The sequence below is a fragment of the Zootoca vivipara genome, chromosome 6 (genome assembly GCF_963506605.1).
Source record: "Zootoca vivipara chromosome 6, rZooViv1.1, whole genome shotgun sequence".
Lineage (NCBI taxonomy): Eukaryota > Metazoa > Chordata > Lepidosauria > Squamata > Lacertidae > Zootoca > Zootoca vivipara.
The window spans coordinates 65,263,777-65,335,636 of record NC_083281.1 but is presented as its reverse complement, the minus strand read 5'-3'; the positions used below and the strand labels follow the sequence as shown (position 1 = coordinate 65,335,636).

The following is a 71,860-nucleotide window of genomic DNA, read 5'->3' as shown; positions in this document are numbered from 1 at the left end:
AGTAGATCCACTGAAATTAATTTAGACCTGTTAATTTCAATGGGTCTACTCTAAGTAGAGCTCAAGTCACATCCACCCCATACATTTTAAGCACAGGGCTTCCCCCAAAGAATCTTGGCAACTGTCATTTGTTAAGGGTGCTAAGAATTGTAGCACTGGGGGCATAAATACAGTTCCCAGAACTTTTGGGGGGAAGCCATGTGTTTTAAATGTGTATTATAACACACACACCCTGCCTGGATTAGTGTGTATAAGATTGTTGTCTTGATTTCCACACAATAACATCTTGCAATACTTGAATGAAGTGACTTTGGTGGCAGAGAAGGCTATTGTGAAAGTAAGTGTTTCAAAGAAAAACACAGAAGAGAAGAAGAAGAAGAAGAAGAAGAAGAAGAAGAAGAAGAAGAAGAAGAAGAAGAAGAAGAAGAAGAAGAAGAAGAAGTAGTTTATTATTTATTTATTACACTGATATACCAGCTTTATCTTCCAAGGATCTCAAGTACATGCTTCTCCTCTTCCCAATTTCATTCTCACAACAACCCTGTGAGGTAGGTTAGCCTGAGAGATGGTGACTAGTACAAGGTCACCCAGTGAGCTTCATGGCTGAGTGGAGACTTGAACCCTAGCATAGCTGCCAAGTTTTCCCTTTTCTCGCGAGGAAGCCTATTCAGCATAAGGGAAAATCCCTTTAAAAAGGGATAACTTGGCAGCTATGAACCCTAGTCTCCAAGGTCCCAGTCTAACCAGAAGGAAGAGGAGGAGGAGGTACATGACCAGCTCTGGCCTTTTTCAGTTTCCAAATTTAAAACATTTTCTGAGACAACTGAAGCCAAGTGTGCCATGTTTCTGTTCTCCAAGTCGGCTATGATTTTTTAATATACCTACTTACTAATACTGGCGGAGATGTGGGACAAAACTGGAGGATCCTTGGAGAGGGCATTCTTGGTGATAAGTTCGGGATCTCCCACATCACAGATCTGTGTCTTATATCTTCATTATACAGCTTTTGGCGAATGCAGATGACGGGTTGGCTGAGGTTAATGGGGGGCAGTGCTCCATTTCCCGTTGGTCCAGCTTCTACTATTTGGAGGTCTCATCCTCCTCAGAGTTTGGTTGGGACTTCTGCTTCTAAATATTTTTTGTACTTCTGCTAACCCTGGAGAGCCTCCAAGCTTTTTGCTGCCTCCATCTTGTCAGTGGATGGTGCTATTTTGTCTGCACAAAGAACCCAGTTGGAGTTGGCTATTTGCATATCACAGGAGAGTCCAACATGGCGCTTTCCAGTTGTTGCTTTTGGACTCCAGCTCAGCTGATCAACAATCAAGGATGATGGGCAACATCTGGAAGGCACCATATTGGCTGCCCTGGAACATAAGATCATGTGATACAATACCTTCTTTTTTTATCTTGACCTCTGGCAAGGCAAGGTGGGGGAAGGTGTAGGTCTCGCTAACAGTTACATGTTTAATATACTGAATCTAAACACTCTTAAAAGAGTCTCCTGTTTTGACACAAATAGTACAAAAGCTGTTGCACTGTAAACGCCTGCCACCTTTAACATCATGCAAATACAGTTTCGGCACTTAACAATGCATTTATATTGAATTCAGTGCAACTTTTTAAGAAAATGTGCAAAAGAAATTAGGTTCACTTTATTAGTTGCAAATGTTAAGTCACGTTGCATCTCCCACCTTCTACTGGGTGATCTTCCTGTCCTGCTGTTTCATATTCACCCTAGGCACAATGGGCATTTTGAAAGCATAAATCAAATATTTTACTGTCTCATTTGATATCCTAGGCAACCCATCAAGCAGATGCCAGGAGCAGGTGTCTGTTGTTCCCCAGGCAGGAAACTCTTATAATCTTCCTGGCCATGGGGGACATAAGAAGAGCCTGCTGGATCAGGCCAATGGCCCATTCAATCTAGCATTCTGTTCTCACAGTGGCCAACCAGAGGGCAGTGGGAAAACAACAAGCAGGATTTGAGCATGAGAGCACTCTCCCATCCTGTGGCACTCAGAAGCATCGTAGCCTCCAACTATGAAGGCAGAGCATAGCCATTATGGGGCCACTGCAGCTCATGAACCTTTTACTGCACAAGGAGTGCTCTGTCCTGGCGGTGGAGAATATCACTCCAGAGGGCAGGATGTGACCCTCCAGCTCTCTCTGTCTGACCTTCATGAGACCCAGTGTGGTGTAGTGGTTAAGAGTGGTAGACTCATAATCTGGGGAACCGGGTTTGCGTCTCCGCTCCTCCACATGCAGCTGCTGGGTGACCTTGGGCTAGTCACACTTCTCTGAAGTCTCTCAGCCTCACTCACCTCACAGAGTGTTTGCTGTGGGGGAGGAAGGGAAAGGAGAATGTTAGCCGCTTTGAGACTCCTTATGGTACTGATAAAGCGGGATATCAAATTCTTCTTCTTCTTCTTCTTCTTCTTCTTCTTCTTCTTCTTCTTCTTCTTCTTCTTCTTCTTCTTCTTCTTCTCTCTGAAGTTTATCAAGGGTGCTGAGTGTTATTAGGAGAACCAACCTCAGAAGGTTCCCTGTGAGGATGCACAAGGTTCCCCCACTGCTGCTCTGCCCTGGAGCTCCCCACACAGGGTAACAGTGAAGCAATGCAAAATTCCCTGGCCTTGAGTTCTAATAAATACAGCTGGACATGATGAAAATGGGAGATGCAGCTCGAATCACACCATAAATTTTTCATGCAGTAAAATGCTGCAAGTAGCAGAATGGACTCTACCATTACTTTGGGAAGGAGGGGCGTCACTTTTTTAAAAAATGCTATAATATTTAACCCAATTTTACTGGGGACAGATTTGACTACCATACTCCATCCCAATGTGCAAGGTGTTTGTTTGTTTGCTTGCTTAGCTTTACAGTGGTACCTCGGGTTACAGACGCTTCAGGTTACAGACTCTGCTAACCCAGAAATAATACCTTGGGTTAAGAACTTTGCTTCAGGATGAGAACCTCAGGAAGTGGTACCTCAGGTTAAGAACATTTTCAGGTTAAGAACAGACCTCCGGAAAGAATTAAGTTCTGAACCCGAGGTACCACTGTAATTTGCAGCGAGCAACCAGCGTGCTGCCCATTTGCTTCATTTGACAGGTTTGCACCTCACATCCAATTCAGATCATAATCTACTGCAAATGCCAAATGTTGTTTGGGGTGGTGGAGTTTCCCCCTAGCACAACCGGAAGCCCAGTGCTCCAAGGTTGCAAACGGCAGGGACAAACAGCCACCTCCTAAACTGCTATCATAGATGTTTTCTCAACATTTGTATGTCTGCATCATGCTTTTAATAATAATAATAATAATCCCAAGTTTACTTTGTGAGGTGAGACATGCACAAGCCTCAGATATGCCTTTCATCTGGGATTTGATTCCCAGCAATTGCATTGTATATATGCGGGGGGGGGGGGGGGTGTGCCATTTCAGGTTGTGATTTGAAGGTCCACTGCAGCTTTGATGCACCAATTAAATTAAGCTATATGGGAGTAGCAGTGGCTCAGGAGCCAGCATCTATGAGGAGGAAGAGATGGAGGATTTCCCATCTGAAGTTACTGCTCCTTGCAGACTTTCAAAGAACAAGAAGCAGCCTCAAATATATGGCAAGCAAAATGATGCCCAGTTCAGATTTTGCACAACAGAGCTATGTTTAAAGCAAATAAAAGTAGAGGGTTCCATCCAGAGCCAATATGGGTTTGTGGTTAAATTTGGGAGAGATCAGGGTTCAAATCCCCACTCTGCCATGAAGTTTACCTTGCGCCAGTCATTGCCACTCAGCCTATCCTGCCTCACAGGGTTGTTGTGAGGATTAAATAGGGAGCCAAGAGAACCATGTGTAACTCCTTGAGCTCCTTGGAAGAAAGATGGGTGACAAATGCAGTAAACTAACTAAGCCGACCCACTGAAATTAATGGACCCAAGTTAGTCATGTCCTTGAGCTTCAATGATCCCACTCTGAGTAAGTCTATCATTGGATGTCACCCAAGTGAACTGTTTCTGGACTTCTGAAGGCAGAAATGAGTGTCCATAGATGTTTCCAGCCTTCCTACCTGCAGAGAATGCTTCCCCAATCTGCTTGACTTGGCAGGGTCCTGCATCTCAGCTGAGGAATCCCACAGTCAACCAAAGGCATTATGCTACTGAGAAAACAGTGCTGTCTCCACACCTCAACTCACATCGTATCCTGATACCAACTGGACTGGCAACTGGATCTTTCTTCAACATTGATTAGAGAATAGTTTCCTCGGTCCTACTTTTTGGAGCGCAGGGCATGCAATGTGGGATACAGAGCTTTGTCTTCCAGGAAAGCAGAATGCTCTGCGACCTCAAAAGGAACACCCAGAGGGCCTGGTCACTGCTGGCCCTTTATGACACATCAGCATCCACTGCCTAAAGCAGCCACCTCACTCTGCCCAATGGTAGAGTTGGCTTGACCCTGAGGATTCATTTCACATTCCAGAGGATTCTGGGAGATGTTTTGTGCATGCACACCCAGGACTGTACTGTATTTGATTTGATTCATCCTCAGAGTTGTTCCTCTGTTTAAACAGAGTTGTTTAAAGCAGATTTAAAGAGCATGGGATTTAAAGAAGCCTGGGAACTGCAGTTTATTTGGTGTGCTGGGTACTGTGGGAGTAAACTACAGTTCCCATAATCCTTTGGGGGAAGCTATGTAGTATAAAGCTATAGTGTATATGGGCCCAGAGTAGGATTTACTCTGAATGTGACTAGCGCTGGAAACAAACCTAAGACATTAATTTGTGATTAGTTAACTAATATGTCACTTTTCTCCAGGGGGAATAGCTGGGATTTCCATCATGGTCTCCCATCCAGGCATTGACCGGATCCAGGCCTGCTTAGCTTCATCTGTCTAGTTGTATGGTGTGCCCTCGGAGTATGTAACAGGATCAATAAGCTCAAGTATGCTGGACTGTGGTCTTTGACCAAGAACACGTTTCCTGTATGATGCCAGACATTTTCTCAGTTATATTTGCTGTTCTGCTTCTCCAAACACATATTTTTAAAAAATGTGCTGGGATTCTATTTTAACTCTAAAACACCTGAAAGCATTCTAAAAATACGTCAGGGAGTAAAAAATCAACAACCCCAAGCTTAGCGTGATTTACTCCAAAGTGTACACCTTTAGCATTGCCCCATAACAATCACATATTTTAAAATGCGGACTTTTAAAGCACATATTAACCTGGAGTTGTCCCTTGAGAAATGCCATTTTAGCATTGAAGAGCCCTGTTGTAAATAATCTATGTGCTTCTCCTGATTCAGACAATGCATTTAAGATGATCCACTTTGCCTGCCCCCCCAACCGTTAACAAATTATTCCTCTCTGTTATTTAGTCAAAGGAAACTTAGCTTTATTAAATATCCTCACTTAACTATCCTATCCTGTTGACTGCAGCATTGATTTTAATAGAAGCACAGATTGATCCATTGGCTAAAAGCATGGCAATCAATTGGCGGGCAAAGCTCCTTAATCAGTGGATGGTCCTGTCTAGGAGGAATATCACGGTTTCCACATAATCAATATTACAAAGTAATAATCATGCTGGCCAAATTAATGAGGGGGGACACACACAAAAGAAAATGAGTTTTGCATCTGTAAACTTAATCAGAACACCTGAAAAGGCAGCCTACAAAAGATGTGGCTGCATTGACATTTGTCTCAAAGTTTAATGTTAAATACTCAGAAACACTCTCTGTGGTTAATTCTTTATATGATGCTAAGAATACCACCTCTAACCATTCAGGGTGGAAACTGCAGCCAGAGGAAGAGGATATTCTACCACGTGAAGTGAGGCTTTGCGCCCTTTGCTCCAACCATTTGATAACACATTGACTCAAACTTAGAACCCCACCCAAAATTAATTTCTGGATTTGCTAACATATAGGCTGCCATTTTCCTTTTTATTCCCACTCTTTGGAATGGAAGTGTAACAGCTCATGTTACTGCTACAGCACCCAGCCTAGTGCCTCCCTCCCACCCCTTCTCCTGCTTTGAGGAACCTCTTGCCTGATGAAGCATTTTTGGGAAACATGAAAACTTACTTTTGTGACATTTTGTTGTTGCTTCTAATAAAGGTATTCCCCAGTTGTGGATTTTGGAGAGCTGTCCCCCTTTATGGGCCAGCACAACTACCAATGGTTCCTATAGTGCATGAGATATTTGTGCAGTGGGGAGGACTATGCTATGCTTTATAAATCAGCTTTGGTGGATTAGATCAAAGTTGCATTTCATTTAGTGCTCTGCTTCCTCCAGCACCAAGCCAGATGGAAGCTCCAGGAAGCACAGAAACTGGGCATGGAGGTAACCAACAGCCTTGCTTCTCCCCGACATCTGGAATTCAGGGAAAGGGAATGCCATGAGCTAAGAAATCCACACATAATAGACAACATTGGGGGGGGACTCCATTTTGGAGGGGAGGTTGGAAAGATCCCTCCTGGCAAAAAAGGACATCATAAAAACATGGGTAACCTGACCTCTTTAATTCATCAAGCAAAGTGGAGAGGGAAGGAGACTACTGATCCCCTTCAAATGATGGTGAGAGTTTTTGATACCCAGAAGTCTTGATGGAGCTGTTAGCACCCGTCTTCTAAATTGATGTCATTGCATTGTTAACATCTGCAAGAGGGGTAGGTGGAAGAGATGCAGATGACATGGCACCAAAGGATGCTGCAAATAGTTTCAAGATCTTAGAGCAATGTTTTATGGGCCAGCAGATCTCCCTGCACAGGGCAAAACCTCTCTTGAAAATGAGAGAAGCTTCAGAAACAGTTTGGGCGCTAGTCAGTTGATTCAAGAGTAAGCCATACTTACCTGGGAATAAGCCCCATCGAATTAAGTGGAACTTCATCTCAATAAACACATATATAATCAGTTAGGCAGACAATAATTTATTTGGGTACCAGTAAGTCATAAGCCATAACAGAACAGAAAGCAAAAAAAACCTCTATCAGAGTTGAGCCACGAATCTAGCTCTTAATTTACTGCCTTAATTTCCAGTGCAAATAAGCAAACATACAAAGTCACATAATTTTAATTATCGAACAGCACACACACCCAAATATATATATATCCTGAGATCTTGATACACATGATGTCACTCGATTGGCTATGTCTAGGGCATTTGGGATTTTGTTGTAACTGTCTTAAGTCCATGAGATGTAACCATGGTTGATTTTTGGCTGAATTATCCCCCATTAATTTAAGAAGCCTAGCAACATGTAGAATTGAGAGCCAGTGTGTTAGAGGGCTGGACTAGCAGCTGGGATACCAGAGTTCAAATCCTCTCTTGGCCACATGAAGCTCCCTAGGTGACCTTGGGCCAGTCACTGTATCTTAGCCTAAACTACCTCACAGGATTATTGTACGGGATTCTCCACCTTAATCCCCACATCACCTTGAACACCTTGGAGGAAAAGGTGGAATATAAATGCCATAAAAAACAAAAGAGGGTTGCAGTCCAATTCGATGGGCTGCACAGCTTGTTGGATTCTGCCCAGGTTGGTTTAGTACTGACATTCACCTTCATCAGAAAGCACACCACTTGGGTTGTTATGAAGAAATCTAAGGACCCAAGTTAACTTTCTTAAAATATCTTGTGCCGCAGGCAAGCCTTATTCCTTTCCAGCCGATTTGCCTAGCCCACAATTTGTCCCTCTCGAAATTGACACCGTCCTTCTGGGACGTTTGCCTCCTCACCTGAAACAAGCATATTCCATACCAGAACTGTAATAAAACAGCGGAAAAGAGCAAATTAAGAAGGCTCCGTACAAGAGTCTGATTGATTTGGGCCGATCTGATTATTTCCCTCTGCAGGTCGGATGTGATAGCTGTAAATTTCCAGATGATCAGTTTGCATCCAAGATCCGGGCGGGGGCAGCTGAGGTGTGAAAACGAGCAGGCAAAAAACAAAAGCGAGCAAAGCCAACAAGAGGGGGCGGCGGGGGGGGGGCAGGCCACTGAGTAAAATACTTTCACTCTTCGCTGCTTATGACACTGGTCAATTTCATCCCTTTCTCGTTGTGTGTTTTTTTTTAAGGTACGCACCCCCTTCACTTGGGTGCTTCCCCCACCTGTTTTCCCTCTCTCTCTCTCCTCAATTAACATTGCTTATGATTCAATTATAAGGCTAAAAGCTGAGCTGGCTGAGCAATGATCAATTATTAGTTGTCAGTAATAATGGCGAAGCATTCGATTTTGGCCCTGGCGTTCTGCAGGATGATCATTAGAAAATAAATCAAAAAATGTGGGGGGACGAGAGGGGGGAGGGGAGCTATAGACGGCCCGCTTAAAATAAGGGGGAGGTCATCTCTCCCGCCCCCTTTTCTCTCCCCCACCCCTCCTCTGTCAAAGTCGAGGGGCTGAAATGAACCGCTTGATCACAGGAGATTGATAGGGAAACAGGCAATTTCAGGAAACAATTTTCGTTGCATCTTCTGGGATGGCAACAGAGCAAACTCCAAAGTCTCTCGTGGAAGTTTGATGTGCATCTTTGAAGGCGCCGAAGCTCCCATTTTTATTTATTCGTCTCCCTTTGTCTTGAAAGTCTCTTTCAAGATATGGAGGCTAACATAGGTCTTTCTTGCACAGTTGTTAAGGTTAAATTCAGTACTGCAGAATAATAAATTTGTGCAACATTCCTCCCAAACAAGATAGTGATATGGAGATTTTGCTTATCTGTTTTTGCGGGGAGGATTTCTCTCTCGGGCCACAACTAACAACACGCTACCCCCACCCCACCCCAAGCGCTAACATAACTGCGAAAAATATTTTACAAAATAATACTGTATATATTTTCCTACTTTCCCTCCACATGGAGGTTTAGTATGCGCAAAAATAAAAATAAGGCAACGAGAAATATTTTTGACATCTCCCGCAATGTTGTCTGGAATGACTTCAGTAAATAAATGCCAATAAATTCTACTATTTCTGCTGTGCGGCGGTGACGAGCTAATCTGATGGCTTTGCGGGATTCGTGCGCGCCTGTTTCACGACGGAGGCGGCTGTAAAAAGGCTTCGGTAAAAAATGTGTGCAGTTTGGGTGTGGGCGTATTTTAAATTCAAAATCTGAATATATATATTCAGATTTTGAATTTAAATCTATAACTTAATATATAATATGTAACTTTTTCACATTTTGAAGTCAACTGGAAGAGGTCTTCATCAGAAGTTGCTAGAGGCTCATGGAAACTTAGAGAGAAGTGAAGTGTGTTTTCTACAAACGCCAGAAATCGCGGCTGAATTAGACCGGGAACCGGCATAGGAAATCGCCCTCGGAAAATCAATGGGTTTTCCCACCCACCCCCTCTTTGGCTGCGGGAGCGATGCCTTCATTATTAAACTCCGCGCGGGCTCTGTGCCTTTTTAACCCCTGAGAGGTAAAGGTTGCTCTGCCTGATCCCGAAGCGTAAGAACAATGATCCGGAGCAAAGGTGCGTCGCATTGCCTCTCTCCGCCGACCTGAGCTGCAAATTATCCCCGTGTTTGCAGGCTCCTTCCAAGACTCCCTCCGCGCGATCGATCCCCCAGTGCGGCTGTCTCTCCTATCGCGGGCTTGATTTGCATTGAAGAGAGTGATCCCACCTTCACAGACCCTTCAAATCCTCAGGGTGAAGGAGGAGGAGATCTTGGAGAGGGGGTGAAATCTCTTGCATTTTGCCATATCCCTGGGGGATGGGGGAGGGGACCAGATCGCGGTCTTTACGTGTGTAAACACTTCCAACTCCTGTTCCAAGCAATGACGTTTCATTGAATGATTGCTCGCAGGATACAATAAAGGCCGATTCTTCTTTCTTCGTGAAAACAGCGCTGTTTTATCCTAACACACAGCCCTTCACCCCCCCCCGCCCTCCCTCGGAGCAACCCCCCCTCACCCCCCAGACATACCCTAAGCAAAAGAGAAGGAAAAACCAGCAAGAAATAACCATCCTTGCAGTCCGAACGTAGGCATGTTTACTTGGAAGTAAATCGCACGGAATGCCATGGGCTTTCTTCCGAGGATGCCCGCACAGGAACTGCAACCTTAAATTAAGCACCAGGCAATTTCTTTTTGTTTGTTTGTTTCTGCTGGGAAATTATTAAAAAGAAAAAAAAACCCAACTTTCTTCAATTGCTTGTTTTTCACTTTAAGTGGCTTTCTGCAGCTTTCTCATTTTAAAAAAATTAGTTTGGAGATCTCTCTCTCAAATAGATCGATATATATATATATATATATATATATATATATATATATATATATATATATATATATATATATTAATGGCCATTGTGAACTTTGGTCGTATCTTAAGCGTCTCGGGAAGTTTGAATCAGAAATACACTTTTTTGGAAATTTTATTTTGCCATGTACAAAAGAAAAGTGCGATGTCAAAAGATAATTTCTCGTTGCATCCTATGGGGAAGAACTTTTGGGAAAGAAAAGAGGCGGTGTGGGGGAACCAAGCTAATTGACAACAACAGCAGCGCAACAACAAAACCCCAACTTTATGTAATGTGGCTGCAAATGCGAGTTAATTTCCAGCGCGTCTCTAGCTTGCAAGAACTTGGAAGGGACCTAAGGACTTGCTTGGCCAAAGGCAATCCCGAATCGGGAAAGCGTACCGACCTGGTGTGTAAATAGGTGTATACGCATTGTCTGCTCCTAAGAGTGTTGTGTCTAGGGAAAGACACGAGGAACAACAGTATGTAAGTTTCTCCGCCGGCTGAAATAGACAAGGAGGAGAGAGGCGCGCCCAGGAGGACGAAGGTGGTGTCTGATTCCCTGCCCGAGTATATTCATCTCTGCCGAAGCATGTCTTTAAATATTCAGTGCAAAATAATGACATCCGAAGAGCGCGTTATTATCTTCATTTTTCAACATCTTCTCAAGCTGATGGCTCCGTTTGTCTTTTGATCAAACTCTTACTGTACCAAAGAAACCGCTGTTGGAGAGAGAGAGAGAGAGAGAGAGAGAGAGAGAGAGAGAGAGAGAGAGAGAGAGAGAGAGAGAGAGAGAGAGAGAGAGAGAGAGAGAGAGAGAGGGGAGGAGAAGAAGCGAGAAATATCTGTCTATACACACACTTCCAAGAAAGATCCTTGAAAGAGAGCATCGCCCAGTTCTATCCAATGGCCAGCACGCCTTTATGCTTTTGGAGGTGCGCATCGCCTCCCACCCACTTGGTAAACGCTATCAGGGTTTTAGCTCTTTTAAATTAAAAGAAACGAGGATTCTTTGTGGGGTGGGGTGGGTGTGGGGTGGGGATAAAGACTGGGCCAACTGAGGAGGGCAATCTTTTCCTTCCACCCAGCCCCCCCCCTTTAACCGGCTCATTTGAAATTGTAATGAGTTGTATTTGATCAAGCGTCTGCTATTACAGAGAGTTTGTTAATATTGATACCCAGGGAAAGAAGTCGTTTCAATCACAGAGTAAATAAGCCGGAGGAGAGGGTGGGAAAAGAGGAGGAGGAGGAGAAGGAGAAGGAAGGGCGGAGTTGTGGATGGGTGAGGAAAGAGGAGCGGACCGCTCCAAAGGGTTACAGGACCAGGATCCCAGTGTCGGCTCTGGGCTTAATGCGAGTTGAGAACGGATAAAAAACCTACTTTTTCTTTTAAACTGCTGCCGGGGTGTGTGTGAGGCTGGTTATTTTGTGTACGGGACGAGGGGGGAAGAAAGGGAGAGAGAGGCCCCCAACGAAAAACCTTGAGCCCCCAGCGTTTTGGGGAACCGGTGCCCAACGTTCTGGAGCCTGGAAGGCGCTGAGCGTTTCTGAGGCTCGGATGGTTGCGCGGCGGTTGTTGAAGAGGGCAGAAGGGGATCCGTGGGTCCAGCCCCACATGCTTTGGAGTTGGGAGCCTGAGGCTGGGTCAGGAGACGGGGAGAGATGGAGGGTACCCACTGCGGATGCGCGCGTGTGTGGAATCCAGACCTAGACGGCTAAGTAGGCCGATGCGCTCAGCATTGCGCTACGCAGCCACCGCGTTTCCCAAAGCGCGTTAGGGACCTTTTAACCGGAGGATCGGTTCCTTCTGTGCAAGCAGTGCCGCGCACAGGGCTATTCCCAACACAGTATGAACCGATCCCCAAAAAGCACACCAGATCGGAAGGGGAAATTCCCTGCCCCATAAAAAAATAAAAAATCGTTTAAAGTTATCCGTTAATTCGAATTGCCTGAACGCGGCCGTTTCAGGCTGCGACCGGCAAGTCACTCAATCCGGAGCAGAAGAGGCGCAGGCCGCTTAGGAGTTAAGCGCTTTGAAGATCGCCAGATTTTCAACCCTCTTTTCTTCTTCTAGGCACAAAAGGGATACTCGCCTTTCCTGAAACACACGCCGAAGTTGTGGCTTTAAAAAAATAAATAAATTAAAAAGCAGCTCTTTGCAGGAATGGCAATGCTTTGGAGTTGGAGAGGAGGAGAGAAGGATGAGGGAAGGTGCAGATAGTGGGAAGAGATAAGGAACAGCCCGAGGGATAGCAAAGTCTCCTCTCGGAACATGTCCGGCACCATATATACAAACACACCCGCACGCAAGACACACAAGGTCCACCATCAGTTTATTGGTCTTCAGCGAGTAAAAAAAACCAACCCATTATTAACACTAATGGGAAAAATTCACATCAGGTGATTAGAAGGATTAAGGAGAAAAAGTTGAAAAATGAACAAGGCTAAGAAAGCGAGAAAAGGGAAGTTAAGGAGAAGCAAAGAAACTTTAGTTGCTAGGGAAGTGAGGGGAAATGATCAAAAAGGGAAAGTCAGTTAATATGTAACCAAAATAACACTTCAAAGCGCAATCCAATACACATGTATACTCAGAAGTAAATCCCACTGAGCTCAATGGGGCTTACGCCCGGGTAAGCAGGCAGAAGATGGCACAGCCTGTCAAACGAGTGGGTAGAAAGAAGAGCGGAGGAAAAGTGCAGCGTGCGGCTGCCGCCATCGCCTTTCCCCTTCGAAGCCCCGCCCTCTTCCTCCATGGCCCCGCCCTCTCCTCCCCAGGATTCCGCCAGGGAGACGAGCCCGCTCGTTTCCGCCACCAACCTCGTCCAGCCGCCTGCTCAGGGTGATTGACGCCGCTCTCAGCCAACGCCAGCCGTAGCTGCGGAGAAGCGGCCCCGCCCCCTTGGCCGCCGCCGCTGCGGGGCGGGCGGGCGAGCGAAAAAGTTTGCCGCGATTGTCCTGGGAGGGCGCGAGGCTTAAAGGGCGAGCGGGCGAGCTTCCTCTTTTCAGCACCCTTCGGGGTCCGTGATGGATGGCGAGGAAGGAGGGGCGCGAGGAGGAAGGGGGAAGGGAGCAAAGGTGGGAGTTGCTAAAAACACACACATACATACTAAAATCCTAGAAATGTAACTTTTCCCCTTTTTATTTTTATATTTTTGCGGGGGCTTTAGCCAAAAGATAGGGCAAACATCCATACAGAAGAGACCGGAGATGATTTAACAAAGGTACTACTGAGTTGGTTAGCTTCGAAAGTCCTCAAATATTGCTCTGAGACCGAAACTTTAAAATGACAGCTATCCATTAATCAGTGCTATTTGTTCCAGCGTGGGCGATGGCGAGGCGATGAGGGCAGCAGCAGAGATGCTTATTCGACCCCTTTGCAGTTTGCCCGTCTCCCCACTTCTCTGCTGCTGCCATCGTCGCCTCTCAGGACCAACCCCAGTTTCCGAGGTCTTAAATAAGTGGAGACCACCACTCGCCTTTTGCCTAAACCACTTTTTTCTTTCTTTCTTTCGCATCAAAAGAAAGCCGAACGCTCTAACAAGATACGATCCTTACTCGGAAGTAAGTCCCTCTGAAGCCCGGGAGGCTCCTGAGAGAAAACATGCAGGGTGAGATCGGGTCAGTTTTTCAAGGAGGATGAAGACCCTCCCTCCTCCCCAAGATGCTGCGATGCCATGCACACTTACCTGGGAACAATCCCCATTGCAAACAGTGGGACTTACTTCTGAGTAAGCAGGGCACAGGATTGAACCCACACTTTAAAGTTGGCTAAATAGGATAACATTAAACACTTAAAAGTTGGCTAAAATAGGATAACATTTTCCCCCCTTGGGGAAAAAAAGAGAGGAAGGTGGGGGGAGGGAAGAAAAACTCCTGGAACGGGAAGAAGCAGCCCCAGCCAAAGAGAGAGAAAAGTTGTGGGGGGTTGGAGCGCATTCCTATAGTAACAGGACCGGCGTGCTCAGTCCCAGCTGGTTGCTAAGAGGGTTAAAAACTGTATCCAAACAGCTTTTCTGGTTAGGCTGGGGAAGGTGGAGAGCGCGCGGGGGGGGGGCGAGAGAGCGGGGGGTGGTGGAGCGGGTGGAACCCTTGCCACATGGGCCGGCTCATTGGGCGGGAGCGGCGGAGAGACAAGGGTCTCCAGCAAATCAGCGGCTAATTGATTAAGGCGAGCTCGTTTGAATAGAGCTGGCCCTGTGCCAATCGCCTTTCAAAGAGCCCCCTGTATGATTAATCGCAATGCATTATTGATAATCACAATTATAGTAAGACACATGCGCGGTGCGCGGAGGATCGGGCAAGCGGGAGGAGGCGGGAGAGGGAGGGGAAGCGCCAGGAGGAGGAGGAGGAGAAGGAGGGGGGCCAGGCTCGATTTCCGTAATTTTGAGAAGATTTTTTTTTAGTAATTTTTTATTCTGCCCCAGCTGATGTTTGCGCCAGCATGTCGCGGAGGAAACAGGCGAAGCCGCAGCACTTCCAAACCGACCCCGAGCTGGCCTCGAGATCTCAGCGCAATGGTGAGCTTTTTTTAAAGGGGGGGGGCTGAGCAGTTGCGTCCTGTTGGGGTGGCTTTTTTTTTAAGGGAGGGGGGACCTTTTTTAAAAAAAGAGAAAAAGGAAGAAATCGTTCTAGCTCGCTCTGTCCTGCGAGCGATTTCCCTCACTTCCGAACCATAGAACGCTGATATATGTCGATCTCTTTCTTGTTAAAGCGATTGTGGATTCCCCCCACAAACAATCGGAACAAACTTACCTTCGGGGTTAGAGACGGTGGAGGGATGAGAGGGGGGAGAGAGAGAGGCAGAGAGAGACTTTGGAAGCAAGAGCGAAGTTGATCAGCTGGAGTTGTGACTTCTTGCGGATGGTTCGAGTCCTGGGTGGTTTCCTTCCTCCTCTCTTCCCGCCCCCCCCCTCAAGCCCCGTCGCTGCCCTCTGTGGATCTTTCCCTCGCTGGATCGTTTTCGATCTGGCAAGCGGAGACCGGATCTCTCTCAATTAGCCGCACCGCCCCCCTTCCCTGAACACGCACGCTGCCACTCGCACGTTGATCGGAAGCGGAGTTGGGGATTTCTCTTTCCCCACCTCCCCTTTGGGAAAGATGCGCAGGATCTTGACGCTCCCCCCTTCTCTTTCAGGGGGTGCATCTCTGGGGGCCTGAATCTTAAAATAAAACATAGTTTATCCAAAGATCCCCCCCCCCATTTTTTAATGGAGTGTTTTTCGGCTTCCCTTCCCAGCCTTGCCTGAGAGGGCTGCCCTGGAATATTGCAACTTTCCCCCCTCCTCTCTCCAACGTGAATTTTAGAGGAAGTTAAAAAGGGTTGTTGTTTTTTAATCCCACGTTTTCCGACAGCGGGGGTAGGTGGGAGGTTGGCAGCGCCTCCTTCGCTCCCGGCTGGCCGCGATGGGTGAGTGAGAGCGAGATCTCCTTTTCCTGGCGCCCGGCGCGGTGCACTCCTTCTTTCGCTTCCTTCGTCTCCCTCTCCTCCTCGGCGTGCCCAGCTGGCCGGCTCAGCCTCTGCTCCGCCGGGCTCCAGTCTCGCGTTGAATTTCCTTATCGTCGTTTATTGCTCTGCCGCTGCGGCGGATCTGTGTTCGAGTTTGCCCTTTTCGGTTACGATAGCCTTTTTTGGGAGGAAGAGGGGGGTGCCAAAGGTTCTTCGGTGCGTACGGGAGACTTTTGCGATCGTGGGAAATTTCCATTTAAAGTGGTGTGTGCGTACGTGCGTATCTCGGTATGTTGCGGGCCTTCCTTTTAATGCCTTTGGTATTGATAATGCGGGGGGGGGTCGTAGAGAGGGGGCCCCGTTTTTACCTGTGCCTGTGAAAACTGGGTGAGTTGCTGAATTTGGGGAAGGGGGAGGCGAAGCCAGCGAAGAGGCCTGTCGCTGCGTGCATGGATCATCAGCAGAAAGTGGGGGCTTTTGGAAAAGCCCCGAATCCAAGAGAAAGTTTTCTTTCCGATGCCAGGCTTGTCAGTTTCTCCAGCGGGCAGAGGAGGAGGGCACAGCAACGTGTCTCTTGCTCCAAAGTTGTTTGTGGGTGCGATATACTCGGATCGTCAACAGGAGATGCAAAGTTCTCCGTTTGTTTTTAGCAGAGGAAAGTGGGGGGGGCGGGGCGAGAAGGCACTGTGGCAAACCTAAGAACGGAGAGCGTCCCTGCGCGACCCTCCGTTCCTCCTCCGCCGAAGAAGCGGTGGAAGGTGGCCAGGATCGTTAGGGGAGGATGGCAAGAGAGGGGAGGATGTTTGTGGACGGAGCACTTTTTCCAATGAGGCTTACTCGGGAGTAAACCTCTCTTTGAGTTGACGGCAGTTGTAGAAGTGCGAATTGGATTGTGGTAACTCTTACTAAGTGCGTGTGTGCTTTGGAAAAATCTTTTTCATCTCCTTAAATTTCTGTACACAACAGATAATGCGCGTGAGTTTGTAAGTGGATTCAATGTCCGCATGTAAAGTATGCAAAATGCGTGGTTGCTTAACACTTTTTTCGGGGGGGGGGGGTTGAGAGAGGCTGTAAAAAGAGAGAAATTGGTGGTGTAGGAGGATGGCCTGCTCTGCCCAGCTCTTGTTCAGATGTTAGGGTGGTACTTCAAGGACAGTGGGCAGCCTGATAAAAGCAGACTCTAAAAATCTTCACAGAAGGATGGTGACCATGTTGTGTTTCCAATAATAGCTACAGATTGTATAGAAAGAATATATATATATATATAGTTAGTGTGGGAGCTCTTCAATTTGATTATTTATTTTTTTGCAAGGAAACAGCCCTAATCCTCCTTTTTAACAACTCTTCCTGCTCTCCTCCTTTGCCTTCACACACATACAAACACCCTGCACGTTTCCAGAGCAAATTTCTGTCTGTCTTAAGGGATTTGGCGGGGGGGGGGGTGATCTGCAGGAGTCTGGGTGCAGTGAGTCACCAATAGAAGCTGTGCCTCTCCCACAGTCCCATTTAAACCCCCAGCTTAGTCATTAAAAGTAGCAGTCAACAGACAAGCCCCCTCTAGCCCCCGAACCTTTCAGCCTTACCCAGATCAGGGCAGCCAGTGCGGAAGGCATGGAAGTTCTTTCATTTGTCCTTTTCATGCCAGCTTTATGCCACCACTCCACTTTTTTTTAAAAAAGTATTTCTCCCCGTTTCCATAAGCTACCATATCCTCATCCCTCATCCCACCTCCACCCCCTTTGTACTGAAGAGACCTTGGAAAAGTTCAGCAACAAATTGAGCCAAAGGAACTGCAAGCAAGTTTCCCTTGGTGGCTTTATTATAAGGCAACTTTTTGGTACCTTAAAAATAATAATAATGTCCTATCATTTCTCAAATTCTTGACAAACGTTGGAATTCTTGTAAGGAAACTTCTTGACCTTCTTTTTTTGACTTTGGATGAGTTGATGCCCCTTCTGTTTATTATCTAAACTCTCTTCTCAGAAATAGGTCGGGCGCATATATTTTGCAACTTCATTTATCTGCCACCAACTCCAGGTTGAAATTTCAAGAATACACTTCAGATCGCTCCTTTTTGTTTTTATCGTTATTCCTCCACAAGAGTTCCAACAGAAGAACTCTGTGGTCTTCAAGCTGGATCAGGGATAGGAATAAGCAAATTTATTTTCTTTACCTTCTTGGGTGCAAGAGAGGGGCCTGCTTCCCCCCACAAAAATAAAAATTCTGCTACTCTCTGATAGGTCAAGGCATCTTCGATTTGTTAAGACCTAGCTAGCTACAATTCTCCACCCTCTATATTTTAGTCTCTGGATTCGTTTTCTTTGTACGCCTCTTCCAAAACCACCCTGCTGCAGAGTTAGGGAGGAAATTCATCTTAGGGAGTTTTCATGCCTGTTGCTAACTTGATGTGCTTAAAATAACTAGATTTCATCAAAGCACAATGATACGAAGACAATACTGGTCCAGCTCTTTTTAGTCACTAGCTCACTTGAATTAACTATATAATGCAAGCCAGTTTTTCTCACCCCCCCTTTTTTGTTAGTTCATTGTTCTTCGGGAGAGCATTTCTAACAGTTAAGCTATCTTAGTCTTTCTTCTTCTCCCCCTCCCCTCCCCTCCCTTACTGGTAATAGATTTAGGTTATGGCTCCCTTTACATGCTTGGACAATAAGTTTGACTAAGTTGCCTGGAGGCTATATTTTGTAATAGTGTTAACAGGATTGAGTGTTGTAATAATATTGGTATACAATGTTGCTGCTAAAGCCTTCAATACGGACAGTTTCCTTCACTATATGATCTATATTTTGATGCCCTAAAATTGCACACAGCCTTTCATGTGTGTGTGTACACACACACACACATACACTCTTATCAAGCTGAGATTAGGCAGGGTAATTAAAAGCTCAGGAAAGCACGGTGTTTTCTATCACTGTTAATCTAGAAATAATTGCTATGAAAACAAATTATATATCTTACAAATAAAATGTCATAGAATTGCCCATTTAGAGCCAGTTTCATTTTCTGGTTATTTCCCCACCCCCTCTAGTAATCCGTTTTAGAATCCAGATCTCAGAAATTTCTCAACCTGCAGCTGTCTTTTTAAAATCATTTAAAGAAACACTTGTCCTTCTGTGGCCTAGTTTTTATCCATCTTTCTTGAGAATTTTATACAGGTACCTTTTCTGACGCTTTGCTATTAAAAGTTCTGCTGGCCTTTTCTCATTCTTTTCATTTGTGCTGCTGAAAAATTTAGGACTGGCTTTGGTGCTGTTAGGCGAATTTTTTTTCCCTAACAGTGGAAACGGTAGAGCAAACATCTGGAGCTCCAGACATAAATTGTATTCAACAAGTCATTGGCTGCTGCTGGGGAAAATACACAGCTGAAGAGCTGCTTCTTGAAATTTAGGGTTCTAATCCTATCCTCATTTACCTGAGACTAAGCCTTTTTCATATTCAGTATGGCTGGTTTTTGAGGAGACATTTGGAATTGTCCTGTTGCCTAAGGTTTCTAGAATACTTGTTACATTTAGGGTTGGCTGTATACTCCCCCCCCCTTTAAGCTTCATCTTTTTAAAAAATAGGGTAATGGCCTAATCTTAACACAGAAGCAGTATTTCTGGAGCAGTTTTTTTCAGTCTATTGCAAAGACTGGGACAGAAGGATAATCCAGAGGATACAAGGTGCTAACAATTCCCTTTGGGCATGGGAAACACAAACTCTGGGATTCATAGTGAACTATTAACCTACCCTGACTATCTACACATTTGACATAATTATCCAAGTTATAATTAATTACATTTTCAATTAACACCATTTGAAATCAGGCTTGCTGAACAATGCTCTCTCTCTCTCTCTCCTCCCCCTCCCTTTATTACAAGATGAGGCATTTCTTTTCAAAAGACTGAACTATTTTTGGACAATTGTGTATGTACTTACATTTTAACAAAATAGAATATTTGAGACGAGTTCAACACAGGCAGAAATGCTAAGAATAAACCATGAAAGGCCCTCAATACTTTGATTCAGAAGTAAATCTTGTTATAAATGAATGGCAATTGCTTTCGTACAGATGTTTTAAAGTTGCAGTTCTACAATCAGTGTGAAATAATTTTGAGTCTGGGGTTGTGTTCGCGAAATATCATCCTTTGCCCCTTTCCGAGCTGCCTGTTTTGTGTCCTCGGAAACCTCATTTAACTTTTGTGCAATCACTTCCAAAAGTAGCTGTTTAAATGGATTTTCCTTTCCTTTTCTCCCCGTTTAACTCCTGATAAAGATCCTTTCCAGAAGGGTGGACTTCTTAGGTGTGGAAACATCCTTTTTGTTGATCACTGTGGCAAATCCTATCAGCTGGAGAAGGGAGGGGAGAGCTGCAATAATTTGATAATAAGCTGGTGGAGAGTGATTGTAGGAATAATCTTCCAGATAACCACTGGAAAAGGCAACCTGAGAGAGGACCCAAATCAACGCTTCTTCTCCCTTTTCCAAAAGTAGATGGTAATATCTCAAATATATTTTTTCCGTCCTTTTCCGGGGGGGGGGGGAGCCAGACTTGTCTCCCAGCAGTGGCTTTGCTCAGAGGGCTATTAGTTGGGGATGTTTGGCCAATCCGTGCTAGGGGGAAACCTCGGAAGTGTTTGGATGTTTTAACCTTTGCCAGCCTCCTTCCAGTCAAAGGTGACAAAGTTCAGATCACAATATGCAGTTCAATATCTTGCCGGTGACCCCCAAATAGAGTCTTGCCAGGCGCTTAGCAGGAAGCTGGTAGTTTATTTTAGCTTCACCTTATCAGCCTCACTGCTTTTGCTAACTCTTATTCCCTTGTCACCCCCTTGGATGCCAGACCCCCAAAGAGGGGATTGACAGCCAGTTGCCACAGCGCCTTTGACACCCCCCCCATTCCAAACAACAGGGATTTGGTTTCTTGTTCCTTTGCCAATGTTTGCATAGCCAAAGTTTAGATATTGCTTCTCCTCCCCCCCCCCCTCTTTCCCCTTCTCTTTGGTTTCTCACTGGAACAATGAAACTGCTCTGAACTTTTTGGGAGAAACTGTTGCAGCAGGAACCCCACCTAGTGTTCATTTTGATTCAACTGTAGGAAAGTTTTCTTTTATTTTAAGTAGCTACGTAGGTAGGTCCGGCTCCCGGCTTTTAAAAATAGAAATGCTCACAAACAGTGCAAAACAATTAACAATTGGGTTAATTGAAAGGCGCGTCGGTGTATTTGATCTCGGGTGGAAGAATCCTTTTCTGAGGGGTTTCAAAGGGATGGTAGCAATACCCAAGTGTGCTAGTTGTTGTAGGGAAGGATGGAAACTGTGGGGAAGAGAGGGTATATATTCTTAATATATTGCCCCTATAATGTCTCTACTAAGGTTTGAATATAAATACAGCTGTGACCCCCGCCCCCCAAGTTCATTTTTAAATTACTTATGAGAAGGAAGAGAATATGTTTGGCCTGGATTTGCATATGCATATCCTAACTTATCTATCAACTTTATTCTTGTAACGGAAATATCAATGTGAAGTTGTTCTGCGAATGTCCAAAAATGCATTCAAAGAATATTTATTCATAAAGTGGAAAGGTCTTGTCCAATCTCATTGCTTTGCAGATAGACATTTCGAGCGAAGGGGTTGCCTCTCTTACAAGATTTGTAGAAGATGACTGAATGTTTGAATTTTTCTTATGAAGTTTTTGCCTCAAAGCAGTTCAAAGTTTCTCTCTTTGGAGAAAGAAATCAGGTTGGCATGAATAAGTTAAGATTAGCAGCAGAATTCTTGCAGTTTTTGTAGGAACCTATTGATCCAGTGCTTGATTGGTGGATGTAGGCCTTGGAAAACAAAGTTCCATGGGTGACATTTTTCTTTTTTAAAAAAATAGGTGTCTGCTGTTGAAAACTTCATTTTCTTAAACACATCTTGATATAAATACATCTCTTTGAATTTTCTATTTCAAAAGTGCTGCCTGCAGATATATTATCATGCTTCTTTTTAACAAGATCTATAAAAGATCAAATCTTTCTGTCAGGTGGTAGGCACAGTTGCTTTGGTTTATCATGTTGCCAATTACTCTGATTAAAAAGACGTTAAGGAAACACTGCCTTAATTTTTGTTTCATTTCGGGGTGTTTTTTTGGTGTGGTTTTTTTTTTTTTTAAAAAAATATGACTTTAAAGAAGTGGAAGCTGCTTTAAGCTGTAATGTCTTTCAGTTTCTGAAATTTCTAAGCGTGTTTTTAATGAACCTGAGAAGCAATTGTGAATTTAGGTTATTCCTGATTAGCATGTGAGCATTTTCCCCTGTGTGTGCCAAACAGTGGTAAGAGGAGACAATGCCAGTGTCAGTTTTAGAATATTTAGCATGCACATATCAAATTTGTTGAGGGAAAAAAATAATCACTAGGTATTAACGCTGGGGAAATAAAGTTTCCCTTGCGTACGTCTTTTGGTACAGGTTTTGCAAGAAAATCTCATCGTTTTGTTTCTTCTTAATTGACCCTTTATGAGTGCAGTATAATATTTCTTTATTTTTTTTAAAAAAAGCAATGGGTACTTTAAATCCTGTAACTGGAACATGTTGTGCTGAGCATTGCAACTTAAGGTAGCAAAAGAACAGCGAGCGCTGCAACATGACATGGAAGACATGTTGCATTTTGTGTGCAGAGAGAAGTATCAGGCAGGTAAAATAACAGGGCCTTTGTAAACCAGGATTATAATAATCTACTGCAAGGGTGAAGAAAGGGAATTGGAACAGGTTTTAATTTTCAGTACAGGCTTGCTAAATATTTGAAGCAAATCCATTGTCATGTGTACAATTCATCAGTTCATTTTCTGATTTCTCTCTTCTCTCCCCCCCCCCCGGCAAGTTATTTAGTTTTGAATCTGTCATTATTTGTCTAAGCACAGCTGACCAAGCAAAACCATGTTTTAAAGTGGGCTTTATGTTTTGATAAATGTGATCTGGTTGAAAAGTATTTTCGACTGAATGTGGAGCTTAATAGAACATGCTGACATAATAGTTTTAATGCATTTTGTTGAAAATGTGTGAACAAACAGAATAGCTTTTGTTCCTTCATAATTGGCTGTAAAAGTAGATGGAAACATCACCATTACATATGGAAATGTGGAAGAGAGAAAGGAATAACATTTTCGGTTGGCTATATTCAGAATTGGATTCCCTGGTTTTAAAATAAGCATCTAAAATGGATGCCTCATTTGAAATTAGTTGTCAAAATACAATGCTCTAAATGGAATGTTTGTCACGATGGATCTATATATTTTATTCTGCATGAAACAGGGAAATAACTAAAACAGTGTTTGCAAATAGGCTGCATTTAATATTTCGCCTTACCTTTTTTAAGCCTATGAAGCGAAGTAGCAAAATTGCAGCCTTAATATGCTAGGATGTGATAAGAGGCAGGACGACCAAATATATTATTTTAAAATGGATTGAAAATGATCCTTTCCCAGTAAAAACCTGTGTAGAGGGGTATCTATTTTTTTAAAAAAGAAAATAATGCAAAGACTGTATGGCACATTTGCCCCATAGTATATCTTGAAAGGAGTTCATTTACTCTTCTGTATAAATGCAGAACTCTAAAGTATTTGCTGTTTAAGGAAACCGAGCGAAGTTTTCTCTCTCTCTCTCTCTCTCTCTCTCTCTCTCTCTCTCTCTCTCTCTCTCTCTCTCTCGGTGGGTCCAATGGCTGTGTAAACTTGGATCAGTTTTAACTTGTAAAAGCAAACTCTTCTTCACCCCCCCCTTTTTCCCAGGAACTTTTAATGTTCGTTTTCTTCTGAGATTTAATTTGGAAGTCATGGAAACTACCTATTATCTGATTTTAGTGTTGCAGCAAAACAGGCAGGGAGGTAATCCTTGAATTAAATGAGCTCCCCCCCCTTCCCTGGCTTTCTAAATTGACCACACACAATCTGTACAACCAAATTCTGTGTCCTCATGCTGAGAAAACAATAGGGAACCATCCTTTCTTTTGAATAAGATCAGCTAGTTTGAAGTCAGAGGCTTCTTCTTCTTTTTGTAACGATTAATTTACAAATGGATCTTAGCGATAAGAAAAGGGAGCAACCAGTGATAACAAACATGAAATGAAAGGGGGCTCTTCTAATGAAAGGTTCCAAGTTATCTGCTAAACAATTGACGAGTTAAAAGCAAATAGTTTTGATATGCACTCAGACAAGGGAGATTGCAGAGGGTTATCAACCTTAACAACCCAGATTGATTTCTTATTGTATAGAAACATTTTCTCTTAACAGCTCATCTTCTTCTCCCCCCCTTTGATGATTTCTCCCCCCCTTTCCCAGAAATGTAAAGTTTTTAATGCTGCTTTTATAGATATGAGGTCATACTCTGATCTAATCTCCATGGTTGTAAAGTACAATGACTACAGGCAGTTGTGGGATCTTGTATACTCACAATGGGGTTACCCAGAGATTTACACCGGTACCACCGAGGTTAGAATGGGCATCATAAAAGGTAACTTAACACCCCGATCCTAAGCACATTTAGTTGGATGTAAGTCCTGTCGATCAGGGATTTAAGATTTCCAACTGATGCGGCGATTCTAAGCGTTCTTATGAAGAAGTCGCCACATTGAATTCAGTGGGGCTTACTTTGGAGTAAGTGTGGAAATCTGTGCTAGGAACCTGCAGTTCTGGACAAAGCAATTGACTAGCAAAGAAAAAATGCATAACATGTTGAGGGCGACTTAGGGGCTTGTGGAGCTATAGCAGAGTGGAAAGGACTCCGCGGTCTTCAAGTAAGCATCATAAGTAGGATTAGGCAACAAATGCTTGATTGTGAAAATATGAATATTATTCTTTGACAAGGGATTTCTCATTTTTTTTCCATTTTATGTGTAACAAAGGCTTTAGATGCAGTGGAGTGAACTTTGGAAGGGAAAACCAATGTTTTGCAGGAGGATCAGCGTTAGCTCTGAGTTATGCAGGAATGGGAAAGCTAGCTTGTTTGTTTGTTTCTCGTTCATGTCAACCTGAAGCTTGGGTGATATGTGCTCCCCCCCACCCTTCTCTCCCGCCCCCCATTCTTGTCAGCAACTGATTGGGACCTTGAACGACTACAAATTAGTTTAGTGACGGGGTGACTGTCACTGATATCTTTGAATCGGTTGAGGATGAACAAGGTTGACGGGGAGCTTGAGAGTCTAATGAGTCCTTCAAATGCTTGATTTGCCACTCAGTGGACAACTAGGCAATAAGCAGTATGAAACATTGGAAATCAATACCTTGCTATGGAATTTCATTATGCCCCAATGTCTTTGGTTCATACTATTTTATCTTTTGATGGATTATCTGGAGGAAATGATCATCCAAGACACAGGTAGCCATAAAAAGCTCCCATTGTACAGTCTTAAAAATCAGTCATGGGCAACCTCTGTGAAGTCACAATATTGATTTTTTTCACATGTATGGCCAGTCTTGGCCTGTCTTGGTAGTGGAAGAAAGCAGAAGATCTCACCAAAACGTCTTGGAGGGAGAAAGAAAGATGCAATGCAAGGCCTACAAGTTCCTTCTCTGGTGCTTGAAGCCATGCACCGTTGCCAGGAAGCGATATTTACAGGCTAGGGAAGGGGAACACACAATCCCTAGATGGAAATTTGCATGCTTTTTTGGTAGCTTCCAGCACCCCAGTTCTGGCACCAGTACTCACTGCCTGAACCTCCCACCTTCCTTTGCAGATCCAGTTAAGGCTGTTATTTTCATGCTGTGTGCCTTTACAGTAGCCTGACCAGATAACGTAAAAACAAGGCTAACGATGGAGGAAAAATGGAATGAATCAACAATATGTTGTGCAGAATACAAGCATAATCAGCCATAGCATGCGAAATGGCACCTGGTGCACTAAACGGCGCTCTTCGTTTCGGCCGCCTCCATGTGTGCAAGAGTCGAATTGCATCATTTGCCCCTTCACTCTCATCCAGAAATTTAATTTCTAGGGATCATCTAGACGGGGCCTGAGAGTTTAGGCCAGATGTAGTCTATAAGCTGCCCTCCAGATAGACTGCAACTCCTAGAACCTCTGACTATTGACCATGACAACTGGGGCTGATGGGAGTTGTAGCTCAAAATATTTGGAACGTGCTACATTGGCTACCCCTGCTTTAAGACCATGTGGCTGCACATTGACTTTTTTAAAGTCACTCTCAAAGTAGGGAAAGTAACTTATTTATCATGGCCAGGTACCAGAAAATCAGGGAGATCTTGGGGATACAAGCAAAGGGTGTAGGAAAGTGAAGGGGTGGCTGAAGACTAAGCAGGAAACCTTTTTGAGATAGATGTGCTCTAGCAAATCTTAACATTGCCTATCCTACAGGCCAGATTTGTGTTTCTGCTCAGTTGCTAATCTTGCTCTTTTTCTTACCCCCTCCCTTTGCCTTGATGTTTTAGGAGACACGCAGAAGGGTCAAACAAATCGAACCACCAAGGCGAAGGATGCCCACGTCTGTGGCAGATGCTGTGCTGAGTTCTTTGAACTATCGGATCTCCTGCAACACAAGAAGAACTGTAGTAAAAATCAATTAGTTTTAATTGTGAATGAAAATCCTGTTTCTCCTTCTGAAGCCTGCCCTCCCAGCTCCCCTACTGATAATCCTGACGAGCAGAGGAATGACACAGTTAATAACGTGGATCAAGTAGACCGCAGCAGCCATCCTGAGCGTAACAACAAACTTGACAAAGAAGAATCCATGGACGTGGAGGCTTCCGGCGTTAGTAACGGCACTAGCGGCAGTTCCCAGAGCGCCAGCGATAGCGTTGCAAGTGGTAACTGCTCCACCATGGGTACCTCAGCTATCACAACCTCTCTACCTCAAATAGGGGACCTGACAACGCTAGGCAACTTCTCGGTCATCAACAGCAACGTCATCATTGAAAACCTTCAGAGCACGAAAGTGGCGGTCGCCCAGTTCTCGCAGGAAGCGCGGTGCAATGGCGCCTCGGCAGGCAAGCTGGCCATCCCTTCCCTCATGGAGCAACTGTTGGCTTTGCAGCAGCAACAGATCCACCAGTTGCAGCTGATTGAACAAATTCGTCACCAAATATTATTGCTGGCTTCGCAGAACGTGGACCTGCCAACGTCTCCCAGCCCCTCTCAGAGCACGTTACGAACATCTGCCAACCCCTTGTCCACGTTAAGTTCCCATTTATCCCAGCAGCTGGCTGCGGCGGCTGGGTTGGCACAAAGCCTAGCTAGCCAGTCTGCCAGCATCAGTGGTGTGAAGCAACTGCCCCCTATACAGCTACCTCAGAGCAATCCTGGCAACCCGGCGATTCCATCCAGTAGCGGCTCATCTCCAAATATTAACCTGTCTGCAGCGGCAATTACGGCACCATCCTCTGACAAAGGGGCTACAAATGCTGGTGGCCCGCAGCTTGGCAGCCCTCCAGTGACGGCGGCGTCCTCACCAGCTTTTGCAATAAGCAGTTTATTAAGCCCTGTATCGAACCCTCTTCTACCTCAACCTGCCCCTAGCAACTCTGTGTTCCCCAATCCTTTGTCCAGTCTCGGAACGCCTGCAGAGGATTTGAGCTCCTTGGCTGCCCTGGCCCAGCAAAGGAAAAGCAAGCCCCCCAGCCTGGCCACCTTCGAAGCGAAAAGTGCTTCAGACGAAGCATTCTTCAAGCATAAATGCAGGTTCTGTGCGAAAGTGTTTGGGAGCGACAGTGCCTTGCAGATCCATTTGCGTTCTCACACCGGGGAGAGGCCGTTCAAATGCAACATCTGTGGAAACCGGTTTTCCACCAAGGGGAACTTAAAAGTCCACTTTCAGCGTCATAAAGAAAAATACCCTCACATTCAAATGAACCCGTACCCAGTGCCAGAGCATTTGGACAACATTCCCACAAGCACAGGTATCCCCTATGGAATGTCGATACCGCCCGAGAAGCCTGTAACAAGCTGGCTGGACAGCAAGCCAGTGTTATCCACTTTGACGACATCAGTTGGCCTACCGCTTCCTCCCACAATTCCGAGCTTGACCCCTTTTATCAAAGCAGAGGAGCCTCAGCCCATTCCCATCACTCACCCTTCATCTAGTCCCCCATGTTCTGTGAAAAGCGACTCTGGCTCCATTGATCCTGCTGGGAAGAACTCCAATGGGCATTTAGTTGAAGGGGAGGCAGGCCCCTTGCTGTCCTCCAATGACAAGCCAGAGGAAAGCACCCAGATGCCCAGCGCCTCTGCTAGTCTTAACAGTTCTGTAACCTCACCGGCAGCAGATTCAGGTTCCATCAATGTGGTCACTTTCACCAATCCACTGATGCCTCTCATGTCGGAGCAATTTAAGGCCAAGTTTCCATTTGGGGGGCTGCTGGACGCAACACCAACCTCTGAGACCTCCAAACTGCAGCAGCTAGTGGAAAATATTGACAAAAAGGCAACCGACCCCAATGAGTGTGTCATTTGCCACCGAGTTCTTAGTTGCCAGAGTGCTTTGAAAATGCACTATCGCACACATACTGGTGAAAGGCCCTTTAAGTGCAAGATCTGTGGCCGCGCCTTTACGACAAAAGGAAATCTCAAGACCCATTACAGCGTTCACCGTGCCATGCCCCCGCTGAGAGTGCAACACTCCTGCCCAATCTGCCAGAAAAAGTTCACCAATGCCGTTGTGCTACAGCAGCACATCCGGATGCACATGGGCGGACAGATACCCAACACACCTGTGACAGAAAACTATCCCGAGTCGATGGAATCTGACACGGGGTCTTTTGATGAGAAGAACTTTGATGATCTGGATAACTTTTCTGATGAAAACATGGAAGACTGTCCCGACAGCAGCGTGCCAGATACCCCGAAATCCATTGATGCATCTCAAGATAGTTTATCATCTTCCCCATTGCCACTGGAAATGTCAAGTATTGCTGCTTTAGAAAATCAGATGAAGATGATCAATGCGGGGCTTGCTGAGCAGCTTCAAGCAAGCTTAAAATCTGTTGAGAATGGGTCGGTGGAAGGGGACATCATGACGAATGATTCGTCATCCATTGGTGGTGATATGGAAAGCCAAAGTGCTGGGAGTCCTGCTATTTCAGAGTCTACCTCTTCCATGCAGGCCTTGTCCCCTTCCAACAGCACGGCTGAGTACCACAAGTCACCGTGCATCGAAGAGAAACCACCAAAAATGTTACCAAGCGATTTTGCCAACGGTTGGCCTCCAGCCCTTGCAAACGGTGGTGCTTTGGATTTGACGTCTGGCAACCCCGAGAAAATGATTAAGGAAGAGTCCTTGAGCATGCTGTTTCCTTTCCGAGACAGAGGCAAGCTGAAGAACACGGCCTGCGACATTTGTGGCAAAACGTTTGCATGTCAGAGTGCCTTGGACATTCATTACAGAAGTCATACCAAAGAGAGACCATTTATTTGCACAGTTTGCAATCGTGGCTTTTCCACAAAGGGTAATTTGAAGCAGCATATGTTGACACATCAAATGCGAGATCTACCATCACAGCTGTTTGAACCCAATTCAACCCTTGGCCCCAATCAGAACTCTTCGTCAGCGATGCCCGCTAACTCACTCTCGTCTCTGATAAAGACGGAGGTTAACGGTTTTGTACACAGCGCTCCTCAGGACAGCAAAGAGATGTCGCCTGCCCTGGTTCCTTCGGGGCCTCTGCCACCTTCAGCTACATCGCCAGTCTTGCTTCCGGCTCTCCCCAGAAGAACGCCGAAGCAGCACTACTGCAACACGTGTGGGAAAACCTTCTCGTCCTCCAGCGCTTTGCAGATCCACGAAAGGACTCACACCGGAGAGAAGCCTTTTGCCTGCACTATATGTGGAAGAGCTTTCACAACAAAAGGCAATCTTAAGGTACTTCCCTCCCCACCTCTATATTCATAATACTCTGTCTTGCTTTTGGCATCAAATTGCACTTGACATATTTGGGCCTGGTTTGTGCATAACCATGGTTTATTCAACAAACCACAAGTTTCCCCACAGATGATCAAATCAAACCACCTCTTGTTTCTGTTTTCCAACTTCTGACTTATTCCTTTGTAGTTTGGTTGAGTGTCTTGGGTGGGGTGGTCAAACAAACCATGGTTAAGGGAAGGGTGCTGGGTTAGCGCAGTAAGGTGAAGCAATAGTTAAAATAAACCAAAGTTTGTAAGCCAACCATGAGTCATGGCTTCAGATTCAGGTTTGTTCGCATGAAACAAATCATACTTAACATCCTGGGCAGGGTTCACACATGACACTATACCATGGTTTAATAAATTGTGGTCTAGCATTGTGTGTAAATTGGGCATTTGCATTGTGTGTAAATTGGGCATTTGTGCATCCTGTCTTTTGTCTGCAGCCTCCAGGAGAGCTCCACATTTTTTACATGGCAAGCCTAAACCCTTCCTGTACACTGTAAATTGTGAATGGAATACACTCATTTTCACATGTATGGAAACCTGGGCCAAATTGTGTTTTGTAGCATGTGTTCTTAGATGGACCTTTTCAATCCTTTTATGGTTCTTTGACGTGCATACCCAGCAATGGTGCTTGCTGCATGTAATGGAGGGGCAATGCCCTCAGATTACTGATACCTGATGGTGAATATAAAGGGGCAGGAAGCTCTGTTTCGCTAAGGCAAAAGCTGTGTGTGTGTGTGTGTGTGTGTGTGTGTGTGTGTGTGACTATTCCATGCATTACCCCATCTACTTATAAAGAGAAGGGTTGGTTTGCTTTCCCCAGGACTTCCAACTATGATTTTTGGGACACGGGAAAGGGAGGGGGAAAGCTTCCGCTTCTGCTGAAACCCCAGGTTAGAAAGGTAATCTGGGTATTGCTTCCATCAGTCAGAAGATAGGGCTCCGAGACCTCAATATCCTTCATCCCTACTGTTTTTGGATATGATATCAGTGGTGTCAGGTGCCTGGCGGGGCAGAAGGCAGGGGGCACAACAGGAGATGGTGCCAGAACCGATGACTGGCAGAGCCAAGTAATTCTAGTTTTGTCCCAATCTTCCTCCCTGTTGAGTTTTGTAAGGGCAACACTGAGATTAAAGAGTAGGTTGGAGGATGGATGGCGGCTAACAGATTGAGGTTGAATCCTGACTAGACAGAAGTACTGTTTGTGGGGGACAGGAGGCGGGCAGGTGTGGAGGACTCCCTGGTCCTGAATGGGGTAACTGTGCCCCTGAAGAACCAGGTGCGCAGCCTGGGAGTCATTCTGGACTCACAGCTGTCCATGGAGGCACTGGTTAATTCTGTCTCCAGGGCAGCTGTCATTCAGCTCCACCTGGTACGCAGGCTGAGACCCTACCTGCCTGCAGACTGTCTCACCAGAGTGGTGCATGCTCTGGTTATCTCCCGCTTGGACTACTGCAATGCACTCTACGTGGGGCTACCTTTGAAGGTGACCCGGAAACTGCAACTAATCCAGAATGCGGCAGCTAGACTGGTGACTGGGAGCGGCTGCCGAGACCACATAACACCAGTCTTGAAAGATCTACATTGGCTCCCAGTACGTTTCTGAGCACAGTTCAAAGTGTTGGTGCTGACCTTTAAAGCCCTAAATGGCCTCAGTCTCCACCCCCATCATTCTGCCTGGAAAATGAGGTCCAGTACCGAGGGCCTTCTGGCGGTTCCCTCGTTGCGAGAAGCCAAGTTGCAGGGAACCAGGCAGAGGGCCTTCTCGGTGGTGGTGCCCGCCCTGTGGAACGCCCTCCCATCAGATGTCAAAGAAAAAACAGTTACCAGATTTTTAGAAGACATCTGAAGGCAGTATAGGGAGGCTTTTAATGTTTAATAGATTATTTTATTTCATTTTTCTGTCGTAAGCCGCCCATAGTGGCTGGGGAAACCCAGCCAGATGGGCGGGGTATAAATAATAAATTATTTATTTATTTATTTATTGGGAGCTGACAGGCAGTGTCCCAGATTGGCCTAGTGGACCAGCTTCCACTATGCTATTTATTTCTTTTAAAATATTTATAGGTTGCCTTTCCGGAATAAGGCCACTCAAAGTAGCACACAACAGTATTCTGCACAGTGAATTTCTTAATCTTTTTCTTCGTTTGCCAAAAATGTTTGCTTCTTTTCTCATGCTCATAACCCAACTTACCGTATTCTCCTACATTACCTACGGGAGTGTACCAGTGTTAGTAGCTAAGATATAGAATCTACCGGTAATCACCTAATGGCGCCTTAAACCTAGGTTACAGTCATCACAATGAATTGTCTAGGTGTCGTTTCCCTGCCCCCCTCCAACTGATTTTTTAAATCATCTTTATTATTTCATTTGGTTACCTATTTATATTTCATAGAACAAATCTCAGTGTGGTTCGCAACACATTAAAATGTCAGATAAAACAATCCAGAATAAAACAAATACAAGCTTCAAGGAAAATCTTTCAAATCCTTCTCTTAGTGACATTTTACTTTCCCCAGTCGCCAACTTGGCATCCACAGATCTCCACATGGTCGCAATTGCACCCACAAAACACACCTGGTGCCTGGCGAGTTTCTAACACTGGAGTGTGCATGTGGCTTCTAAGTCATCACCTATCCAGCCACTTATTAGCTTTAGCAAGATGATGGCTTCCTGTGCATCCAGCTCAGGCTGCACCCAGGAATGTATTCTCAGTTCCTGGCCAATTATTTCCATGCATAACAGGTAGAAGCATATTTGCATACATCTGTGTTAATCTAATCACTGTTTTTGTGTTTGCAAACTTCACTCCCCCCCCCTCCTTTGGTGAATACAGAATTTTATAGACTCCCCAATTAAAGACACTCAGAAAGTGTACTTTGTATATATACTCAGAACAGTGAAAGAATCCTCTCGTTACAGTTAAGCTACTCTTTTTGTAATGTTAAAGCAGAGCACCACAAAGTCCTAAATATGAGCAAGATCCTAGCTTTAACTGCAAATCTAGCTGATGTTTCTTACTGGCATGTGTTGAAAAAGCAAATGTGCTTCATTTATATAACCAGTGCTTTTTTTTCCTAAAAGAAAATGTTTAGGGGTACTCTCATTTTCCTACTCATATTGAAATACTGCCCCTCAGTGAGGCCAAAATTAAATTCACAAAATGTTTACGAGTATGCGTACCAGTGTCGTCGCCCCCCCCCCCCGAAAAGAGGACTGTATATTACACTGGTGAAGCACTTTCAAATGCGCATTTCCCCTCCACCCCCTGCGGATGGTCTTTTCCTCTTGAGATTTTTTGCAGAGGCGATACAAGATGAATAACTACTTTCAGGGCATCTGACCTGCACGTTAAGCTCTCCAATGAGCAATTAGTGAGGATTTTTTCAGCCCGTTTAACTGGACATTTATAGGGGAAAGGGGTGTCTCATAAAGTACAGTAGTTGGCATTGTGATGGCAGTGGGTGGCGAAAAGAGATCGAACTGTGCATGGCCACACTAAACAAAACACATTTAATAAAAGCGAGGGTTGTAAAGTCCATCTTGTAGGCAGGAGAAACTTAGGCTGTTAGTTGAACCAGATGAGCTGTCGTTGGTTATTGATTAAAAAGAGGAATTTTAACCTTTTAGCCTTTTGCATGGCCTTCTAGAATGGGAATGGTCGATGTCTGTATTCTAGAAGGGGGGGGTACACACACACATTGCTATCCAGGCAATGGTCTGAGGAATGAAAGTGCATATTGCAGCATAAAGGGCTCCCCTGCAAAGTGGTTAAGCTCCACAATAGTGGTGCTCTGTTCTGGCATCAACCCAGGCCTATCATGCCCAGCAAGCAGGTACTTCAAAGGTTCTCTTGCCTCTGAAATCCCAAAGAATGATGTCTCATTAAAGGTGTGAACTAGCTCTATTTTTGCGCAACTTTCAATGTTGTTTCCCCAACCCCCCTTCCTTGGCAAGGGCAAAGTGTAGGCAGGCTGTTTGAACCTCTTCCTCTTGGTGTATGCTTGCTGCCTCTTTTCCCTTCCCACCTTTATTCAGTCACAGAACTTGAGGGAAGTCTGGGTAGAGTTCCTATGTGGTCCAGACACCAACCAGGGCCAATCCTACATAGCATTCAGTAAGGTGTCTGTGTCATATGTCCTCAAACTAGACTTGGGGAAACCTGAGGTGCCATAAACAGCCTGCAGCCTGCCCCCTGACCATCTATCTGCTATAGATCTCAGGCCCAAGGCCTAAATATGCCCTGCCTCAGGCCACCCTCCTCCTTAAGTCATATCCCCACTTCTCAAGCCATAACCCTCACCAGCATTGCTTGATACCACCTTTAGGGGTGGGTTTTGCTTGGCTCTCTGATGATTCCTCTCACTTGCATGGAATGAGGACGGAGAGAGAGAGAGAGAGAGAGAGGTGTAGAAACTTGCCCACTTTGCAAAATCATGCATATATTTCTATATATCTCTACCCACTTTGGTCTCTGGCCCCACCCAGCCTGGCATGTGGCCCCTGGACAGTTGCCTAGAAGGGAATGTGACCCAGGGGCTCAGAAGCTATTCCCCACCCCTTCTGTAGACCTCAAAAACCAACAATGGAGACGCGGTGTTTTCAGGTATTTTTGACCGCTGTGAAAATAACGGCTGCCGCTGCTAACCAGTCTCTCTTTCAGGTTCACATGGGGACGCACATGTGGAACAGCACACCTGCCCGGCGAGGCAGACGGCTTTCTGTGGATGGTCCCATGACTTTTCTCGGAAGCAACCCTGTAAAGTTTCCAGACATCTTTCCAAAAGAGTTGGCCGTGAGGTCGGGAAACGGAGACCCTTCCAGCTTCTGGAATCAGTACGCCGCAGCGCTCTCCAACGGCTTGGCGATGAAGACGAACGAGATCTCGGTCATTCAGAATGGTGGCATCCCTCCAATCCCTGGGAGCCTGGGCAATGGAAGCAGCTCCCCGATTAGCGGCTTGACGGGCAGTCTGGAGAAGCTCCAGAACTCTGAACCTAACGCGCCTCTAGCTGGTCTGGAGAAAATGGCAGGCAGCGAGAATGGGACTAGTTTCCGCTTCACGCGCTTTGTGGAAGACGGCAAAGAGATTGTAACCAATTAGGACACGTGTTACGAACATTCCGGCAGATATTGCAACCTAAGGTTGTGCAGGTTTTTGTTTTCTTTGGAAGTTGGGGGGTGGGGTGAATTGACAAAGTGACATTAAAAAAAAGACATTCTTTTGTACCCTGTTCGACATCTAGAGTTCTAAAAAACAGCTTATTTATTAGTGATATAACTTTTTTTTTTTTGCTTTGCAAACACATGCAAGCATTAACTTTGGTCTTCTGTATTTTGAACTAAATACTAATTGACTAGAGTGCTGTAACATTTATGGCAATGCAAGTCTGTTCAGCTAGGTGGTCTCGTTCTGGCATTTAACTTATTTTCTATATCCAGTTTAACATGAACTTTTTGTGGGGGCGACGCAATGCCTCCGTAATCCATTTCTCCCCCCCATCACCCCCCCTCTCGTAACAAAAAGTCTGTATATGTGTATACTTCGATCCCGATGGGAAAAAAGAGATTTATCGGCAAATACGTTGTTTAATTCTCCAAACAGATTTGCGCACAGGATTTGAAAATGGACAATATAAAATTCAACTATATGCATCCTCCACAACAGGCTCGATTTGTTTTTTTGGTTTTGAAATTTTTATTCTAAAATTAAAACAGCTTTTTTTTTTGGTGGGGAGGGTGTGTGCGTTAAGACTTAACTTTCTCCCTCCTTTTTGAATTGTCCTTCATACTGTGCTTGAGGTTTTTGGTTTGTTTTTGTTTTTTTTACTGAAGTTGTCTTAGATGTTAATAAGTTTCTGTACAGTAAACAAGCAAGCAGATGATTAGAGGAGGTCCAAAAATGTTTTTGGTAGTTGAAACGTTTTGCCTTGTAGGTATATTCACAGAGAGAGAGAGAGAGAGAGAGAGAGAGAGAGAGAGAGAGAGAGGGAGAGAGAGAGAGAATGGGGTGGAAAGTGCTGGACATTGTGCTGCTATAAAAAGCATCTTGATCAACCTTCCATGGACAAATTCAGATGCTCCTGTATATACGATGAGAAATCTCGAGTTCATTAAAATGTACATATGTTCCCCGTGAGCTCAAACCCAACTTCTTGACCAAGAGAACAAGAATAGTGTTTGTTTTATTTTGTATCAGGTCTGGGGGGTGAGTTGGAAGAATCCTTTGGACTGTTACATGCACTTTCTTGGATAACTGAAAGTAAATAGGTCCAGTTTCTTCTAACATTTAATACTTAACTAACAGCAGAGATACTGTAATTTTATGCGAGTAATCAAATACATTTTTTCCCAACAGATGAAGTTGGTAATTTTCTCCGTGTTTGTGTTTAAAAGAGAGGGGCTTTTCTTCCATAACGGCTCTGGATGTGGCCCTTTGGGTTATATGTTCCTTTTAAGAAAATAAGGGGATGCGGTATATGACATTACACAGAGGTGTACATGCAAGTATACTACCCCCCCCCAAAAAAAACTTCATGGCCAGTGTTCAGGAGGGATGATGGGAGTTGTAGTCTGAGACATGACTCACTTAGGTCTGTTAATTTCTGTCGGTCTAGTGAATTTGGTTGGATAGAAACCACCTTTTTCTATTTATCTCTAATCCAATTCTGGGAATGGCTTCTCCCTTTTCTTCTCCTTCAATCCATCCTTCTCTTGTGTCTCTCTCCTTCGAGTTAATTCTCTTCCTTCCCTTCCACTGGTGTGGATCTTCCCTCCATCGCCTTCCTTGTCTTCTCTCCCTTTTTCCCTTTCCTTCCCTTCAACTTGGTAAGCTACTCCCACCTATTTGACCCGTATATCGGAAGCTGCGATGGCTGGCGTTGGCCCACCCAAAAGCCATGCAGGTGGGACCACAAAGCTGAGTTCCATCTGAAAGTAAACGAAGGCTCCCTAGCAGTCCCCAGTCCCCAATGCGAAAAACTCTGCTCTTGAGTAGGCTTGTAAATGGCTACTTGTGGCTAGTCAGAATTTCCTTCAGGACAACCAAAGTTGATTGGATTGCTTTTCACCTGGGCAGTCAACCTGCTACAAATGACCAAAGCAGGCATTGTGTTGAAAGGGCTACTAACTTGAATAGACATTTTTACAAGGCTTCTATAGAGCAGAAAGGAGTCTGGGACTTTCCATAGAGTATACAAGAACTTTAACGATTTCTTAGCCTGCCTAAGAATACAAACATGGGTGTGTTTGATGGATGTTTGAATGGCCTCAATAGGGATGGGCGATATATCATCTAAAACCAGTTTGAAGTCCATATCGTGATAACGGTTTTGTAAATTTTGACCTGGCAATATATTGTGAATCATGATGTATGTTAGGGCTGAGCGATGTCTGGCTTCCAAAATTGTGATATATCACCAGCTAAACATCACAATATACCATGATGTCTGAAATAAGGATGGAACTATGCAGAGGTAAATGGGGTAATGTCCTGGAAACTGCTACTATTAGGGGTCTAAAACTGATACATTATTACTTACCTTTAACATATTGTTACAACTGTTATTTTATAGCACAGAGCAGGGGTCCCCAAACTTACCCGGCTTTGGGCTGGATGCCCACCGTGCCGATCGCGTGGCCACACATGCCCATATGCTATTTCTCGCACACTCCCAACCTGGAAAGCCCCGGAAATAGCTTGTGTGCATGTGCAGAAGCCTCCTCTGACCCGGAAGTATACCGGAAATGACGCACATGCGCACAAGCTATTTCTGTCGCTTTTCCGGGTCGGAAGTGGGCAGCCGCACTGTGCTAGTAAGAGCAGGCGGCGGCAGCGGGCATCCCTGGGGGCCACATAAAAGAGCCTCGTGGGCCGTATGTGGCCTCCGGGCCATAGTCTGGGAACCCCTGGTACAGAGCAACAGAGACAGAAGGAATCATGAGAGAAGCAATGACTGGCTTCTTGGCTATTTCCACATCACACTTTTTTTACATAGCACACACAAGCATCATGATTTGCAATATATCGCAATGTTGAATATTATGAAACAGTTACCACAATGGGAACATCAAGCCGATTTTGGACAATGTATCAATACATTGCCGAGCCCTAATACATGTGTGTATGTGCGCTATGCAAAAATCACAATGCGGGGGGAAACTGTGAAGCCAGCCAATGCCTCTATACACAGCTCCATCTTTATTTCAGACATGGTGCTATGATGGTATATCGTGATATTTAGCTGGTGATATATCACGATGCTGAAAACCAGGTATCTCCCAGCCCTTGTCCTCAGGTACTGTATATTGGTAATCTTCATGGAGGATAAGGCTATCAAGGGCTACTAGCCATAATGGCTAAATCCTATTTCCCCTGTTGGAGGCAGAGTGCTTCTGGATTCCAGTTGCTGAGATTGAGAGAATGCTTCTGGGCTCTGGTCCTATTTGCAGTCTTCCCAGCAGTATCAGGTTGGCCACTGTGTGAACAGAATACTGGACTAGATAGATGGGCCTTTGGCCTGATCTAGCAAGGCTCTTCTTATGTACACTATTTGATTAAATTACCTTTTTAAGAAGCTTGCTAAGAGGCTAGTAAGTTTAAGTTCCTATGCTGCACACAGAGAAGTGTACCTTTCTATGTAGCCAGCATAGAAATGCAGGGCACCAGCCTCCTTGCTTAGTACAAAAAAAATGCAGACTAGTAACAATGCTTGTTTGAATGTGGAATTCAACATGTTTCTTTAATTTTTTTTTAAATGCAATGATTTCCTGGGCATTAACTATTCTTATGAGAATTATTTTGGAGTTGGACGTTGGGGAAAATGATTGGATAACGCTGATATTTCAAAGTGCCGATTGCAGAGGACTGCTTCCTTGCTTTTTATATATATAAAAGATGCAGGTGGATCTATAATTCCAGTGCACCTGCTTTGGGAAATGCTTTGGGGGGTGGGTGGGCGGGGAAAAGTAATATTGGGAACAGCTCTCAACATCCCATCATGGTCATTGGCCAAGCTAGCCAAGGCTGGTGGGAGTTGTAGTTCAGCAACTTTGGGAGGCCAGGCGAGATTAGGACCTTGAGAGATCCTCAGCATTAAAAAGATTCTGGTGCCCCCCCCCATGTAATTCAAAATAAGAACAACACTAACCCATGAAATCGTTTTTTAAAAAAGTGGCGCAAAACTTGAATGTATACTGAAATGTACATGCGTGTCTTGTGCAACACATGGCAGGATCTGCTTTCCTTGTGGTATTTCAATCTACATTATTAGGATGGTTTAAGTGAGGATAAGTAAAGAACAGAGAACAGCAAAATGGAGAAGTGTGTGGAGAGCGTAAGAAAGTCTAAATTCTGTTTCCCCGCCATGATGACAGCTTGAAGTTTTGGGTTTTTTAAATATTGAATTCTTTAAAAAATGTCTTTTTTTGTTTTTAGTGCTCCTGCACTGCTGTGCCCCAAGCTAGAGCTGCCATACACCCACAGTTTCCCAGACATACCCAGAATTCATCTGCCAAAAATAGCATCTGGGCAAAATTTACAAAAACCGGTTAAAATTTCCAGGAAAATCTGGGTGTATGGCAGCCCATATGGGAAGTGATTTTTCAGTGAATTTCCTAAAAAAATTAGCTCAAACACACACACGAGATTTTGAAAAAAAAAAAAGCTTTACAACTTTTGTGTCCTGATTTTCAGTTTTTGAAATATGGCAACCCTGCTCTGGTTCACCAGAAGCAGCTTTGTCATGCTGGCCACATGACCTGGAAGCTGTCTGCAGACAAACACTGGCTCCCTCGGCCTATAGAGAGAGATGAGCGCCGCAACCCCAGAGTCGTCCGCGACTGGACCTGATGGTCAGGGGCCCCTTTACCCTTTACCTTTTTTACCCTAAGCATATGCTTAGTCCAGCACTGTCAGCAGGGCAAAGATTCCCCACATCTGACGTGGCCTGTGTTGTCTACTCCAGTGTTTCTCAACCTTTTTTGGGCCAAGGCACACTTGTTCCATGAAAAAAATCACGAGGCACACCACCATTAAAAAAGTTAAAAAAATTAACTCTGTGCCACTCTATATTGACTATATAATTATGACTGTAAGAAACACTTGCCAATTGCTGTGTTGGTTGCAATCTCCTGTAATAAGGCTTCACAAGCCGCTGATTTCTCTGCCAGCACAATCCTTTGCTCAGCAAGTTTCAGGTTGAGCTCATCCAGCCAGCTTCTTTAAGTTTGTCTAAAACCACCCTCCCGTGGTGGTGGCTGTTGAGAGCTGCGCTCGCCCCGCGTCGTGACCCGGTCGGCTTCCTTTCCGGCGGGTAAGTGCTGTTTATTGGCGGCCGCCAGGCACGTAACAATGTAAATCGCCCTTCTCGTCGCCGCATGTCGCGGCACACCAGCCAGAGTCTCGCGGCGCACTAGTGTGCCGCGGAACAGTGGTTGAGAAACGCTGGTCTACTCCAAGGTCCAAGCTAGACATGTTATGATTAGCATGGATACACCACTACCATCCGACTGCAGCTGTGGGAAGCCTGGGCAGCCATGGGGAGGGGAAGTTGTAACACTTTCTCCCTCTCTCCTCTCCACAGGCCCAACCCAATCCAATCCAAGCCCAGCCTGCCCGCCCCCCTGAAGCTGCTATTTGCATTTAAAGAGGCTTCCATTGAAATGCAATGAGTAGCTTTATTGGGAAGGGATATCGGTATTGGGACCAGTGCTCTCTAACTTGTTTAAATTTGCAACAATTTTCAAGTCCAGTTTTTAATTTTCTCTTTCCAATTAACAAAGGTGCCTAGACGCTTGGTACATCCAGCCCAGTGTCGCCCACTTTGACTGGCAGTGGCTCTCCAGGAATCTTACCTCAGCCCAACCTTGAGATTGAACCTGGGACCTTCTGCATGCAAAGTACAGGGTGAGTCCTTTAAAAGAGGCCCGGTGGATACAGAGTACACTACACATGTTCCACGAGGTCTCTTTTAAAAGACTCACCCTGTATATGCTCCAGCTACAACACTTTCCCAACTCTTATTCCAGCATATTATTTTATCAATCCTTTAACCAGTGGGCAGCTTGACATCTGCATGTTTCTTAACAATAAAAAAATAAGAAAATAAAAAATGGCACCCTGATTTCCAACCAAATAAAAGAAAAGTTCCGTACTCAATGCATTGGCCCTCTGTTTACTATACCTGGCCTGTGCAAAGTGAGATGTTGAGCTAACTCCTTTTTACATGTGTTAATAGCTCTGAAGAGGTTTTGGCTCTCCGGTTTGCAGATCTGGCTGCTGAAGGAGCTCTTGTGAGCCAGCAGAGATAGAACACTTGTCACAGATGCGATAAAGAATTGGTGGTAAATCCTCCAGCTTTGTGTCAGGATTTGGCGATGGCTCGAGTGTTGAGGATTGCCTTCTCTGTTATATGACGTGTGGGTGTTTTTCTTTCTTTCTTTCAAGGATTAAATCCTATGATATGGAAGCAATTACCAAATGCTAAATAGGGAAATGGAAAGCAGAAAATGCCTGCTCTACTCTTTCCTATTTGAATCTGGATCGAGTTTTACTTTTTGGAATTGTGAATCAAGCCTTTAGTCCACCAGCTTGATTAGGATCAAAATATAATATTTATGTGGGGGGCACAAACTATTTGCAATATGAGCTGATGCAGTTGTGAGGATGCCTTATTTATACAAATTGGCCACAAGCACTTGTTGAATTAATGTACTTCTGGGTGGGGAAAAGCTGCAGTTAGAAATGAGGCAACTTGGAGTGGGTAGAACTCTCCCCTTTGCTAAATCTGGATCCCACTGGAGTTTCCTGCCCCACTTCCCCCAGATATCTCCTAAGGGTCCCCACACCCCTCAGAAGCAGCTGCATATGCATACCCTCCAACATTTCTCTGTTGAAAAGAGGGACATCCTAAGGAAAAGTGGAACATTCCAGGAACAAATCAGAAACTGGGATGGCTTCTCTAAATCAGGGATGTCCCTGGAAAATAGGGACACTTGGAGGGCCTGTAAACTTTTGACTCTTGGCTTCTGCAGAACATGTCAAAATCCCAGACCGCACCTGCACTATGTACATTTAAAGCAGTGTCATATCACTTTAAAGAGTCAGCCCCCCTCCAAATAATCATTGGAAATGTAGTTTGTTAACCTGGCAACCTGGCTGTGCCATAGGTGTGGCTTCTGCAAACTGACCAATCGCATTACAGACAGCTCAGTTCTGGAACAGGACAAGTGGGTCCTCCCCTGCTCCACAAGCAACATGAATCTTGGCTATGCCAGCTTCTAAAAGTGGTTTCCCTTGAGATGCAAAGTGCTTACATGACTTCCTTGTAAGGCTTCCTTGGATAAGTAAAACTACATTTGTCTCCTGATCATTTATTTCCAGAGACACTTTATAATCTACTGTCTAAATAAAGTATGGGGCAATCCTTGGCTCCATGGCCTTTAGGGCCATTTTGGCTACCATATATGACATCAGACCACAAGGCAGTTCTAACTTATTTTCTGAATTCTTCGAAAGGGACAGACTTGTGGCTTCCCACCAACTGCTTTTACTGGGGGGGGGGGAATATGTTGTAGAGCTTTAAAGAAGGGTGACTCTTGGCCAGATGCTTTGTGGGTTTTGGCTTTCTGTGTGTGGTTTTATTTTGGTTTTGCTTATCTCTCCCACATAGCCTGGCTCATTGTCCTGAGTCATCTAAAGCTCTTTGATCTCCAGGCTCTCTCTTTTGAACCCTGCCTGCTCTCTCTGTCCTATGAATTGCATAAGTTCCTCTCTCTGCAGGGTTAGGGTGCTAGATAGTTCTAGATCAGGCATCCCCAAACTGTGGCCCCCCAGATGTTTTTGCCTACAACTCCCATGATCCCTAGCTAACAGGACCAGTGGTCAGGGATGATGGGAATTGTAGTCCAAAACAGGACCCCTTTTCTCACTAGGAAGACATAATTAATTCAACGGACAATGCATTTTGGGGTAATGCAACAAGTGGTAGCTGGTGACTCTGCTTATTTATTTATTTAAAATGGGCAAGTATTTGGGGAAAAGGTTAGGAAGTTGTCCACCACTTACCTTCTGCTCCCCTTGCCTCTGCTTCCTAGAGGATGTTGTACTCAAAGTGTGATTGGGGGCTTCCGGGCAGGGATTTAATGCTGGCAACAGGTCATTCAGATATTGCAAATGGGGCTATGACTACACACTGCTGTTTACTCTGCTTCCAGTGTGCTGCCACTGCTGGTTTGGGAAGCAGAATATGCATGTCATCAGCCACAATCCAAATTCCGTTGTTCTTTGGAAACACTGTGTTCCCCCCCCAAAACCAGCTTCGATTCGAATTGAGCAGAAGAGAAATACAGCTGCATTTTAAGCTGGTAAATGTGAACTCAGCTGGGCTTATTGGTAACAGGCCTTTTTTAAAAATAAATAAATAAATAAATAAATAAATAAATAAAGGACTTACTGGATCTACCCCAGAAATGGATTAAATGGAAATAAAATCCATTTGTGTCTGGATGCCAGTGGCATATTGTGGGATCTCTACCACCCTCAACCCCCAACATGGATTAGGAACTCCTGTCTTTAAATATACAAGCATCTTTAAGCACCCTTAGTTTAAATTGTTTTAAATGTGGAAGTTAGGGGGGCGGAGGTTCTTAAACAGAGGCCACATTTACAACATATGTTTAAAGAACTATGATGTCACTTTCTACAGAAAATCCTGGGAGTCGTAGTCATAGATGCTGAGAGTTGTTAGGCGGCCCCTGTTCCCATTTCCAGAGATGAAATTCCCAAAGTTCCCTGGAAAGAGGCATGGAGCTGCTTAAACCACTCTGGGAATTGTAGTTCTGTGAGTCTGTGTCTCAGTGGCAGAGCACTTGCTTTGCATGCGGAAGGACCTAGGTTCTAGCCATGCCCGGTGTCTCCATACAGCTGAGAAGCTCCCCTGCTTGAAATCCTGGGCTACGTAGATGTTTGCATCCAAGGCAGCTTCCTATGTCTCCTGTCTTTAAATGAAGGGTGCTGCTCCACCAGTGGCTCTGTGCACCTCGCGGGTAGAGGAGACTCTGCTCCGAGAGCAGCTGTTTCGTTTTGTTCCTTTGCTTCTTAAAACCTTGCTCTATTGAAATCCTTGGCACAGGATGCCAGCTGGGCTTGAGCACAAAAGCGCCTGCAGCTCCTTTTTGGACACAGAGATCAGGTGCTGCTCCCGCGAGTGAAGCATCTGCAAGAAGGGCAGGAAACACAAACAAATGACACCCAACGTGAAGAATGTGGAAGGTCGTGAAATAACTCCAGGCTCCGTGCTGAACCGGCCTGTGCTTTTGTACCTGGAAGTATCAGGTGGCAGCCGTTCCCATTTCAGCCGGATCCTTCTCGATTATTTTTGGCACGGTGAGTGTCCCAAGAGCACCGGAACTGTGGCATTGTGGGAGCTGGTCAGCCGTGGGCTTGATTCGCACCTGGGCGAGCGAGAGAGCTCGAGAGCTCCCTGAGGAGCAGGAAGGCATCCTGGGTGGGCGGTGGGCCTTCCCCCTATGGAGATGCAGGGTTATTATGGGCCTCCCCTGCTGCAAGCGCTGTCACTTCTGAGCCTGGAGTTCTTGCACCACTTCCGTGCAAATGCATCTCCTCCTCCTTTTCAAATGGAGGGAAATTTCGCAAACAGGACCTCCAGCACTTGGGCCAATCAGCATCTTTCAGATGAACCTACCTCAAAGGCTTGTTGTTGTGTGAGTAAAAGGGCAGGGCAGAAGAAAAATACTGTATGTCGCTCTCCACTTCTTAGGAAATGGGTGCAATAAAAAGCAAGTGATGGGGAAGATCAATGCCCATGCATGTATGAACCAATAGCTAAGCTTCTAGCCCCTGTGATTTCTGTGCTCTCTGTTTTATGCTGCCTGGCTTTTTAAAAAGCACCTTCAATGACACAGAGCACACTACACAAATCGGGAATCATTAATTAGTTTTATTATTTATTTTAAAAGAAAAGAAAAGAGAGGTAGGGAGTCTCACGAACCAGGCCAGAGTGTTGCTTTGCTATAAACAGTGCCAGAATTTCACCCACAGCGCAGGGCTGCTCTCTATTCCTGGGCTGACCTATGCACAACAATGGGCTGTGCTCTCTCTGCTGGCTTTGTCAAAGCAGTAATTAACCAACCTTCTCTCCCTGGAGCTGTGCATATTCGTGCTGGCACCATCAATAAAAGCCAGCGTGCATAGAAGAAAGCAAACAACACATTCAAGGAGCCTTCGAAGGCCTTTAAACAGAGGGGGTAAATCAATTGGTGTTTGTCAAATGGATAAAATAAAGGCAAAAGGCATTGGGGAGGGGGATTCTGTTACCTAAAGTCTTTTCAGCCCAAATGCTTTTAAAAGTTTTTTTAAAAAAACAAAACAAAACAAAACATGTAACTTTCCCCTCTGGTGTATAAACTCCTGACTTGGTTCATTGGGGAAGGGCCATTGCTGAGAGGCAGAATTGTAGAGTTGGAAGAGACGTTGAAGTTTGCTTAGTCCAGGGGTCAGCAAACTTTTTCAGTCCACTGTCCCTCAAACCTTGGGGGGGGGGGAGTGGATTATATTTTGGAAAAAAATATGAACAAATTCCTATGCCCCACAAATAACCCAGAGATGCATTTTAAATAAAAGGACACATTCTACTCATGTAAAAACATGCTGATTCCCGGACCGTCCGCGGGCCGGATTTAAAAAGTGATTGGGCCGCTTCCAGCCCCCGGGCCTTAGTTTGGGGACCCCTGGCTTAGTCCAACCCCCTGCAATGCAGGAATATGCAGCTGCCCCTTATGGGGACCGAACCTGAGATCTTGGTGTTATCAGTACCACACTCTATAGTTGTAAAGGGAAGACCCTTTCAGGTTCCAACTGCAAGACCTTTGCTTGAAGCACACACCAGACCACTGTTGCAAACCAGGATCCCAGAGGACTTCAGCCAGAGGCCAGGCAGTCTTCTGTAGCTCTAGCTTCTTCCATGGACTGGACGGTTGGACTGGATAGCTTCCAAGCCCCCTCCCAACTCTTCTGATTCTATGTCAGTATGGAGAACCTTTGGCCCTTCTTTTGTTGCTGTACTACAGCTCCCATCTTCAACTCGCGGGGTCATTTGTCATGCTAACCACTGAAGCTGATGGGAATCGCAGTCTGCAAACCTCTGAAAGGTTACAGGTTCCTCATTCCTAAAACAAAGAATGATGTAAGGTTTTCAAAAAGTTTAAATAGACTATAGCTCCCACCAACTTGCTAAACACCTGGGGAGGCTGATAAAATCCTACTGCTTGTTGCATTGCACTCGAATCAGCATCCCACTGACTGGAGCCATTCCTTATTTGGCTCTAGACGAGGTGTGGCCATGAGAAAGTGCCTGCAGGATCAGGCCAATGGTTCATTTTGTGCAGCATCCTGTTCTCGCAGGGGCCAGCCAGATGCTTGTGGGAAACCTGCAAGTGGGACCCGAGCACAAGAGCCCTCTTCCCGCCTGTGGTTTCCAGCAACTGGTATTCAGAAGCATTTGCAGTCTTTGACCATGGAGGCAAAGCATAGCCATCATGGCTAGTAGCCACTGACAGCCTTTTCCTCCATGAATTTGAATCTCTCTTGAAGCCATTCAAATTGAGGGAATTGCCCACTTACTGTGGGAGGGAGTTCCATAGTTTAACAATGCATTTTCCCCTCTCCTGTATCCTGAGTCTTCTACCATTCAGCTTCATTGGAAGTTCATGGGTTCTAGTGTTATGAGAGAGGGAGAGAAACTTTGCTCTATCCACTTTCTCCATGTCATGCAAAAAAATTTATACTACTATCAGGCCACCTCTAACTCACTTTTTCTCTAAGAAGTCCTAAGTGTTTTTGCAGAGCCTCAAGACATCCTTCTCCAGTGAATCTGACACTAACAAAGCTGTGCTGATGTGAACAGTTGGAGGAAGAGCTGCGAGATGTATTGCCCTCTAAGGTGTTAAGGTGAACACACCATCCTACTGCCTACAGTAATGGCCATTTGCTCCCCCAAGTCCTTCTGGACCACCATCGCTCTTCAGTGCTGCCCTGTCTGTGCTGTCATCTCCATTTACTGCTGCCATCTGAAGGCCGACTCAACTTGCTCAATTCTTTTCTTTCAAAACATCATTTGCATGTTTTGAAATCATTTTCATACCCTTTCTTCCGGGGGGGGGGGAGTGTCTAGGAAGAGGATGGAATGGGTAAACAGCTGGGGCAAAAAATGGAAAAGGATTAAGCAGGTGTTCTACTGCTCCTCCTAGGACTTTTGCAACCACAGTACAGCTGCTTTTCACTTTTAAAAAAATAAACAAAAGCTGGTGGTGTTATAGGGGAACCCCCTGCAGTGTTTGAATTATGGGGTGAGGGCAAGCAGGGGGTCCCTAGTCTACTATTTTCAGTAGGGTTTGGAGAAGTATGGATTTGGCTAAAATTAGTGGGAGATAGGGGTTGCACCCCTGTCCCCCCCAATTTCCCATCATAATGCAAGCCTTGAGCTGCTGCTAGGGTTGGCAGACCTTCAAGTCTGACCTGAAGTCTCCAGGTTTCCTGGCCCCCTCCAGGTGGAGGGCTTGAATCTCCAGGTGCGTGCTAGTGCCTTTAATATATATCAACGATGGCCCAACTTGGCCCTTCAGATGTTTTGGGATTACAACTCCCATCATCCCTAGCTAACAGGACCAGTGTTCAGGGATGATGGGAATTGTAGTCCCCAAACAGCTGGAGGGCCAAGTTTGGCCATCACTTATATATACAGTGGTACCTCGACTTCCGAATGCCTTGACTTCTGAAGGTTTCAACTTGCGAAATCCGCTAACCCGAAGTATTTTCGCCGTGTGCGCGTTCTGCGCATGTGCAGAAGCGGCGCACACAGTCTGCACAAAGCGCAAAATTACGCTTTGAGCGTGTGCGAAATGGATGCTTCGACTTCTCAAGTTTTCGACTTCCGAAGAGCGCCATGGAACGGATCGCCTTCATAAGTCGAGGTACCACTGTATGTATTTTTTTAAAGTGTGCATACAACTTGCAAGCTTCAGCCCAGCACAAAGTGGCTGCAAATTATAGTACAGACCTGCTGTGGTGGTGGGGTGTGTGTCAGAGGTTGTCTGTCCTCCCCTCTCCCAATTAATTTCTGTCTCCAAGGCCCATCCCCGTAACATCACCAGGAACTGCCCCTAGGTTTCTGGTTGGGCCCCTGAAATCTCAGGGTCGGGGCTGCTCCTGACCTCTTGACCCAAAGAGGAGAGAGGGCTATGTGCTTCATATAAGCCCCCAAACATCTGGAAGCCTTGCCTGATGCTGTCCTTCCTCGGAAAGCAGCTGAACATATTCTGACCTTTCTTCCAAAACTTCTCATGAGGGCTAGAAAGATGAGAGAAGCGAAAAGCTGACCCCACTCCCCACCCCCACCCTTTACTTTAGATTCCCCAGAGCGTAAAATGGCCTGGGCACATTTCCTGGGTGTAATCAGAATGTTAGGAAAGCGATCTTCAGGGATGTAATTAAATGTCTTAACCCTTCCTTCAGCTGCCTGGCCTCATTACTGACGCCGATTTATCTTGCTGAGTGGGCCAGTAGAGTTGAGTGTGTGTGAATGGATGCCTGCGTGGGGTGAGATGCTCTTGGCTCCCAGAGTCATGATTTATTCAAGAGCCCCTCGCTGAGTCAGATAATGTAATTGTACGGTTATCCATCCTCTGGCGAGGACCTCCCTATTACTGTCCATTACTGGAGGGTAAGATAGGTTCCCAGGCCCTGAATCGAGCATCCTCTGAATGCCATTCTAAGCATAGAATCTAAGAGATGGTGTTCTATCCACCAGCCAAGCCCGGTCCTTATAGACACCATAGCAATGCACATCAAGGCACTGACAGTCTTGGGTGAGCACCAAGGCTTGCCGAAGGAGGGAAACCGTCAGAGCAGAGCATCTGCTTTGCAGGCAGAAGGTACCGGTTTCAGTCCCCAATGGCATCTGCAGGTAGGGCTGGGAGAGAAGAGATTTTTGTTGGGAGCACAGCATGCAACGAAAGGAAACCTTTCTCGCACGAATCTCTCTCTCTCGCATACAGAAAGACATAGGATTCCACTGAGCCAGCAGACGTTTTTGTGCTGGGGTCACAGCAGTTGAGGGAGGTAGTCTTTATCAGGCCAATAGAAGGACAGAAAATGGCTGGCCCTCTGTTGCTGACAAACTGTACGCAAGAAGAACCCTGTTGGGTCAGGCCAAAGGCCCATCTAGTCTGGCATCCTTTTATCACAGAGGCCTACCAGATGTCTGAGGGAAACCTGCCAACAGGACTCGAGAAGAAGTGTTCCCTTCCTGTGATTCTGAGACATGCCTCGGACAATGGAGGGAGAGCTTAACCAAAATGGCTAATGGCCACTGGTTGCCTTAACTTTCAGGAATTGGTCCTCTCGAAATCTCTCTCTCTCTCTCTCTCCCGCCCCCCCCCCCAATGCCTGCTATGATTTACTTTTTTAGCACATCACAGATCTGGTTCCCAACAAGGCATTTGCCACCTCAGTCTCATTCGGTCCAGAGTTGGGCTGAGCACGTTGGTCCCAAATATTTGGATGTCTCCAATATTACCCATTGTATTGGTGATTCGGTTTCATCTACAGAGTGATAAGCCGTATCAAAAGTCAATTTGGTGGTGGGGAGAGAATCGCCCCCCCTTCAAAAAAAAACATCGGGCCCACTTTCCAGAAATGTCAGTCTGGAAAAGATCAGATGAACGGAGACAAATAACTTAGTTGTCGGTGACTTAAAAAGAAAAAAGCCACTGCATAGCGTGCGAATGGCTGGTTCCTAGCATTAATCTTTATTTCAAATTAGAAATAGCTACATGCTTTTAGCCTAGTAATAAACTCACGGCAAGCCATCGCAGTGATGTTGTCACTTTCCACTGAGCTCTTATGGACCGGCGTATTGATTAGACTTTGAAGGAACACAACAGCTAAATCTCAGGTAGCAAATATGTGTTGAATTGATCTCCTTTGACGCAGCCCTTCGCCCTTTCCCTTGCTCCTGCTGACATTATTTATAGGAGAAGGGTGTGTGTGTTTATGTATGTGAGTTGATGTTGAATCTTTGCTAAGCTCTACCTTGTAGCACCTGCTTAAGTGACCTCCCCTCCCCTCCCCAAGCTGGTTAACTTTTAAGTATGGGAATGAGATGTGATGCCCCATAATATTCTTTTGATTCATGCAGGCCACTTTTCTCATATAGCCATTCCTTCCTTCCCCCAGCAGATGTATTGATTTTTTGTTTTGCGGTTTTATAACACAATTTCGGGGCTGTTGTAGTTTAATGAGCCATGTTCTTATGATGTTTAAAGAGATTTGGAGCAGGCGTTGCAATAAATATTATGGATTGGCCCATTCCCCCACCCCCAGCCCCCCACCACATCCGCCTCCACCCCACACCCCTGCTCTCTGAATATCAGTGGGAAATGAATCAGGGCATCCAGCTAGGCAGCTTTTTGTGATGGAGATCAAAGTGCTGGTGGGAAAGAAAAGAGGGCCACACTTACACTCTCTCGACCACACACGGCAGCACCTGCAGAGCGGTAAAATGTCATTGTTGCCTCTGCAGTTCTGAGCACAGAGGAAGCACCACGGAGGTGGCAGATGACTCTAATAATGCTTGATGTGAATTGATGGGGAAGGAAGGCCGTAACACGGAAAGCTTTTTATTATAAGCCGCGGCTCCCCGAGCCGCAAAGAGCAGAATGCTGCGCACCTGTGGACTTTCGTCGCGTCAGCCGTTATGGAAGCTGACAGATTTTATTAGCTTAAGGAAGGACTTTTCAGCATTGGAGATTTGTATTTTATTTGGTGGCTGGATGCAGAGGAAGCAGAATGTGTGTGTGTGTGTGTGTGTGTGTGTGTGTGTGTGTGTGTGTGTATTGGAGGGGTGGAAGTTAAATATTTGCAGCCAGCCCAGGCTTGAACTTCCATCTCCTGCACGGAATTGGCCGATGCTCCTAGAGCTTTTATCTGCTGTTAGAAAATAAACGTTGAAAAAATAAATATCAGAATACTGCCTCTGTTTATGTGACTGTGTTTACTGTTTTGTGAAATCCCTGCAAGATGCATCATAGGAAGCGAATCATAAATGAAAGGAAATTATAAAGAACAACAAGAACAATAATAACTACTGGGGTTTAAAGTCTGAGCTACCTCAGAATCTATTATTTGCTAATATTTATTTCATTTGTGAACTGCTTCATTGGTAGCAGCTCGAAGCGATTTTGCAAAACAATGAAAACATAAAACAGATTTAGGACCACTGGAAGCTGCCTTCTGAGTCAGAGCATTTGGTCCAGCTAGGTCAGTACTGTCTATACTGACTGGCAGTGGATCGCCAGGGTTTCAGGCAAGGAATGTTTCCAAGTCCTACCTGGAGATGTTGAGGATTAAACCTGGGACCTTCTGCATGCAAAGCAGATGTGGTTCTGAATAAAGGGTGTAATAAAAGATGGGCATGCAAACACAACTAATACTGAGTCAAACATTTGGGATCTCTGCAAATCCTACCTGGGGATTGAAGCTAGAATCTTCTATGCACAAAGCAAATGCTTTAGAATTGAGCTGTGGCCCTATATATTTGCATGTATAAAAACAATATGCAGATACTGAAGACGTAAAAATCTCCACTCAGAAACCTTATTGAAAGAGGAAAGTCCTCAATAGATGCTGAAAAGAGAAGAGATGGCACCTGCACCTGATGCACAGTGAGAAGGAGTTCCAAAGGGCAGATACAATCACATTAAACAGGGCCGGCTCTACGGTCAGGCTGGGTGGCGCAGGGCGCCACGGTGCCGGCTCGCCGGGGGGGGGCACACAGCCGCGCTGCCCACCCATCGCGCAGCAGTGCCCTCGGCAACCGCACTGCATGCTGAGCCCGCCCGCCGTGCTGGAAAACGGGGCGGCGGGGGACGGCGGAGGGATCCGTCGCACCACGGCGCCAGGGCGCCAAAGGTGCTTACGACGGCCCTGACATTAATGGCCTAATTCCTTCCTGATGAGATGGTAGCTGCAGGATGCTCTCACCTGCAGATAGTAGTGATTGATTGGACATATAACTTGCCCTCCAACATTTCTCTGATGAAAATAGGGACGTCCTATATTCCATAATGATAATTTTACTGCTTATACCCCACACATCTTACTGAGTTGCCCCAGCCACTCTGGGCAGCTTCCAACATATGTTAAAAACATAATAAAACATTTTTTAAAAACCCTTCCTTATACAGGATTGCCTTCAGGTGGCTCAGGGGTGAGATAGTTCCATACCCTCCAACATTTCTCCAATGAAAATAGGGACACCCTAAGGAGAAGTGGGACATTCCAGGATCAAATCAGAAACTGGGATGGCTTCTCTAAATCAGGGACATCCCTGGAAAATAGGGACACTTGGAGGGGCTGATTTAATAGATTAGATGATTTTTAGATATCGTTTCTGAAACTGTCTATGGCTTTCTGAACCATTACCAGCACCTTCAATTTAGTGCGGCACCTAATTAGCAGACAATGCAATTCTTCTGACAGCAGTATAATGCAATGACAATATTCTGCCCCACTGAGCAGTCAAGAGACTGCATTCTGCACTTGCTGCAACTTTCAAGTCAGCCTCAAGTACCCACATGGGCTGGCAGCAGTTTTCCAAGGTTGCAGACAGAAGTCTCTCCTGCTCTATCTGGAGACAGCAAGGATTGAACGAAGAACCTTTTAAATGCAAAGCATGAAACTCTACCAAGTGAGCTACAGGAAACCTCCCCGGTAAACCTCCCCAAGTGCTCCTTTTCACTCCTAAAATGGAATAAATAAAACCTAGAGTGTTCAGAAATGTGATTTTAAACACTTGTATCTCACTTTTTTTAAATGAGTGACATTTTGTATGACTAGTCAATGCTAGTCATACAAAACAGACCCTTTGAAATAAATGGTCCTGAGTTCCAATGCAATTCTCAGGTCAAAAAAACATCAAAAAGACATTTAAAAATCCATATTTTGCAAGAAATGAATTTTCATGCAGATTTGTTGTTGATGGGAGCTGTGATCAGCAAAAGCATTGATCAGGTATGATGGGAGATAGATTTCCATAACATCTGGAGGGTCCCCTGTTCTACATATACAAACTCTGGCACTCAAATCGGACCTAAGATCAGTGGGGTTTTTTTACTTTAAAAAAATGTTTCGGGGTACTCTCCTTTTCACTCAAGAAAATCAACGTTTTATAGTTCAAATCAGGAAAAATAAATACGGTAAATGGACCAAAGTAGAAAGATTCACAAAATGTTTAGGGGTATGCATCCCCCCCCCCCAGGAAAAAAAATACTGCCTAAGATTGAATCTTGGCTCCTGCAAAGCATGGATTTGAAAGGAAGAGAGAGAGATTATTCCTTTACTGCTTCCATTCGTTAACGTCAGAAAAAATGCTTCTGGTTTTTCTTTTTCATTCTTAAAACTTTTCCTTGACTTCAGAACAAGAGCAAGACTATTTATGTTATGTGCACACAGATAAGTGTTGCAAAGAAAGAGGTTTATACAATTGAGGCTTTTAGGGGGGCGAAAGAAAGCAGAGAGAAAGAGAGATGGAAAGAAAAAAATCTGCTCACAAAGATTTTCGATGGCAATTGTTTCTCCTTCCCTGCTCTGGCCAAACACATGATACCTGGTAACTTAAGAGCCTGCAATCTGTTTCAGACAAGTTCAGGAACCAGTGTGTTTTAATGTCGCGGCTGAGATTGGATTACCTGATTGCTAACAAAATCTTTCTTTCCGTCCCCTCCCCTCCCGTCCCCCTCCTCCTTCACATGGAAGGCCCCATCATATTCCCACCAGACTTCATTTGTTATGTAGAACTGGGAGCTGCAATCAAGATGATCTTTTCACCCTCTTAGAAAGGTTTTTACCCCACCCCACAAACAGGTGCTCACTGGGACAGAGTGATAAATTGACTGCAGGCCGTCGGAATAAAGGCTTACTACTTTAGTAACAACAACAACAGACTATTTATATTGATGAAGTTGCAGTGGGAAGTTCTCCTGTTCCTGTTTTATTTTTATTTTCAATCTGCTTAGCATTCAGGAGGCCCTGGATTTAATCCCTGGCACCTCCAAGTAAGGTGGGAATGTTTCCTCTCTGAAACTGTGGAAAGGTGGCTGCCAGCCAGTGTAGACATTACTGATCTCTGACATTACTGAGCTCTGACTTGGGGCTAAGGCAGCTTCCTATGTACCTTGACAATGTTGGCCCCTTTTGTGCATTACTCAAGGGGCCAAATCTGCCCATTTGCCTCACAATTTGCAGAGTGTTTCAACAATCAGCCCCTCTCCCCATGGAACTCTGTGAATTGTAGCTCTGTGAGGGGAATAGGGATGTCTCCTGACAACTCTCTGCACCCTTAAAGACTACAGTTCCCATGATTCTTCGCGGGGACATAATGACTGCTAAAGTGACATACAGGAGCTTTAAAAGAATAATTCAGATGTAGCCATAAGGCTCTTCAGGAGCCTCCATCAGTTGCTGGAGTGGCTAGAGGTCTCTGTGGAGGCTCCCTTGCCTCAGATATTCAAGCTGAGGTACAGAGATATGACCAATGTTGACACAGTTTGCCTCCTTCCTGCAAGCAATGCTTGAAATTTCTAGGAAGTTTCTCCAGAATTGGGGGGGGGGATGACTCTCAGAGGTAGGGGTCACAACCCTCTCCAGTCCTCCCTCCTTCAGTTTCCCCCCCTTTTTGTCTTGACTGGAATGTCCTTAAACTCTGATAATGCCTCTTCCTTTCCTGGATGGAAGACAAAGAAGAGTGTGTGAGTACAGTGGTACCTCGGTTTATGAACACAATTGGTTCCGGAAGTCTGTTCATAAACTGAAGCGTTCATAAACTGAAGCGAACTTTCCCATTGAAAGTAATGGAAAGTGGATTAATACGTTCCAGACGGTCCGCGGAGTAACCGTTCATAAACTGAAGCGAACTTTCCCATTGAAAGTAATGGAAAGTGGATTAATCCGTTCCAGACGGGTCCGCGGAGTACTTAAACTGAAGCGTTCATAAACTGAAACATGGGTGTAATTGGTTCCGGAAGTCTGTTCATAAACTGAAGCGTTCATAAACTGAAGCGAACTTTCCCATTTAAAGTAATGGAAAGTGAATTAATCCGTTCCAGATGGGTCTGCGGTGTTCATAAACCGAAAATTCATAAACCGAGGTGTTCATAAACTGAGGTTCCACTGTATGTCAAAATTACTGTACAAAGTGAAAGTTGGAATTCATCTCTCAGCCTACTTTTGCCTCTGGTCCTGTCCACCGCAGACATGTGGCCTCCATGGGCTGTCTAGATGGGAATAAGACCCTTGGTCTGGAAGAAGTTCTCCACTCCAGCCCTAGATAATGAAAATACAGGCAAAAGAGGCTGATTTCCTTAGTATGAGTGCTAATACCCCCAGGTTTCCAGGTTTACTTTCCCCTCCCCCTCTCAAGGTTCCATGCACAGCCCCTTTGACCCCTGTTTTCTAATCTGAAACACTGGCCAATATGAACCAAGGACACAGACTAATTTGACACACAATGATCAATGTCTAGAACTCCTGGGAGTTGGCCGTAAATATAGGTACAGATGATGATCATACATGGAGTCATGAACATAATTAATTTGAATTTGTCCCCTCCCCAAATTCAAATACTTTCCCCACATGTGAAGTGCTAGCAGGTAGATCCCTTTCCCCTTCATGTGCTAGCTTTCTACTGGCACAGCCCTGAATGGGATCCAGATAAGCAGCAGCACAAATATTGGGAGGGAGGTTTATTGTCTCCACCCCACCTCACATGCCACTACCACCAGCGGGGTAAAGTAATTGATGATACAAATTCAACTAAATTCTATTGGTTTAGATACTTGTTTTTTTAGCAGGGAGGGGTAATTTCAGTTGCCTTGGTTCAGTTTGGGACGAACGAAGGGAGATAATCATTGATCCAGCTTTAAAACATGCACTTTAATGAATGCACTGAGAAATAATCATGCGAAAAGAAAGAGGGAGGGAGGGAGGGAAAAAAAAGCTGGAATATTCAGCACTTAAATTTATGAACATCAGCTCCTCATTAATGTGGATAAATATTTTCCAAAGAATAATATTTCATAATTAAATGTGATAATCTCAAGGAAGTGCTCTCTCCAGAATGAGAATTACAGTTAATTAATACACACTTAATTTGCACTGACAGCAACTCACTGGGTGAGAATTAACATATCATATTTCCTGCTCTGTCACTTTGTATCGCTCGAGTATAAAAGAGGCGAAGAATAGATCACTCAGGGTATAATTGGGACACGTCCCTGAGAGTTGGCCTCTCCAGAGTCAGGACAGCTTCCAATGCCCACTGTCCGTGAGACTATAAAGAGATCAGTCCAGGCTTATCTAATGCAGCAGGCTTTTCTCTACAGTGGCCTTCCAGGAAGGCCCCAAAGTAGGACATGAACCTACTTTGACCAGCGGTGGGGAACCTAAGACCCAGGGCCCAAATATTGCCCTCCAGTCCTCTCTATCTGTGGCCCTCAGAACGCTCTCCCAGCCACACCCCTCACAGACCCTCCTTCTTGCCCCAGATGTTTTCCCCTGGCTGGAATGTGTCCCACTTGCTTGTCTATATGGAACATAGAGAGGGATGAGTGAGTGTATATACTGTAGCCTACTGTGCAAAGGTAAAAAATTGCATGTGTTGCTCTGCCTGCTTTTGTCCCTGGTCCCATGCACCATGGGCGTACGACCCTCAGGAAGTCACACAGAAGGGAATGTGGCCTTCAAACTGCAAAGGATTCCCCACACTTGCAACAAACGTCTCCTACTGTTTGCTCCTCTGTAGCCGGTATTCAGTGGTTGGACTTAATATCAGTGCCCAGCTTGGGGGGAAGGTCTTGAAGCTTTCAGTCCCTGGTCCTGATGCCAGTCACAAGGTAGGGATGAGGGGAGAAATTTGATTTAGTTTACCTATATAGGTGAACGTACCTTATCCACACTTTCCAAAACAATGTGCAAAAGACAACCATCCTGCGAAATTTGCACTTCTCCTGCTTTTTTTTTTGCAGTTGCAACCAATTCTTACAACTTAGTAAAAAATAAATTTAAAAAATGCATACCCTAGTGTAAAAATGGGCACAAAAGGCATATATTTGCAAAGGAGAACATACAGCAATGCATTTTATTCTGGGAAAGTGCTTTGCAAAATTGCAATAAAAAACACGTATATTGGGAGAAATTTGCACTAAAATGCTGGTGAATTTTCACAATACTTTTAAAGAAATAAACACTATTGTGGAAATGTGGAGAGCTGAGTTGAAGATGGGGTGGGGACAGATAAAAAAAATGAAATTGGCAGATTCACCCATACCTGTCACCGGCACCCTTTAACAAACAAGAACAGAACAGTTGGCAGGCAATGAATGGGCAGAAGTAAAGTGCCAAGCAAGGTTGCCACCTTTGTTGCTCCAGAATGCTTCTGGCATTCATTTCTGAGTGCACTGCCCCACCACCATAATTTTAAAAATAAAACATACAATTGCCCAAGCATGGGATACCATACAAAGTGGGGGTTTCTTTGGGGGGAGGGGAACTATGGAGAATTCTTAATGCACCACTAACTGTGCTTCAGAAACAGAGGGCTCATTCAGAATTCCAAAATCCAAGGATAAATTGGGATGAAGAGAATTACAGGAGCATTCCTAGTTCTGCACCCCTAAATTTTCTTAAGCTGGAAAAGCTGGAGATGGAAGCTAGGACCTTTCCCATGCAAAGCGTGAGCTCTGCCTGGGAGTTATTGCTCCCCCTCCTAGAGATTTCCTTTCTTTAAAAGGTTCCATTCAAACTCTGGGCATTCACTTAGGAGGATTCCCAATGGATTGGTGCCCTTTGTGACCAGCCCCCCCAAATCAGGTCACAGAGCAATTACCAAAGTAGCCAACTCGCTCTCAAAGTCACCTTGAAACAGGAGCTAGTCCAAAGGCTTTCAGCCTAATTCCCCACCCTGTTTCTCCAGCGGTGTCACTCTCCTTAACTATTTGTGTCAAGATGCATTATGGCAAAAAGATGTTCCACTGTAATTTGTTTTTCTTAAAATGTTCAACTTTCAAATGTGTGCCAGCGGTTCGACTCATCTGTCAAACAACTGTCAAATGAGGAGTAAGGAGGGGGTACCTGAAACCAAGCTAATGCTACAAGGGATTTGGCATAATCTTTGCTCAGAAATGCTGGGTCTCTGGGGAAGGGCTGCCCGGGTGCATTTTGAGGTGCAAATGTGAAAATGCAACTGCCACTTTTCGTACATGTTCCATGTGTGCAAAGACACACCCTCCAATTATCACAGCAAAACATCATTTCTGTTGCTGAAATTCTGAACTTCCAGCAAAAGATATTTCAGATGTTGCTGCTAATACATGGGGATGGGGATTTCTAATTACCGTATATTCTGGCGTATAAGACGACTGGGCGTATAAGACAACCCCCAACTTTCCCAGTTAAAATATAGTTTGGGATATACTTGTCGTATAAGAAATACGACCTGGTGTATAAGACGACCCCCGACTTTTGAGAAGATTTTCCTGGGTTAAAAAGTAGTCTTACACGCAGGAATATACAGTATCTGCTTCTGGAGTTGGAAACCTGTAGTCCTCTATGTACTACTGAACTCCATCTCCCATCATCCCTGATCACTGTCCAAGATGGCTAGGGCGGATGAGAGTTGGAACCCAACAACATCTGGAGGCAGGGCCGGCTCTAAGGCAAGCCCGGGTGGCGCAGGGTGCCAGGCCGCCGGGCCGCCAGGGGGGCGCCGTGGTGAGAAACGGGGCGGGGGCGCGCCGGAGCGATCATTGCACCACGGCGCCAGGGCGCCTGACATGCTTAAGACGGCCCTGTCTGGAGGGCTGCTGCTTCCCTATCCCTGATCTATTTTGTTTCAGTCATTTTCTGCGTTCAAAGCTTACAAGCCCTTTAGGGGGGGGGGGAAACACACACAAAGCAATCAATTTTAAACAGCAAAAAACAACCCCTCAAATAAATATAGCAACAGGAAGATAACAAACTGATTTTTTTTAAAAAAGGAGTTCAGATATCAGTTTATCAGCTAAAAGCATGGAGAATTAAAAAATAGTTTTCACTTGGTGCCTAAATTATAAAAGTGTAGCCAGGGATAAGGTGCTGATGGCTTGCCATATGTCATTGGACTACAATTCCTATCATTCATGAACACTGGCCATGCTGACTGGGGATGAGGAGAGATGGAGTCTAGCAACATCTAAGTTCTCCATTCCTGCCAGAATAAGCCCTATTGAAAATCCATATTTTGTATCTGAGGAGAATGGAGCTTTCAGACTGCTGATTTTGAAACCATTCTTATTCACTTGTTTCCTTCACACACATGCTGAGTACACAGAGGGGGGGGGTGTACCTAAGAAAAACCTGCTGGATCTGTCCAGTGGCCCATCTAATCCAGCATCCTTTTCTCACAGTGGTCAACCAGATGGCTGTGTGAAACCAACGAGCAGGATTTGAGCACAAGAGTCCTCTCCCTTCCTGCAGTTTCCAGTAGCTGGGATGCAGAAGCATTGCTGCCCCCAAATGTGGATGCAGAATATAGCCATCTTGGCTAGTAGCCAAGCCATCAATAGCCTTCTCCTCCATGAATTTGTCTAGTCCTCTTTTAAAGCCATTCAAGTTGGTGGCCATCGCTGCCTCCTGTGGCAGTGAGTTCCATAGTTTAACAATGTGCTGTCATGAAGAAGGCGAGCCCATTGGCCCTGCTTTGCCCCGTCTCTTGCAATTGGTGCCTTATATTTCCCATCATGTGCCCCTGAATTCTCTGTGTCACATAAAACTTCCTCTGCTGAGGTGCAAGGGATCCTGGGCAAGAGCTTCCCAAAAGTTTGAAAGCTGCTGATTTAAGCCTTCCCTTAAAATAAAAAAGGAAGAAGAAAAAGAAGGGGAAAGAAAAGAAATCAGAGGCTCTCCCCTCCCCTCCTGAAAAGCTACGGGAGGCAAACCATTAATTGTCTCTGAACTCTGTTATTTTTGCTAAACTAATCAATCCATATAAAAAGAGCAGATTAAATTGACTGACCCTCATATATTTAATGATTGCTGCTATTTGACCAAGAAACATTTCTCAGGAAGCCGCTTGTCACGGGCTATCAATATTCCTTTAATCCCATGTTCGTTATTGGCGCACTTTGTTACTCTCCGAGATGGCCTGTCTCGAGTGGTCCCTTTGCTTGCGCAGCAAGAAAATGAGATGGTAAATGACTACACAAACAATCTGATTATAGCATTTAATTCCTCTCCTATAGATTTCCAAGCTTGCTGAGCTCCTCTTTTCCTTTTGTGAATATTGTCACACATGCACATCCTTTTTCAATGACCTTTCTTGCCACCGGGAGTATTTAATTTCATTGTCTTGGATGATCTCTTCAAATATATGAAAAGGGGTGTGTGTGGATATTACTATTTTTCTTTTTTCATTTATGCATCGCTTCTTAGAAAGCACCTCAAAGCAATTTCACAATATAATGAAAGCACATCTAGACAATTGTATACAGTTATACCTGGTTGTTGCGTTAGGTTCATGTTGCGTCTTTTTGGCTTGTGAATGTGGCAAACCCCGAAGTGTATACTTCTGGGTTTTGCCACATGTGCGTGCGTAGAAGCATCGTGCGCAGAAGCGGCGCTCTAGTTACGGACTTTTCAGGGTGTGAACGGCACCCCGGAATGGATTGAGTCCGTAACTAGAGGTACCACTGTATATAAAAACAGTTAAAACATATCACAGCACCATGGGATGGTAGAATTGGGAGGGACCCCAAGGGGTCATCTCGTCCATCCCCTTCAATGCAGGATTCACAGATAGAGATGGATATTCAAACTGTTTATAAACCTTCATTGAAGTTGAGTCCATCACCTTCTGAAGTCGTCTGTTCCACATATGTAAAGACAATTTGAAATCAATAATATACAGATATTGACTGAGATACAGATCTCCACTTAGAAGACTTGTTGAGAGGAGGAAGTCTTCAGCAGAAGGCTACCAAAAATACAACAGAGATGACACCTGTCTGAGGGCTTCTCCTCAACTCCATGTGCCCCACTGCTTTCCTCTGGGGAAACCCAATCTTTAGCTCTGAACAGGAACAAATGGCAATCGGTACCAAAAAGATGTGGGATTTTGGGGGGCTGTGCTCTTGCATGAGAGCATGACACCCAGAAACATGAATGGAGTGGGGCTGTGAGATATATTGGGGTGAACTCTTGGGCCATGTTCTTGTGGGGGTAAAGGGAGTGTCCTGGTTTTTCTGGGACACTTGTGGAAAATGCATGGTGCCCTCCAGGTGTGCTGGAATCCAACTCACATAAGGCATAGCCAAAATGGCCAATGATCAAGGATGATGGGAGTTTTAATCCACCAACTTTATGGAGGTTGGCAAAGCCTGCTCTAGACATTAGGACCAAGCATGGTCCAATGGAAACGCCTCCACAACTGGAAACCACAGGAGGTAGAGGGCCCCTCTGCTTGAATCCCACTTGCTGCTTTCCCACAGGCATCTGGTTGGCCACTGTGAGAACAGGATGCTGGACTAGATGGGACATTGGCCTGGTCCAGCCGGCTCTTCTTACGAAATGTAAAACAAGTTATAGGCATAGCACACACTCATAAGAATAGTCAAGGAGTGGTCCTTTGTGGAACATACAGCTGTCTGCATTTTTCTCTGTAAAGTGATTGGGGTCCTGATAATGCAGGAGTGTGGAATCAGTGGTCCTCCGGATGTTGCTGGGCCACAATTTCCATCGCCCTTGAATATTGGCCATGCTTCCTGCAGCTGACGGGATTCAGAATGCTCAACATCTTGAGAACACCAGGTTTAGCAAAGTTGATGCAAGCCCACTGTGAGCACTTCATTTCCCAGAATGCCCCTGCGATGCACAGGGTTTCTCTGGCAAGATGCAGCGGGATCCCTCAATCCGCAAGCTGACGTGGAAACGATTCCCTGGAGGGAGAAGGTTCGAAAACCACTGCATCAGTGGAAATGGGGTGTGGTGCTGCATATCAGAGGACAGAAGGGGGAGAGAAAAAATTAAAAACATCACATTTAGAGGTGGGGAGGTAGCTTTATTTTTTTAAAAAATGAGTCCTCCCCCCTTCTTTTTGATGGCACTTTCCCAGCATTGGTTTGGCAGTAGCTGGTCATATTTTTAGTTTAAACAGGCTTTCATTTGTAAAAATATAAGGTTGATGTGTGAGCCAAAGAAAAGGTAACAAGCCATTTCTGTATTTATTATTTCATGGTTTCATGTATCCCTGGCATACCATGTATCATTTGCGTTCTGGTCCTCAAGAGCATTCCTGTTATGAAAGCTTGATGTTTTCTTCAACAGGGGATGTATAGAGATGCCAATTTTGCTAAGGGCGGGTGGGGGTGGGGGCGTTGTGTGTGAGGGAGTAATAATCATTTTAGCTTGAGCGTCCATATAGTGCAATGGCACACACCAGCTAGGCAACCTCTTTGCAGTTGCCCTGGGATATAAAACGGCTCCTAAAAGACTCCACTGAGACCAAACAGTAAAGAAGCTTGACTCAAACCATTACAGGTCAAACCCTTCCCTCTCTTTCTCTCTCTCCCCCTCTGTCTCTCTCTCCCCCTCTACCCCCTCGGCTTCTGGCAAGCTATCTAAATCTTTTTATTTGTGGATTTGTGTGTGTGTGTGTGTGTGTGTGTGTGTGTGTGTGTTTGCGTGCGCACACACATCTGTCCACGGATAAGTTTGTGTGAGACTAGGGACAAGGGGTAATTTTTATTCTGTTTGCATTTAGGTTGACGAACCTACCTAATTCTCACTTTCCGAAGCACTATGAGAACCGAAATAGGATCCTCCTTTGGAATCCACACTTCTCTCAATTTTCCAATGCAGTTCTCCAGCCAAGTAATGAGTACCAAAAAAAGCGCACATACAAAGTGGTTATAAAAATGTATACGGGCATGAAATTAATGTACAAAACTGTTATATTAGGTGGAAATGAATGTGAAAAAATGAGTGAATTGGGCAAAATTGCATGCAAACATGTGTCTATTAGGAAATTTTTTCACTAAAACTGATGAACTTTCATGAGGTCTTAAAAAAAAAAACCCTAACTGCATAGCTGCCAAGTTATCCCTTTTTTAAAGGGATTTTCCCTTATGCTGAATAGGCTTCCTCGCGAGAAAAGGGAAAACTTGGCAGCTATGCCTAACTGATACAGATGTAGAGAACTAGAGATTGAGAACTTGAGAAGGTGGAGAAACTCAAAGTAGATTTGCCGGTCTTTATGTGAGATGCAAACTATTGGACAAAAGAATGGAATCTGTATGAAAGAAGATTCAAACACATATAAAAGAATCACATATACAAAAACAGTTAAAACATAGAATCATAAAATCGTAGAATTGTATAATGGGAAGGGATCCAGGGTCATCTAGTTCAACCCTCTGCAACGCAAAATCACAGCTAAGAATCCCTGACAGATGGATAGTCAACCGCTGGTTAGAAACCTCCAAAAAAGGAGAGTCCATTGCCTTCCAAAGTGGTCTGTTTCACTGTTGAACAGCTCTTACCATCAGAAAGTTATTCCTAATGATTTTTCGAGGCCTCTCCTGACTTCAGTTTAATGGAGAGATGAGTGCCATCAACATACTGATGACCAGTGCTTTTTTTTAGGGGTACTCTCATTTTCCTACTCAAATTGAAATATTGCCACTCAATGAGGTCCAACTTAGGTTCACAAAATGTTCAGGGGTATGCGTTCCCCCCAGAAAAAAGCACTGCTGATTATACTGTCCTTTCTATCTTCATAAGTTTGTATGTTGCATGGTTTCAGATCCAAAGTTTGAAATTGTTTGTTTCCTTTGGCAAAGAAGCAACTAAAGACTCTCCAATAATTCTGAACATGTGCACCACTTTGTGAAATGATTGTCTGAAGAAGTGGTATATAAGTCTTTTAAATGCATAAAATAAATACCAATAGAGGATGTTTTCATTACCTTCAGGAAGCAAAAGGGCTACAGCAGAGGTGGAGTGCCTGTGATTCTCTAGAGCAGGCATGTCAAACCTGCGGCCCTCCAGATGTTTTGGCCTACAACTCCCATGATCCCTAGCTAGCAGGACCAGTGGTTGGGGAAGATGGGAATTGTAGTCCAAAACATCTGGAGGGCCGCAGGTTTGACATGCCTGCTCTAGAGGAACTAAAATTCTCCTTAATTTAACTACTGGTCATAAAGATAACAAGAGATGGAGTCCAACAGCAGAGCCCTGGGTTCCCCCTGTCGGGATTCCAGTAACCAACACCTGAGCTACAAAGGTGGCATCTGAAAGGTCCCTTGTGCCAACCAGACAGAGCGCTCAGTGGGAAGAAAAGTGAAATGGACTCACAATCAATCTCCATTTCAATTATGATCATGTTAAATGGTCATTGTATTGAAATCAGGGCTTGTTGTCCATACCGGAATGATGAGCATGCTAGATTTGATGGTCGGACTGGCAGACACACAGACAAGCGGTTGTTGGACTAATTGCGATTTTCTGCGGCACAGCTAATAATAACACATTGTGCTAATGGCACACCATGGCCGCTCAGGGAAAAACGATCCCTTCTGCTACTTTGCTAATGAAAACCTCCTTCATTCAGAAAAGGCCACACATCAATAGAGAGAAGTCTTCTGTCTTCTCCTATTAGCTTAGAAATACACTGGAATAAGACAGCGAAGTCTCAAATTCGAGGCCTGTAAGTCATTTCCTTTTGGATTTTCTTAAAAAACAAAAAACAAAACCCACAACCCAACAAATAAAAAACTTTGTTTTAAAAAGTGGGACTTCCTTTCTAAAGAAATAATAATAATCCAATGCATATCAAAGGGTGAAAATAGACCAGATTGTGGTGGACATGTGATTTTCAAGTGGTGTTGGCCTGTTTCTTGAGCATTCTTGCTGGTTTGTTGGTGGGAAGGCCCCGCCCACCACTGACATGCAACCCTTTGGAGCCTGTCAAGAAGGGAATGTGACTGTCCAGATGAAAAGGGTCCCCTACTCTTGGCTAAGAGGTTTCAAAGCAAAGGCTGGATGGCCATATTGCAACAGATATTGCAACAGTGCTCACCCAGCACTAGCAGGGCATTAGATGATCTTCCATTGACATGATTCTGCAAACTGCTCCCAGTTTGGGAGGATGAACTTTGAAACTGGGGGAAAGATTCCCACACCCTATCCCATACTTTTTTGGGCCTGCCTCCTTGGTTTCATAAACTCATCTCCAGTGCTCCCTACCCTATAAAAAGCATTATTCAGAACAGTGGTTTGCATGACCCACTAAGGAAGATAATAACACAGAAAAATTCAAAACAGTGGCCATTAATTTCACATTTATTCAAACTCCTGTTAAAATTATTGTTGTTGTTGTTGTTTAGTCGTTTAGTCGTGTCCGACGTTTACTTAATTAAACAAAATGGATGAACTTGATCCAGGAATATCAGCTTTTCAAATTCTGATAGTCATTTGCACCTTCTCTGCCCCCTTGCCACTGCCTTGCACTTTAGTGCCCCACTAGATAATCCCACTGTCCCCCAGGGGGCGCTACCACCCACTATGGGAACTACTGCCCTAACCCTTAACCCACCAAGTTCTGGCATGCCTCCACCTTCTGGTTTTGGTTTGCTTTTGAATCAGAAGTTGACAGTATTACTGTCATTGTGTTAGGTACCATGGAACCTGGCCAGGGTATTCATTTCAGTCCATATATAGAGGTGTGTGTGTGTGTGTGTGGTGGGAGGGGGGAGTTCTGTATGTCTGTAGTTTGAAAGTATATATTGATTTGATCATACACCCCACTTTTGTACCTCCCTGCAATGGCACACCAGGATGAAGCCTTCAGTCACTTACTCCAGAGCAATCCTATTAACATTAATAAAACTGCTCCAGAACAAGTAGGTTGTGGTTTGCAGCCTAAATGACTTATCGACCCAATACATACGAAATGCAGAAAACTAAGGAACATAATTATTCAGGTTGTTTAATACTCCCCCCTCTTCTTCTTCTTTCTAAGCACTAGCTCTTCCCTGGTCTCTCATTTTTAAAAATAAATAAATAAATTTATAACTAAATAGAAGTCCATAAAGTTCTTGGAGATGAATGATCTTCAAACTTTTTTATATAAACGGCTTCCATTCTGCTTACCTGTCCCTTCTGGGGGCTATTAGTCTCTGCAGCCCCTTGTGTCTGGGTAATGTCTTCTATCCATTCTTATTAGGTTAAATCAATCGAGCGTTGGCAAAACAGCATGCTGGAAACTGGGCAATCATGTTAGCATTTGCTGGCTTGCTCTCTAAACAGGGGCATCATGCTAGGCATGCAAAGGACTGTACCCAGAGCCCAGGACACAAATTTCCATGAAAGGTGCCTGTGCTGTTCAAGTTGCAGAGATGGTGGGTAGCCGGGGGTCTCACAAGCACTGCACTTTGCAGTGGACTCTGCTGCCCTGGTGGCAAAGTGTAAAAAGAAGGAAGGTGTGATAGCTCAGTAGTAGAGCAATTGATTTTCATTCAGAAGGTCCCAGGTTCATTCCCTGGCATCTCCCAGCAATGGCAGGCTTTGCACTTTCAAATTTCAGTGATGCCCTGTGAGAAGCCAGAATTCAGCATGCACACACACATACCGCCTCTCACCTTCCGTTCTACATCATAGTTGGGGTGGCCCCTGCGGTGCCCTCTTGGCTCAGTGCCCAGTGAGGGTGAACCCGACATGCTCCCCTAAATCTGCCTTTGCTCTCAGTAGGGCCAGAAAAGACTTTGAGATCTGTGGCTAGTCAATGTAAGCAATACTGCTCTGTATGACTCAATGATCTGACTGAGTCTATGGCACCTTCTGATATTCCTAATGTTAAGTTTCTTTCATCTCCAGGTAGGGCTGGGAAAGACTGCCTGAAACCCTCCCATTAGTGAAAACAGCAGAGGAGCCAATGCTCTAAATCATTTCTAGGTAGTTTCCTATATTCCGTCTTACTGTGGGATGTGAAACACAGAGCAGTCAAGTACAACATCCCTAGAGTGGACATAAAAAGGGGGTGTCTGGATCGGCCAGTCAGAACTTCCTGTTTCCTCCTAGGCTGGGACAGACTTCCTCTACATATGACCAGAGGTGGGCATGGACTCACCTGTGCAGGTAACAAAAGCACAGGACTGGCCGCCATCTCGCCTAAGATGTAAGCCAAGAGAGCATCTTAGGCTAAGCAGATGTTGCTTCTTCGACGAATGTAGTCAGAGAGAGAGAGATGACGGCCAGTCCTGTGCTTTTGTTACCTGCACAGGTGAGTTCAAGAGAGGACAAAGGAGCTGTCTCTTTATGGGATAGTTTCCAGGTGTATATTACTTTTGTAACTTAAGTCTGCCTTCTGGGATCCATTTGTGAACAGAATGTGTGAGTAAACTCTTTTTTACACTTTTATAGAAGACTGTGTCTATCTTTTTATGAGGGACTAAAGGGGTAATTAGGGACCCAGGTGGCGCTGTGGTTAAACCACTGAGCCTAGGGCTTGCTGATCAGAAGGTCGGCAGTTCGAATCCCTGTGACGGGGTGAGCTCCCGTTGCTTGGTCCCAGCTCCTGCCAACCTAGCAGTTCGAAAGCACGTCAAAATGCAAGTAGATAAATAGGAACCGCTACAGCGGGAAGGTAAACGGTGTTTCCATGTGCTGCTCGGGTTTGCCAGAAGCGGCTTTGTCATGCTGGCCACATGACCTGGAAGCTATACGCCGGCTCCTTCGGCCAATAATGCGAGATGAGCGCGCAACCCCAGAGTCGGTCACGACTGGACCTAATGGTCAGGGGTCCCTTTACCTTAAAGGGGTAATTACCAAAGTAACTTATTTTAGAGGCCTTAGTGAGCCTGAGCAAATGCATCTGCTGTGCAAGTTTAAAAGGGGGAATGTTACTCTGCTAAATTGTAGAACATGTTAACACAAGTTGGAAAGGATATAATCAAACAATATATCCTCTCCTGCATCCCTGAACATTCCCACACTTACGATCCTCAGGCAGCCCACCCACTAAAATTTGTGCATGCTGTGAATCAGGCTATAAATACTATACTGATGATAAAGCTTTGTATCTTCAAATATGCTATAGCTCAGTGGTAGAGCATCTGTTTTGTATGCTTAAGGTCCCAGGTTTGACCCCTGGCATCTCCAGGTATCTTTACCCTTTTCCTGAAAACCTGAATAGCTGCTGCCAGGCAGTGTTGACAATACTGAGTTGGATGTGCTAACAATGCCCCAGTTTTCAAATACAGTGGTGTCTCGACTTACGAATTTAATCCGTTCCGAAGGCACCTTTGTAGGTCAAAAAAACCGTAAGTCGAAAAGCGCCATTGGAAACGCGATTTCCCATAGGAATGCATTGGAAACGGAAAAATTTGTAAGTCGAAGCAACCCCATCTAAAAATTCGTAAGTCGACAAAACCCTATCTAAAACCGCCGCGGTTTCCGTTCGGATGTCGAGAAATTCGTAAGCGTGCGGCCATTTGCCCCATTCGTAAGTCGAAAAATTCGTAAGTCGAGTCGTTCGCAAGTCGTGGTACCACTGTAATGTTAAAAAAGAGGTCCATGGCCATCTTTTTCGTAACCTGTAGAAAGCTTGGACATTTCACAGGTTATGTGTGGACCCTGGCAGATGCTGAAGGATGTCTACTCCTGGCACCAACCCTATGAGCCCATCTTGGAGGCTCCCCCAAAGTATCCAGTATGGCCATTCAGGGAAACAGAATGGTGGACTAAGATGGGCCCCAGGCCCAACCTTTTCTTCTCAGCTACCTTCTTGTAGCTGAGAACAAGGACCCAGGTGGACCCAGGTGGCGCAGTGGTTAAACCACTGAGCCTAGGGCTTGCTGATCAGAAGGTCGGCGGTTCGAATCCCTGTGACGGGGTGAGCTCCCGTTGCTTGGTCCCAGCTCCTGCCAACCTAGCAGTTCGAAAGCACGTCAAAATGCAAGTAGATAAATAGGAACTGCTACAGCGGGAAGGTAAACAGCGTTTCCATGTGCTGCTCTGGTTTGCCAGAAACGGCTTTGTCATGCTGGCCACATGACCTGGAAGCTATACGCCGGCTCCCTCGGCCAATAATGCGAGATGAACGTGCAACCCCAGAGTCGGTCACGACTGGACCTAATGGTCAGGGTTCCCTTACCTTTACCTTCTTGTTGGTCTTCTCTGGTGTTCCACCACTCGATCATGCCAGGATGCGTGTTAAAGCTCCTGGTGCCCAGCTGAACTGGACAGGCAGTCCCAGTCCAATGGATCTCCATTCCTTTCCATGGTTGTGGGTTTCGTGTGTGTGGAGGAGGAGATTGCAGCCCTGCTTATGCATCTGAGCTATGTGCAGAGATGTATAGTTTTCATCTACAAAGGCTACAGCTCCTCTTCAGAAGGTCAGATGGAATCTAGATATAGAGAAAGATTTATGGGGCAAGACAAACGGCTTACAGTCTGCTAGTGTCCCCAAATCCATAAATCCTCTAAGTGACTAGGCTAGCAGGAACCAAAACACAACTGAAAAGTTTATGAAGAGGCAATGGATTCAGGGGTTGGAACATGCCCATCTTCTTCATGCACCCCACAGTCATAAACTCCCTCCACCTCCGTTGTGTAAAATACAGCTCCCTTGTTGTCAGGATAATTTAGCCTGGCTCCAGGTTTCAGACGGTCACCTCTCCGGCGGTCTGCTGGATGACGGGGCAAGTTGTAATATGTCACCAGAGGGTCATAGACAACTTGATTTATGGCCCATTGTGGTCCCAGGCGGTAGATTACATGAACCGATGACTGGGGAGAAAGTGCCCAATGATTTCAGATATGATGGAGCAACTAGCACGATTGAGGGGGCAGGATGAAGTCTTCCCAAGGACAGAAGGTTAAGGGTTTGAAAAGGAAAGAGAACTTAGAGGCTGTAGGAGAGCAAATGAAGAGTTGACAGTGGAGGGACTGTAGCTCAAAGGGGCCTTAGCTCAGTCATCAGGGGCACACTTAGCATGCAGAAAGGTTCCCAGTTCAATCTCTAGCATTCCCTGTTAAAAAGATCAAAGACAGTAGGTCTGGGAAGGAATTCCATCAGAGGACCTAGAATATGACCACCAATCAGAGGAGACCACACAGGCTAGATGGACCAATAGTAGCATCCAATCTCGGCCTGCAAGCTTGCACAAGGGATGCAGGTCTTGTCACAAAGAGCTATCTAAATTGGAAGACTGGCTGATTAAGATCTGGGACATGGCACAAATGGTGAAATTGACTAACATCAACAGGGTAAGCCACACCAGAGTTTATTGAACCTCTTTATAGCTTACTGGAAGGGGGTGGGGATGAATGTCATTAAAGCCTTATATGATCCTGGATGACATATAATTAGAGGGGAGCATATAAAGATGCTAAATTATAAACAAGTGCCAATATATACAAATACAAATATAAATGTATATAGTAACAGGTAGGTAGCCGTGTTGGTCTGAGTCGAAACAAAAATTTTAAAAAAATCCTTCAGTAGTTTTTCTGAAGTGAAGAAGTGTGCATGCACACGAAACCTCATACCAAAATAAAAACTTAGTTGGTCTTTAAGGTGCTACTGAAGGAATTTTTTTAAAATAAATGAGTATATATGTTTAAATAGATCATTCTTTAACAGACACAACACTGGCCACGTATACACCATACATTTAAAGCAGAATGAGACCAATTTAAGCAGCCGTGCCTTCCCCCAAAGAATTCTGGGAGCTGCATTTTGTTAAGGGTGCTGGGAGTTGTTGATTAATCAACACTGAGCAACTCTCTGCTGAATGTGTGAATGGACTCCACCAGAAAGCATGGTTTTCGAGTTATTTATTTATTATTTCATAATATGTATACACCACTTGATTGTTAAAAACAACAACAACCCTCAAAGTTGTTGGCACTGGTTGAAACAAATGTCTTACCTATGGCTGTGGTGGCACATTCACACATGCCAGAAGAAACCCCTATCAAGTGGTGAATATTCACACGTGAACCAGTCCTAGGATTTAATTTAGCAACAAAAGAATATCTTATAGATCACTGGTCTTAAACTGGTAGGTAGAGACCTACCACTGGGCCACGGCCTGATCCAAGGTGGGTTGCAACAAGAGCCCTACCACCATGCAAATACTGTATATTGTAAAAGATTAAGAAATGGGTCCCCAAATGCATGTTTGGGTTAGAAGTGGGTCCTGAGTCTGAAAAGGTTGAAGATGCCTGTTATAGTTTTAAAAAAAAAATCAAACACATGCAATTATTGAAATGTAATGAAACACCAGACTGGTAAGCACAAATTGTGGCACCTGGAACAGAAGTATTAATATTTATCAAAGTTGGAGATATTAATGCCCCATAAATAGGAAAGCCCTATTGTGTTTTGTCTTTCTTTCTTTCCTGATACAATGATCTTCTCACATCTAAATTCATTCAGATAAAGCCTTCATTCTGCAGGATGTCACTGCTGCAGGATTATAGTCATGGCTGCATGCAGACTTCCACCTGGCTCTCTTCTCTAGCTCTTTGCCTGGCACCTATAATAATCAAGGGGTAGGAGGTGAAAGCATGGAATGGAACGGAATGGACCCTGTTAGTGAGTGAGCCAACTTAGAAGTGAGATCCACATGCAGCTGTTCATTTTGTGTTGATTATACAATCAAGAGGTGACCTGTGTGTATCATCGCATAAAGCTTTCATGCCACCCAGTGCCAGCTTTACAACTCAATTCAAACTCGTCCCTATAGCCCCCACCCCAACTATTCGCTTTCATTCTGATTTTTAAAAGGCTGCTCTCTTTCCAGGAGCAAAGTAGAACAAGCAACGTCAATTGAGCTTCTCATGCCATTACTACACCAGTTTAGACATAAGCAATTTGGAAGTTTTCCGAAGGAATCCTAAAACATTGGGCCTCTTCACCTGAATGTCTGAACTACACGGGACTTTTTTTCAGACTCACAACTTCATGTTTACTGCTGTAGCATCTAAATTAATGCTCCCATTCCCCCCCCTTTCAGCAGATGTTTGTGTAGGTGTCCGATTAGCGCTGCACAAGTCTCAGCATTGCTCCAGCAGACGGTTTAATTTTTATAACTAGTCAGCAAGCCACAAACTCATCAAATCCCCCTTTTTAAAGTGCATACTATTTTCCCTGACGGACATTTGTGTTGTCTTATGCCACGCCGAA

At 44.9% G+C, this 71,860-nt stretch overlaps 1 protein-coding gene across 3 annotated transcripts; it reads left to right on the top strand.

The window, feature by feature from the left end:
• Positions 1–14,470: 14,470 nt before the first annotated feature.
• On the top strand, positions 14,471–36,206 carry SALL1 (spalt like transcription factor 1). Of its 3 annotated transcripts, XM_060276069.1 has the most exons (4): positions 14,471–14,493; positions 14,653–14,745; positions 26,095–29,516; positions 34,228–36,206. In XM_060276069.1, the coding sequence occupies exons 2-4, from the start codon at positions 14,670–14,672 to the stop codon at positions 34,666–34,668; spliced, it is 3,939 nt and encodes a 1,312-aa protein (XP_060132052.1). In that variant the 5' UTR covers positions 14,471–14,493; positions 14,653–14,669; the 3' UTR covers positions 34,669–36,206. The 3 variants fall into 3 exon arrangements, with proteins under 3 accessions (XP_060132052.1, XP_034975779.1, XP_034975780.1); XM_035119888.2 differs by lacking the exon at positions 14,471–14,493 and having other exon boundaries at positions 14,509–14,745; XM_035119889.2 differs by lacking the exons at positions 14,471–14,493; positions 14,653–14,745 and adding an exon at positions 14,809–15,635.
• The last annotated feature ends 35,654 nt before the right edge of the window (positions 36,207–71,860 follow it).

Coding starts and splice junctions, on each gene's coding strand:
- SALL1 (XM_060276069.1), top strand. CDS start 14,670: ATGTCGCGGAGGAAACAGGCGAAGCCGCAGCACTTCCAAACCGACCCC. Junction 14,746..26,094: donor CTCGAGATCTCAGCGCAATG/GTGAGCTTTTTT, acceptor TTGATGTTTTAG/GAGACACGCAGAAGGGTCAA. Junction 29,517..34,227: donor CAACAAAAGGCAATCTTAAG/GTACTTCCCTCC, acceptor TCTCTCTTTCAG/GTTCACATGGGGACGCACAT.